The following is a 72,089-nucleotide window of genomic DNA, read 5'->3' on the forward strand; positions in this document are numbered from 1 at the left end:
TGTAGACAGGGTCAAAGTCTATAGCAACGTCACAGAGGATACAGACCGAGATAAAGGTCATTAGATTTGCTTAACGGGACTTGGTAACTTTGAGAAAGTAGGTTCAGGTCAGTCATTTGATACTGAGAGACAACATTGTATTGTACGTGGCTGGAGAACATAATTCAGGAAAACAAAGAATTTGTCTTGGAAGTGTTGAAGTTTCAGGGATTAAGCTTGTGAACTGATCAGGTGTGTGTATGTGCATACATACACATATCCACCTTTCTCTGGTTATGGGACAGGCAATAATAGATTTTACTGGTAACTGGCAATTGGCAAGTATGATGTGACAGAAAGACCAACGGTTGAGGAAATTGAGAGCGTGGAGGAAACCTATTGAGGACTAGGGGTGAGCTAAGTATGGATGAAAACATAATGGAAAGAGCTTGGAGGAACTTTCGACACCAGGAGAGGTAATTGAATAACAGGAAAAAACATCCTGTTAGAGGCACAGAAATCAAGGCAGTAACTCTTTACCTACCATCCAGCAGAAATGACAGAAAATCGTATTCTAAGATTTTAGTTACACAGGATATAATTCTGCTTTATTACAGCCAGGAAAGAGAAAGTAGTCTAAAGCCAATTTCATAAGCTCAGGTCTTATCAAATGAGAAATGGTAAGGCAGCCTGACACGATGCCAACTTAAAAAAAAAATTTTTTTTTAAAGTAGGCTCTACACCCAACGTGGGGCTTGAAACTCATGACCCCAAGATCAGGAGTTGTATGCTCTACCTACTGAGCCAGCCCGGCGCCCCAACAGAATGCTAACTTTTTGATGACAGAAAATATTTCCTGCAAAGAATGATTTCCATAAAATGCTTGACTTGAGACAAAAATCAATAGTCTGATACAAATTCTGCATATTCTATTTGAAACAATAAACATGCGTTAACGCAACCTAGAGCAGATAGAATCCCCCCAAAACGGTTATTGCGTGGTACTGCCGGGTGAGCTCTCTGGGAACCCATCAGAAAATGCTTCTGGAGGTAGGTGTGACCCATTCTAGAATATCCTCAGTATATCTGCTTGTGGTTGAACCTATACTCAAATAAAACAATAAACAAATAAAACAATATTTGGCCCTTAAGTTACGACAACCTCTTGCTCACAACTAAGTTCTTAATGGTCAGATTCAACACTAATTCGTATGATGGCTCACATGTGGGAACCTGCCTTTCCATCTTGGATCTAAGTAACATCCCATGAAATAATGCAGAAAATCCCCAGAGACGCTAACATACATAAAATGCCAGTACGCTTTTAAAGATAAAACTTTTTAAGGCAAGTTGTAAATCAAAGGTAAACAAAACACACCCATTAAGTGGACATATTCATAGTTTGGAAGGGGAGGTGGGTAGGGGGGATTGGCAACTGGGTGATGGGCATTAAGGAGGGTACTTGAAGTAATGAGCACTGGGTGTTATATTCAACTGATGAATCACTAAATTCTACCTCTGAAACTAATAATACACTATATGTTAATTAAATTGAATTTAAATAAAAAAATTTTAAAAAGGCAATTGCTTCTTTTTAGTTTCTTCGATCTCTCTACAGAAATAGTCTATGTATAAGCAAACATATATATATACACACACACACACATATTCTTTTAAATATACAAATTGGAGTATATGTTCTTGCTGAACAATGTTATCTTGGAGATCTTTTCCTATGATTTGATGCAAAGCCAATTACTCTAACAACTCTACACAGCTCTACATTTATTTAGCTCATATCCTATTTATGCACATTTTTTCCAGTTGTTTACTTACTTAATGCTGCAACAAACACCTTTTCACATTTTTTTTGCACAGGTATAAATATGTGACAGGTGAATTTATACATATAAAATTGTTGGGTCAGAGGGTATGAATATTTAAAATTTTGGAAAAAAAAAGTCAACAGATACTGGGAAATGGCCCTCTAGAAATGTCTACAATCTCACCACTAACATAGGAGAGTGCCTGTTTCTCCACAATTTTGCCCACTCAGGGTGTTACCACATTTTTTTTTTTTTTACCTTGGTTAATTTGAGAGAGCAAACAGTTTCCATTTGCATTTTTTAAATTTGTGAGTACAAATCTGAGAATACGTCTCAAAAATTATAGATCCCCGATGAAACTGAGAATTTTCTAAATGCTATCTGATGCTGGCTCCCTTTTGGTAAAGGGATCCCAGAGAATTTACTGTTAGAGGAGTAAACTTATGTTGATAGAGTTCTTATATAAAGTGTGGCAATCAACTCTTTTAACAAGAGACAGTTTCATAGATCGGTTTCATTTTGCACAAAAGGGGAAGAAACACCATTCTGTGGCTCGATGTGGGTTTGCCAGTTATTACCTCCCCCCTTCCTGGGACTTCCCACTGTTCTTGAGCACAAATCAGACTCGAGCAAACGCAAGTCTTTCCATGGGATCAGTTATAAGAAGAATGGCCAGGCCATGAGCAGCTTAGTTTCTTGGTCTTACCAGTGGAAGGCCTGCCAACATTTCTGAAGAAAGCCCTGGCTGGCTCATTCTTCTCTATATGGTTGACTGCTGTTTCTTCCGGACGAAAGGAGCAGATTGGTTAGTGAAGGTAAGACAAAGGAGGCAACAGGCCCTCTTAGTGCTACCCCTTCGGTCATCTCTCTTCTCACCTTTTTAGTCTGTTCTCATCAGAAGCCAGATGCAATTGTAACATCTCAGATGCTTTTCTAGCTGACCGAATCAGGGGTGAGCGGGAGTTGAAGCGAGCATTCCAGAGAGCGGGACGAGAAAGGGCAATTCAGTCAAACACTCCTTTCTCTGAGCTCCCCGTGCTCACCTTTTGGGCATTTCTGGGGGGATTTTTTTTGACCTAACAATTTGGACGGGTGGGATCCAGGACTAGTTGTGTGACTGATGCAGCCCTCGTGCATTAACTGCTGCACAGATTTAGCTTCTATGTTTTGAAAAGAAGGGCTTAAAAACCTGACCACAGTTTGGCAGGGACAGCACAATTCTAGAACTGAGTTACACTGATCGAGTTTTTGAGATGAGTACCATTACAGTAAGTTCCAACCGGCTTTGACTCTCAATTATTCATTCCAAGAGCTCGAGGTAAGTGTTTTCCTGTGTGGCAGGGCCGACTCAAAGCGAATGTGATCTCCCGCGCTGTTGCTTTTCAAATGGCCATCCGGCTGACCATGGGCAAGTCTACCTGTTGGTAGGAGAGACTGCATCCAGGTGGGCTTTTGTCTGAATTCTCTGTCGATCTGCTCAAACATCCCTTTTTTCTGTGCTTCAATGTAGACCTGACTTGGCCAGAATATTCAGGCTGATATTTTTGCATCGTTTCTTTTGTAGGGCAGTGCAGTAACAGTGTGTTTTGGAGCTTGAGAAGCTTCTCAGCAGAGTGGAGAGTATTTTCAATTCACATGAGAATGGTCATTTAGGGGAGGCACAAAGGTAGTGCACTAATCCTGTTATCTCACAGCACAGCTGTGTTTCAGTAGCTATTTCAAGTTACTGAAACATTCCTAATCACATGCCTAATGATTACTTCAGATATATAAGGTATTGTCCCTCTAAGCTCTTCACAAACATGACAGAATATAAATTTGCCTTCATTAACTCAACAGAGTTATTTTCCTCCCAGTTTTTGTTTTGCAAAGTTTCAAACCTATACTAAAATGGAAAGAATAGTACAATGAACACCCATATTTCCATCATGGAGGTTAATCGGCTGTAGCCTGTTGCCATATTGACTTTCTCACTATCTTGCTCTCTCCTCACACACACACATACACACAAACACAAATGTAGACACAGTTTCTTTGGTGACTTTAGGACACATGTCACCCCCAGATTCTTGAGCATTTATCTCCTAAGAAAAAGGGCAGTCTTCTACATATTTACAGTGCTAAGGAGATTTAACATCAGTATGTTACTATTATCTAATATATGATCCATATTTAAATTTCTCCAATTATCCACACGTTCTTCACGATTTGATTTTCTTAGTTTAGAACGTAATCGAGTATATTGCCCCGCATTTTGTTGATAGGACTACGATTAAATAAATGTTAATGGCAATGGAGGTAATTAGCAATATAATGAACAATGATTATCAACTGTAACACCAAAGAAATGTAACATCAGTCAATACTATTATGATCACTTTTTTTATTTCTCTATTCCTCTCATTTTATGTCAAATTCAAGAAAGTGATAAGCTTTAATTTTTTCGTTTGTGAGATGTCAAGACTAAATATGAAGAAAATCCAAACTATGACAAAAGTGTATTTACAAATTTTCTGCACCAAAATTTACAGTTTCCATAATAAGGAAACGGACATATCCAGATAGAGCCCTTGGAAGTTGCTGTTACCTTCGGTCTGAACTGAACAGAAAATTTACCTGCTGATGTTAATACGGAAAAGAGAGGCCTTTTGACTTATATTTTCTTAGCCATCAAATTAGACTTTCAGAAATCAAGAATCACTTCATGTTTGATAGAAGAGATAATCCCAAACTATTTCTTTTGTAATAAGACTTGATATATTGATGAGTGATACTTCAGAGCATCTGCTGACAGATGCCACCAAAGATGAAATAAGAGGAATATAAAGCAGGGTATATGGTGAAGGGAACGCTCGTTTCTAGCTCTAGAAAACATGCACTTTCAAAGACAATAGTAAGGAAACTGCAGAAGCTTTTTTTAGATGGGGGGATCCCTCCTAAAGAAACCTTGTTTTGGGTAAAGTTCTTGCATCACTCGCTAAAAAAACAAAACATGAAACATAGATTTACTTCTCATGATGAAAAAAAGTGTAATATAGATTTGGTTCCATAATAGATTATGAACAAAATAAAATTCAAGGTTTTCAGTGATAACCTTTTGGTAGTTTAGTCACAAGACCCAGAAATCGAGATCTTAATAAAAACAAAAACAAAAACAAAAACTGGAATTATGGGATGCAGGATTTAGATTAGAGGAAAAAAGTAGATGAAGAGATGAAATGGAGTATTTTGAGGATTGGGGGGTATTAAAAAATATCTCTGATAGGTCACCTACACATAGTCTTCACAAGACAGTGCTTTATCCTCGAATTTGAGGCAAGAATAAATCTGCTCATCTGATTGGCAAATTAAAAAATAAGATTGTGTTGAAGAATGTCAGTGGAAACAGTTAATTTCCCGTGTTGCTGGTGAGAGAATTGGCCCAAGCTCCTTGAAAGGCAGTTTGCAAGGGGTGTGAGGTAGTAATTCGCCTTCTCCAAATCTGGCCTAAGGAAATGCTCATGGACGTACGTACTGGGATGACACACAGTAAAAAAGCAAGAAAAATCTCAGTGTCCGCTTTGAGAAAGGATTTGCTAACCTAAGATGTGCCTGTAGACATATTATTTTGTGCCTGTTAAAAGGCAGATCTATTTAAGTGGATATGCTGACAAGAGGTGGGAACCAAACTGCACCCCAGCTAGCCAGGCCCAGGATCTCAGAAACATCAAACAGCATTTTCCTGCCTTTGTTTCCTAGGATGCCAGGAGCTGGCCCCATCCTGCCTCCTCCACGTGGCTCTGGAGGCCTCTTTGCACCCCTGTCTCAACCCAGCCCCTCAGACATATCACCCCCAATTTCCCCACTTCCTACCAATGCCCCCACTTTTTGCTTTCCTTTTGCTATTGCTAGTTACTCCTTCATTCAAAGGACTTTCCCAATGATTCATTTCACTGATTTCTTAAGTTTCAACTGATTTTGCTCAAATTCCATGCAATCCTGAAAAATATCTTAGGGGTAGGGACAGAATAAGCCAGACCTCTCATTTTGGGGCAAGGATGCTGAAGGGATGGCCAGGGGCTCGGAACTGTGGCTTGAGGAGATGTGAAGGGTGAAACAGGGGATGGATAGGGAAGCAGGGCTCTCAGGACAGAAATAAAAATGCACGAAGGCCTGGGACGGGCATGAGGTGTGGAGAACAGGGAGCAGTTGGGCACGGCTGGGGTCCCGAGTCTTGCGGGGAACAGGCAGAGAGGAGGTTGGGAAGACAGACAAAGACCATGGATCACGAGGGCCTCACGTGTATGGACTTGAACCCGGAGGTCACGGGGTGCTGTTGATAGTTCAACAGTGCATCTGTAATATTAAAGTACTCTGTGGTTTTAACATTAAGGGCGCGATGATGTCCGGCCATTGCCAGTGGGCGTGGTTATGGAAAATGTTCACATGGTAAGATTAAAAGGCCAGAGGGGGTGAATTATTTGAATACCTCAAAGACATACTGGCATTGATACAAAATTGGGACATGTGTGTAGCCCTCTGGGCCACTCCTCTGGGGTGGGCACTGGCTGTCTTCTTGGAGTTTTCTTTCTGTACTTGCCTGTACCTTCCTTCCTTTATTCCCAAGTGCTGTTGTTAGTAAACGGACTCAGGGTGGACCCCCTTCTCCTCGAAGGACTCACTGCTTGTCATGACTGTTTGATGTTAACTGCTCTCAACATGGCAGCAGTGGGATATATTTCACCAACAGACCACACGCTTTGGGGTTCATCCATTTGGACTTGAATCTTGCCTCCAGCACTTAGTTGCTTTGTGTCCTTGGGAAAGTCATGGGTCCAATATCAACCGTGGCTTTCTCGCTGGGAAAATCCAAATTACGGTAATAGCTAACATGCAGTGTTATTGAAAAGTGAGGCAGAATGCATGGCAAGCACCCGACACAACTACGATTATTATTATTATGCTCTATCCCACTACTGCAACTGCTTTGTGACCTAGGTCAAGGGGAGGCAAACAGCGGCTCATGAATCAAATTGGCCCTTTGCCTGGTTTTCTAAATGAAGTTTTATTGGAGCACAGCCACATGCATTTGTTTACATATGGTCTACGGCTGCTTTCCTGCTATGATGCAGACTAGCAGGGGCACACACTTAAAATACTAAATATACTTTTGATAAAAAAAAAATTTGCTGATCCCTAACTTAGGTTCTTCCAAATGTTCCCTGTTAGAGAGTTCTTAATGCATGCTTGTTTTGTTTGGCCATAAATGAAAAGTATTTCTATGTACAGAGTATAACAAGAGTTTTTGGAGAAACGATGTAAATGCTAGCGAAGAAGGGAGAATTTGTATTGCCATTTCTTCTGAAATCCCAGTCAATGATTTAACAGGGTTCTGCACTTTAGCACAGAGTTCTAAGGTGTGAATTTGGACCTAAGGTTAATTTTGGTATTCCCCTGTCTGGTAATGATTAATGTAGACTAAATTTGCCTGGAACATCTCATCTGCAAATGTCCTTGGATGTCTTTTCCTTCACACTTAGTTATGGGCAATTCTAAATATACCTATATATCTTCTCTGAAGATATTTTTTGAATTTTTGATTCAAAAATTTTTGAAACAAAAATTCAAGTGATAAACCATCTTGGAACAATTAAAATAATCCATTGGCTTACATTTCAGGGTCTCAGATGAAATTTACTCTAATGCATGTCTTAATATTTGTCTGAAGTATACCTTTTACAATATCTGTGAAGAGATTAAGGTCATAAGAATTTCACAAATAATCACTGAAATTTTTTAAAATGCTAACAATTAAAATCAACCCAAATAACATTATTTCTCTATTTTTAAATTTTAGGATGTCAGGATATGCAGCATTCTTTTCACTCTAATGGTACATTAAAGGGTTTTATGAATATTAAATGGGTTAATACATGTATAATTTTTGTTTATAAATTTCACCCAATATTCCTCGGCATAGCTTTAGAGCAAGCTTTCAAAAGCTGCTTTAGCATGCTCTCTGCTGCCCTCTGCTGCTAGTTTTCAGAAACTGCTTTCGATTCTGAGTAACGCCCGCTTAACACTCTTTATGCTTGCAAACTCACGCAGTATTAAAGTCTGAGGGGACTCAACCGATAATTTCATCCTACAGTCTTCATTTCCAGCTCAGAAGTTGAGTCTCTAAGGAGTTAAGCGACATGTGAGTGTGCGCTCCGTTTCCTGACTGCCCGTGTTTGAATGTTGGCTGGCTTTGGACATATTACTTAATTTTGACTTCTACGTAATGAGCAGAGTAATAGTACCTCCATCTTAAGAGTCTTTGTGGGGAATCCAGTGATCTAGTACGTAAAAAGCACTTAGGATAGGATGGGGGTTGTAGCTAGCACTGATGTGAGCTATTTTATTGACTTGTCATTAACAAGACTAAAATTCTGGTCTCCTGACGACTGGTTCAAGAATTTTTTTTTTTTTTTTTGCCTTAGTCCGAATATATGATGAAACTTTACCTTTGAATGTAGATTTTAAAAATATGAGTTGCCCAGTATATTTGAAGTTCTTGTCGTTTTTACAAAGCTATTGATGCTACCGCTCTGGCTGTGGCTCATTCCTCCTTGGACTATGCAAGGCTGGCTTCCCCTAGAAATTACTACAAGCTCCGCTAGCTCTCAGTATAAATTCCTGCCGCACACACCTGGAAGATGATTTCACTGTGGACTGTGAGCAGCCTCTCTAGTGGGCTCCCTGCCCGAATCTCCAATGCACAATTAGACACTTGCCCCCAGAAAGTTCATCTCGCATGAGACTCAAGAGAACTCAACTAAACCCGTTAGCTCCTTTTCCAGCCCTTTCTCCAGATCTCCCCATTTCGGTCAGTGCTGGTACCATTTCCCCAGCAGGTCCAGACTCGGTTATTTTTGGCTCCTCTCTCTCCTTCATTTCCATGTCCATGAGTCTTGGTCTCTCAAGTTCATTCCTTCTCTTCCTCTTCTGCTACCTCGCTCCCAGGTTCCTGTCCCAATCCCCTCCACTGGGAATGAATCCAGCCGCCTCCTCACTTGGGTCCTAACTCCAATCTCACCTTGCTGAAGTCGGTCTTGTACTTTACTGAGAGATGGCATCACGTCCTGTATCAGCTTGGTTACCTTCCAGAGCTTTGTATGGCCTTCAGGGTACCCTGGATGTCCTCAGCCTCACATGACCCAACTTACTTCCCCGAATGCTCCTCCCTCCGAGCAATCTTTTCCTTTAGCCATGAGCCTATCTCTTCCTAGAAATTAGGATATATTTTCTGCTTTTCCATCACCAGACTTACCACTTTCTGCTTTAGTGGCCTGCCTTGGGCCCCACACATCAGAATGGTAGGGTTCTCGTTCCACCAGAATCAAGTTACCAACAAAGCTCTCAGCTGATGACAAATAGTGCAAATGGCCTATTATTCCAAGCCAAATCCTAGACCCTCTTCCATCATTTTTTTGAAGGAGTGGAGATGATCTCAGAGTGCTCATAAACGTTATTCACATAAAATGAGAGAAGACTCCATTAGGGCCAATTATTTGGTGCAAAAAGAAGCAGGACACACAGTGGGAGATTTGGGATAGGGCTAAATGGCAACAAGGGCTAATAAAGAAGGATTGTGAAATTTTAGTAAAAGCCTTAGGTGACCATGACTTTGAGAAATAACACTTGTATCCCACCCAGACTGGTGTCTGTTACTGACGACAGGAGAATGACAACACAAGTCTCTTTACTTCTGTTGACTTCCCCTCTCTCTGCAAGAATTCTTCCTTTTTCTCATGCCTGTTCAAATCCTTCTTGTTCTTTAGGGCCAAATAAGAGTTTACTTTTTACACAGTGATTTTTCTGTCTCTTCTTCACCCTTAGAATATGTTCTATCTTTGGGGCGCCTCGGTGGCTCAGTTGGTTAAGCACCTGACTCTTGATTTCATTTCAGGTCATGATATCAGGGTCGTGAGATCGAGCCCCAGGTCCAGCTCTGCACTGGGCATGGAGCCTGCTTAAGATTCTCTCTCTCTCCCTCTGCTCCTCTCTCCCCTACCCTCCCTATGCTTCCCCACCCTGTTTGCACGCTCTTTCTCGCTCGCTCTCTCTCAAAAAAAATGTTATATCTTTAACCACAAACTCAGCTGTATATGAAGGGCCAGCCTCTTTTTTTTCTCCCTCTTAGTTACTTTAAAAATAGTTATATTTCGTTTTTATTTTAATTAAGAAGTGAATCTAAGTTCTACATGAACATAATTTGGGTCAAATGATCCTAAGAGGTTTGTTAGGCAAAACAGCAGTCCCTGCCCCTCTTTTTCAAAAGCAACTACTTTTATCTCCTTTTTATTAATTATTTAGTATTTACCTCCAACTTTTCTATTTTTCACTTTGGGGCCTTATTTATTGCCTTGTCACCAACCAGATAATAATTTTTTTATTCCCCTCCCCAGGCGTCTACCAAGTACCTACACCAAGCACATGCTAAGTCAGTGTTCCTTTGTCTACCCTGGCTGGCCGCCCAGTCTGGACACAGAGGCAAATGCCTAAGACAATTGTTATTGCTATTACATTACTCTACGTGATAAAGTACTGTCCTTGTCTCCTGACTTCGTCATCCTGTGACTATATCTCACATTTGGTTAGATTAATTTTCACCGTTTTATATAGTGTTGTGACGATCGAAAACTATGTCCAGTTGGGGAGGGTATGTGCTATGGTGAGCGCTGTGAATTGCATAAGACTGATGAATCACAGACCTGTACCCCTGAAATAATACATCATGTGTTAATAAAAAAAAAAAATAGAAAACTATGTCCAACTCGACCATGTAGTAAACCACACTTTTTTTTTTTTGTGCACAACTTTTTCTAAATTATGAGCTGGAGTTTATAATTGCCTAGATCTGTGGAGCGTGATATGGTAGCCAAATGCGGCAATTTAAATGAAAGGAAATGGTCTGTCACACCAGCCACGTTTCACGCCCTCACTAGTCCTACGTGGCTCTCGGCTATCATATTGGACAGCACAGATATTTCACATTTCCATCACCAGAGAAATCTGTATTAGATGGCACTTTCATCACCTCAGAGACAACCTAAGAAACCACACTATTAAAACAAAAATAGCTTTAAAAAACTTCCTTGAACCACTCACATAGGGATTCTAGACTTCCCCAAATAGTAATGGAAAAAAAAAATTAAAAGGAAGTGTCATATAATCTTGGTTTCAAAATAGCTAAAGACAAAGTGTCTCAGATTAGGGTCCCATAGATCATTACCAAATAGCTCAAAGTTTATGCCCTTGGTTCACTAGCTTTTGGTAACCCCTCTCCAACACTCCTTGAAAGGAGTACAGAGATGAATTAATCAGACGTTACTCTAGAATTATTGCGATGACAGTGAATGACAGTGATCATCTGGTAGACTTTAAATTGCAATTATAATTGCCTGTCTTGAGTATTTGAAAGTTTTAGGTTATCACCTTCACTATCTTCTAAGCCTGTGCTGCCCAATAGAGTGCCATGTGGTGTTTTAAATTAATTTAAATAAAATTAAAATTCCGTTTCATTAGCTACATTTCAAGGGCCTGCTACCCACATGTGGTTACCACTGAACATTCTGGACAGCACAGACAGAGATCATTGCATCATTTCAGAAAGTTCTGTTGGACAGCACTGGTTGAAATTTTTCATTTGCTTCGCTTTTCCTAATTCACCCCCAAGTCCATAGTCAATTACATAAATCTTACTTCATGGTGCTCAGACTTCTGAAGTGGTCTTCAATTTCATCTTCGTCTCCAGAAGGCTTCTGATCTGTTCCAACCAGCCAAGTTGCCTTTTGAGCCTCTAATACTTACTCCTTTCTATAGAGCCCATCTTCCACTTACTTCCTGAGAAAGGTGCCTGGGAGATGAACTATTTGAGACTTGTGACTTAAAAAATATCTCTATTTTATCCTCATACTTGATTGATGATTTGGTCATTAAATTCCAGGTTGAATATAAATTTCATTCAAAAATTTTTAAACATCATTACATAATCTTCTTGCTTCTCATGTTGCTTTGGAGAAGTCTAAACATTCTGGTTCTCATATTCTTTTTTCTCTCTGAAAATGTATGATGTTTTCTCTTTGTCCCAAGTGTTCTTTTTACAGTAACAAGGGGGGACATATTAAAAAAAGTGGGCATTTACCCAGTATTCTGGAAACATGTCCTTCAGTTTTGGGAAATACTCTGTTTAAATTTCTCCCCTATATTCTCTGTCTTCTTTCTGAGCCTTCTATTGCTCAGATAATGAATCTCCTGGACTGGTTTTCTAATTTTATCTTTACTATTTTTCATCCTGTATTTTTGTTCTACTTTCAAAATGGGATTTTTGCCTCAACTTTACTTTTCAGTCTTTCTACTGAGCTTTAAAATTCACTAACATTTTTAATTTCTAAGGACTTGAGAATGGTTTTTTTTTTATAGCATCTTAGTTTTAATTGAAGTTTCATCAACTCTGTCCCCTGGAGAATATTGACAGTAGCTCATGTCCCCCCCCCCCCCCGAATTGGCTCTTGGAGTTTTCCATGGTTCTTATTAAAAGTCAGTTTTCTCATCTCCAAAGACATTAATCCTTGGTCTCCCGCTTTCTGGCTTCTGAAATGTTACTGCACTTGTCTCTTCTCCTGTTCTCACTTTTCTTATGAATATTAACATTTTAAATTAATCAGGATTTCTTCAGTCACTTCAGGGCTCCTTCCTCCTTGAGTGCTCCCCTCAATTCCAGCTATAGGGTCAGTTGTGCATATGGGGGGGGACGGGTTTGGTGGTCAACGTGTCATCATATTGGCATCCATGGAAACTTATTCACCCGGTCCCTGGGAAATCGTCTATAGATACGTCTGCAATCTTCCCACCCCCAACCTAGGTCTTCTCCAGGTTTGGAGGCTCTGGGTGTGTGAGCCGACTTGATGAGGCAGCCTCAGGCCTGTCCACCTAAGCAATCCATGTGGCTGGCTCTCCTTCTCCCACACCAGGCTGAGCAGGAGAGCATTTCCTTTGACTTCCTGCTTCCTCGGATTTTATGTGGGAGGTAGGGCACAGACCTCTCTTCTTGGCTTCTCAAACCTAGCTGGAGTCCTAGCACTTCCATCCACGGGGACTTCTATCCAGGAGTCTCTTGTTGATGTGTAAATACTATGCCCTAGATCCTTTAGGGCTCTGGATTCTCAAGTTTAAAAGCTCAAGTTACGTTTTCTCAAAAGCCCTTTTTCTAAAACGGAAATCTGCCAAGAGTTCTAGAAGCCCATTTAGGAACTCAGAAGTAAAGAGCCTCATTTTTGTTCCGGTTTTTTGGATGGTATTCTGAGACCTTGAAGGCCGAAGTCCCTAGCTGCAGCCTGGGTGGGGCGGCGCAGGTGAGTCGTGAACTCTGTTGGACCTGTATGATAACGTCCTTTGCTGTGTCAACGATCTGCTTTTCACGAATGTAAGAGCTGTCTTTTCATATTGATGTTCAGTTTGAGGGAAGAACTACACTTAGAAAGTTTTCTCAGGAAACATTTTCATTATCCTAAGTGTGTCCGGCATACAAGAATCACCTCACAGATTTGTTGAAAACCTTTAATTTTGTGTCTTTATGGTATGTAACAGTGAGTAGAAAATAGTAAATACTTAAATAATTGATAAATTTACTGCATCTATCTCCAAATAGCTCTAAAAGAGAAAATCAACACTGAAAAATTACTCTTACACAATTAAAACAATTATACTATTTTTTTCTGTTTATAATATTACCTTTATACAATTAAAAATTCACTTGGGAAGTAACTGAATTTAGATGCTGAACTGTAAAAATAGGACCCTTCTATTTAGATAAAATTATTTCCTAATTTGATTTTTCTTTTTTTTTTTGAACACTGGGTTTTTTTTTTAAGATGTTATTTGTGATAGAGAGAGAGAGACAGAGAGAGGGAGCGAGCACAAGCAGGGGGAACAGCAGGGAGAGGGAGAAGCAGACTCCCCTGCTGAGCAGGGAGCCTGATGCGGGGCTCCATCCCAGGACCCCGGGATCATGACCTGAGCCAAAGGCAGATGCTTAACTGACTGAGCCACCCAGGCGTCCCCTCATTTGACTTTCCAATTTCGGACTTAAGTTAATAGATGTGTTTGAAAAGCCTGGCCCTCAAAGCCAAAGAGGAACAGGTGCCCGTTTCCAGCCTGTTCTAGCCCCTCCAGATTCCACGGACACCCGCTGAGGGGGAGGAGGGGAGGCCGGTGGTGCCAAAGCCCCGGATCAGGAAAGCTCCCTGCTAGCTAGGGCAGAGGGAAAGCCATCTGCTGGGCACAGACACATTTCTAGGATGTTGTACAGTGAGAAGCGGGCCGGACAGAGCCAGGAAAGCCTCCCCGGCTGCAGAGGAAGGGAGGCTCCGTGGGCCTTCGTGGTGGGTTGGTAGTGAATTCTTTATCCTCCCTGCCATTGTTGATTATTTAATTCAAGCTCTTCACAACAATCTTTTGAGTCCCTCCAAAATGCAAACACTTGTGCCAGTCCCCAGGGATAAATGCAACGATGAGTAAGACACAGTTCTTACGTTCAGCAGAATTTGCCGTAAGTTCCTGCGATGTTTTTTCCACCCCCATAACCCACTAGTTACTTCCCCAATTTCCAGCTTCTCAGTCATTCCCCATTTTCTCTGGGGCAGAGAGCAAACACTGCTGCCTAACACCCAATTCACGTCTCTTCCAGCCCCTTCTACTTATGTTCGGCATCTTGGTACACGGTGAATAAGCCAAGCCACTATATTCTCTTTTAACTCTGTATGGCTGAAACTCCCACTCAGTCTTCAGTTTAGCTGAAATGTCACCGTCCCTAGGATACATCCTGTGACTTCTCTGCCTTTGCCCCAGGCTGTGTTAGGGGCTCTTCTGTGCTTCCTTAGTGTCCATCACTCTTCGAATCTTCAGTGATGTAATATTGGAATTGTCTGCACCCAATTTTTCTCCCATAGTAGAACCTTCTTGCAAGACACAACTCTGTTCTCTTTTTCTCTCTACCATAGGCCATAGTCCTGGTACACAGCATGCACATCGTTATTAATGGCTTGGTAGATGAATGAAATCACCTGCTTTGTTGTCCTCTATTTTTTAAAAAAATTAAATGAGGGAGAGAGAGAGAGAGAAAAGAGCGTGGGTCAGAGGGAGAAGCAGACTCCCCACTGAGCAGAGAGCCCAACACGGGGCTCGATCCCAGGACCCTGGGATCATGACCTGAGCCGAAGGCAGAGGCTTAACCATCTGAGCCACCCGGGTGCCCCCCTTTATTTTGGCTATCACCAACTGCTCATTTTTACAATTCCAATCTTCATTTCCCCCATTGTTACTTATCAACTCTCTTTCCAGAATGCTGTCAGAAGGGTATCTCAGTGGACTTGCCTACCAGAAGGACATCCACTGGAGCTGTTCATCTTATAATGAGCAGGTGGCTGAGGAGAAGGAAGAAGAGACAAAATCTGTTACTCATTCCTACTGCTCGGTGGATGAAACCCAAGTCCGAAGTCTGTATGTGAGCTGCAAATCCTCGGACAAATTTATTTCTTCAGTGCATTCCAGAGAGAGCCAACACCGTAGAAATCCGAGAGCCACAATGCTGCAGACGAACCCCAACCCTGTGTTTGAAAGTCCCAACGTGGCTGCGGTCGAAATATGTAGAGACTCCAGCCGAGAGACCTACTTGGTCCCACCTTCCTGCCAAAGTATTTGCAAGAATTACAATGACTTACATATTGCAGGGGACCAGGTGATGGCTATTAATTCAGTGACAACAGATTTCCCCCCTCAGAGCAGTTTTGAATACGGCCCTTTGCTGAAATCATCTGAGATTCCTTTGCCCATGGAGGATTCCATTTCCCCTCAACCCAGCTACTTTCCCCAAAAACCTATCCAGCGGTATTCATCCTACTGGAGAATAACCAGCATCAAAGAGAAAAGCAGCCTGCAAATGCAGAAGCCTGTGTCTAATGCAGTGCTGAATGAATACCTGGAGCAGAAGGTGGCCGAGTTATATCAGCAGTACATTATGGACACGGAGTTTCACGACAGTTCTCCCACCCAGATCCTGGCATCTGAACTCATCATGACGAGTGTGGATCAAATTAGTCTCCAAGTGTCTAGAGAGAAGAATCTGGAGACCTCCAAAGCCAAGGACATAGTCATTAACTGTCTACTACAGCTGGTATCAAGTGAAATCAGCACACCTAGTCTCCATATTTCTCAGTATAGCAACGTCAATCCATAGAGAGGATGCCTCTCAACTACTCCAAGCTAGAGCAACACTTTCTTCATTGATTCCGAGAATGTGCAGGAGTTGGGTGTGAAGCGCAGTCCAAAGCTAGAGAAGTAAAGGTTGGATGGAGGTCAGGTGTGAATTCAGAGGAAATCTTAACCATTACGTGTGACGAAGGCGTGTGGAAAGAGGAGCCATGAAATTAGTCTTTGTGGTTGTTGTACAGCAACGAAGCAAAAATAAAACCGACCCAAAAAGAAAAGGTACGATTTAAAGGAGTACAGAAGTTTAAAAAGAAGCCAAGCCAAACAAGAACATACACCATGGGAAAACAAAAAGCCAAAGGTTTCAGGGTCAAGAGTTAATGTTTGTTAAGCAAATAAATTCCTCCAAGTTGTTTCTTCTTGAGAAGAACGGACTATAGAAGGGTGCTATGTTTGGGTAGAAAGACCGGTTTCCAACAGTTGTGAAATTCTATTTCTATTTCTTTTCTCTATTCTTTATCAGATCATTTAAAATCTATATATTCTTTATAAACATTCAAAGAGTAGCAAATTGCAATTGTGGTTTTTTTTTTTTTTAATGATTACTTAGCTATGGCCACTCTAACCTTCTAGTTCTGTTTACTAGTGAAGTTTTCTAAATGTGAAGTATCACATCGTGAATTTTTCTTTTTAAGATCTTATTTTTAAGTCCTCTCTCCACCCAACTTGGGGCTTGAACTTACAACCCTGAGACCAAGAGTCACATGCTCCACCAACTGAGCCAGTCAGGTACCCCTCACATTGTGAATATTAAAATAATTCCTTTTATTTTGCTATATATGATTTTCTTGGTGGTACTAAGCTTCTAAAGAAGTTATGAATGTTAATTCCCCCCCCCCCATCATTTTTTTCCTCCACTTTCTCTTGACCCTTCTGGAGCCAGGAAGGGGTCTTCTGCATCCTCCAAACAAGGTTACAAGCTCTAGGGGACCATCATAGCAAATTCTGTCAACTCATGCCCTAGAATGGTAGCTTCATGAGCACCTCACTGCTCTACCCCATTCTTCTCGCTTAAGGGACGGCAAAACATGGCTCACTGGCCTTATCTAGTCTGCTGCCTATTTTTTTTAAATTATGATATAATTGACATAACATTACATTAGTTTCAGGCGTATACCATGAGTTAATGTATCAATTGCAAAATGATCACCATAAATCTAGTTACACCCTTTCTGAACCCCCATGAGCTCAGAATTTCTTCTATCATTTAAAAATGGAAAAACCGGGGCACCTGGGTGGCTCAGTCATTAAGCGTCTGCCTTCGGCTCAGATCATGATCCCAGGGTCCTGGGATCGAGCCCCGCATCGGGCTCCCTGTTCCACAGGAAGCCTGCTTCTCCCTCTCCCACTCCCCCTGCTTGTGCTCCCTCTCTCGCTGTGTCTCTCTCTGTCAAATAAATAAAATCTTTAAAAAAAATAAAAATGGAAAAACCATCAAAAAGTATTTGACAGGTGGACTTAAGATACTCAAATTCAGTGTCCATAAAATCAGGCTTTACTGTAATTCAGCCACACCCATTCATTTATGTATTGTCAATGGCTGCTTTCACACTCGAATGGCAGAGTTGGATAAATACGACAGAGAAAGTATGGCCCACAGGAGTCTGAAACACTATCTGTCCTCTTACGGACAAAGTTTGCCAACCATGCTCCCCAGTAGGGCCTTGCCCATACAATGGTTGCTGGACTTAATTGAGCTTCCTTGGGAAGGTGACGGAGATGAAGCCTGAGGAGGTAGCTTCCTGGGGAGTGAGGAAACAGAAAAGGTTTCCACAGAGGTCTCAGGCCATCTCAGGAAGCTCTGGAGCTGGGATGGCCCTTCAAAATGGATCCAAATTGAAATTAGAGGGTTGGCTGTGGTTCTCCATCTTGGCCAGAAGGGGGCATAACTTGAGTTGAGGCAGTTCAGTTCAGGCAACATTCTCCAAGTGGGAAGTAGTTGCTGGGGGAAGGAGAGCCTCATACGGAAGCAGTGATCCGGATGGAGCAAAACAGCATCTTCTACATTTGTCACTATTTTTATAAATTAATGTTTTACAACATATAATCTTGAGTAGGGAAACCTGGTTTTGAAATGATTATTCAGATATTTTATTCAGTTTTAAATTTACGGAAGTAATAGCTGCCCTTCATTAATTGCTTGGTATGTGTCTGGCACCATGTTAAGTATTTTGCACGAATTATCTTACAGAATCCTCACCACCTATGAGGGCAAATGCCTATTATCCCTTTTTTCAGAGATGAGCCCACTGGGCTCGGGGAAGTTAAGTAACTTGTGGTAGGGCTAACAGTGGGTGGTGTACTTGGATTTGAATCCAGTTCTATTGAAATTCAAAGTCCTGGTCCTTAAGTGCTACCACCTGCTCTCCTGTTGACCACCATGTTTTTTCTCATTAAAGACTGGTTTTCCTCTCCAAAGGAAAAGAACTCAATCCCTTCACCATCACGCTATATCATTTTTATCTTCATTGTTTCGCTTGATTATATTTGCACATCTTCATCCCCTCCCAAGAACATAAGCTTTGATTTACTCATTTGTTTCTCCAGGTCTCAAACACTATTTACACATAGTAAGCACCCAATTAATGTAGGTCAAATGGATACATCTGGTGGTCGAAGTGAGAAACCGTCAGTATGAAAACCAACTACTTCTGACTAGAATCAAGTGCTATTGGGAGTTCCTCCTCAAGGAGAAAAATAACTGAATAAATGAGCTTAATTTCTTCTAACATGTTAGTATAATAAAGTACATTATGAAATATCATGGATATTTTTCTTTTTGCTTATTTACTGAGAAATAACTCGTTACAAAAGAGACTGGTTTATCTTTTCCAGTGAGCCTTATTTTGATGCTATTTTGGGGGGGGGTGGAACACAGTGCATTAAACACAGGTAGGGAAGACACGTGTGTGCACACACACACACAGGGGAGTAGGCCCTGTTCTCTGCCAGCTTACTAGATTGTTGGGGAGACCTAGCAAATAACTAGGTGACAAGTGACAAAGCCCCTTATTAGGCAGCAAGTTGGCAAAGTGGCACAAACAGAAACACAATTATCAATGATTGCAACTCAAGTGTGATATGGGCTAAAAGTAGATGGGTTAGGAGGTGGTGGACAGTGGGGGAGCCCAGCGCAGATGCCAAAGGGAAGTGATGGTTTAGATGACTCTTGAAGAGCAAGATAGGATCTGGGTAGACGGATGGGAGAGGTGTTTCATGCGAAAGCGTCAGTGCGTTTCATGCCACGGGGAGCTCCGAGTCCACAGCTACAATGGAAGCTGCATGAATGCACCAACGGCAGGATGCTAGTTTGCTATGGCTCATGTAACGAATGGCCACAGAATTAGTAGCTTAAAATAAAACAAACCTATTATCTTAGGGTTATGGAGGTCAAAAGTTCAAAATGATTCCCACTGGGCTAAAATCGACGTGTTGGTAAGGCTGAGTTCCTTCTGGAGGTTACAGGGGAAGAAATGGTTTGCTTACCCTTTACAGCTTCTAGAAGCTAGCCACACGCCGGGGCTCCTGGCTGCACAACAAAGCGACCATGACCATCAATGGGACTTGGCCTGCCCTGCCCCTCCCGCTTCCCTTTTATAAGGACCCTTAGGACTCCATCGGGCCCACCTGGATAATTGAGGCTAACGTGCTCACCTTAAGATTCTTCAAGTAATCACATCTGCTAAGTTCCTTTTGCCTTGTACAGGAACATTCACAAGTTCCAGGCATCAAAATATGAATATTTGCCAGGGCAAGAGGGTGGTGGTGGACAGTATTCTGTCTACCACAGAAAGGACCATTTTTCCCCCTCCTGATTGTCAGAAATTTGCCTTTCCACTCTTAATTCTTATTCAAGATGAGTAAGTCCATGTTTGCTTATATGTAAAATAGATGGTTTCCTTTTCTGCCTGTTGTCATCCCATGCTGTATATTTTGATTTGTCCATATACATTAATCCACTTTTTCTTGTGCTCATTTTAGATATCCTTTTCTGGATTCTAATTCTATTTTTATCTTTCTTTTAAAATATGTTTATTCATTATAAACGTATCGGCTTGTTCTAGAAAATCTGAATAACAGCAAAGCAGAAAGTTGTCCTCAGTCCCCAAATATTCAGGTAACGTTTTTGAATGAATTTATTGCCCGTCTTTTCTCCATGTACTTTTTAAAAATGGAACTATGATTAACATACAGTGTTATATTAGTTTTAGGTGTATAATATAACGAATCAACACTTCTATACATTGCTCAGTGCTCATCAAGATTCCATGTATTTTTTTTCATTTCTCTGAGCAGTGATCACATCTTTTTTTTTTTAAAGATTTTATTTATTTATTTGACAGAGAGAGACAAAGCGAGAGAGGGAACATAAGCAGGGGGAGTGGGGGAGGGAGAAGCAGGCTTCCCGCGGAGCAGGGAGCCCGATGCAGGACTCGATCCCAGGACCCTGGGACCATGACCTGAGCTGAAGGCAGACGCTTAACAACTGAGCCACACAGGCACCCCGATCACATCATCTTTGAATAAAATATTGTATCTTTGTTTGTTTCAATGACACTGTAACAGAGGTAGAAGTTCTAAAACTAGTAGATTTGTAATGTTCGTCTGGGGAACAATCTATTAGTTTTTCTTCCTCATATACTATTTGATAATGTCCAATATTTTGCGGACATTTTTGTCTGTTGTAGAACATTGGGCCAATAGACTCAGGAAATTGTCTGTATTAACAGTAAGGTCTCTCTCTCTCTGAGTTTTAACTGTTAACCTGAAGTTTGACATTCAAGAAATATGATTTAGATTATTTGCCTTTCTGAGGGCCTGTAACCTCCAGAAGGAACTCAGCCTTGCCAACACGTCGATTTTAGCCCAGTGGGAATCATTTTGGACTTTTGACCTCCATAACCCTAAGATAATAGGTTTGTTTTATTTTAAGCTACTAATTCTGTGGCCATTCGTTACATGAGCCATAGCAAACTAGCATCCTGCCGTTGGTGCATTCATGCAGCTTCCATTGTAGCTGTGGACTCGGAGCTCCCCGTGGCATGAAACGCACTGACGCTTTCGCATGAAACACCTCTCCCATCCGTCTACCCAGATCCTATCTTGCTCTTCAAGAGTCATCTAAACCATCACTTCCCTTTGGCATCTGCGCTGGGCTCCCCCACTGTCCACCACCTCCTAACCCATCTACTTTTAGCCCATATCACACTTGAGTTGCAATCATTGATAATTGTGTTTCTGTTTGTGCCACTTTGCCAACTTGCTGCCTAATAAGGGGCTTTGTCACTTGTCACCTAGTTATTTGCTAGGTCTCCCCAACAATCTAGTAAGCTGGCAGAGAACAGGGCCTACTCCCCTGTGTGTGTTTCACTTGTAATACTAGTTGACACATAAAATTAACCATCAGAAAGGCAAATATGCCATCAGACAAAATTATGTGTCACTAGTATTTCACTTGTCTATCCTGATAATCACCTGCCAGACTTTCATTTACTCACTTTAAATTCAAAGAAATCCAACTAATATTTATTCAGCACGAACTATTATACAAAGATGAGGTTGACACAGTCCCTGTTTAAAGAGCTTATTGATGTGGTACAAAATGTAGCAAACAATGCACACTAGTGTGGTAAGACATGGGCAATGACTATTTAAGATATGCTGAATAATTTTCCTTTCAATTTATCCCAGTTCAACATCTGCAGTCCTAGCCCATATCTTGTTTTATTTTCTTACTTTTTGACCCTCAGCCCCTATTAGAGGGCTATGACTAGAACCTTCTTTACTAAGCACACTGAGAAGCAGGAAAGGGATAGGGATGGGGTACCTTCAGTATGGACTTGAGTAATCAAGCCTGGCTTTGACTTTGACTTGGTCTTAATCTCAGAGTTGGCATGATGTGTGGCTAAGGCACATTTGGTACTGAAACCTCTCCCCTCCTTTGCACAACACTGATTTCTGTCTTCCTGTCTTTCCTTCCTTCCTTCTTTCTTTTCTTTCTTTTTTCTTTTTCTTTCTTCCTTCCTTCCTTCCTTCCTTCCTTCCTTCCTTCCTTCCTTCCTTCTTCTTTCTTTCTTTTCTTTCTTTCTTAGTGTGAGTGTGAGCAGGGGGTGGGGAGTGATAGAGGGAGAGAGAGAATCTTAAGCAGGCTCCAAAGTCAGCATGGAGCCAGATGCGGGGCTCAATCTCACCACCCTGAGATGACCTGAGCTGAAATCAAGAGTCAGAAACTTAATGGACTGAGCCACCCAGGTGCCCCCCTTCATTTTCTTTCTTGTTCTTTCCCGTTCCTCCCATCCTTCTGCTTCCCTCCCCTGCTCCATTCCGTTCTTTCCTTTTCTTCTGTGTCTTTTCTCCCTCCTCCTTCCTTTCCCTCCCTACTTTCCTTCTCCCTCTCTCTCTCTCGTTATTTATTTGGTAAAATGCAAATTTCTGAAATTTCAAATACATCCCTCTGACTTGATGAAATGCTAATGAATAAGAACATTGCACATTGCACAAAAGAAGTTCAAAGAGAGAAAACTCCTTACTTCAGCACCCCCTTGTCTTTTGATTTCCCAAAGAGCAAGTCTCATAGTACTCTACACTTAAACAAAGGTATAGATCAGTATTTTTAGGCAAATGGTATTCTACTATCTTGTCCTGGCTTTTGTCACTTAACGATACAACTTGCCATAGGAAGGAGGACTGTAAAAGGTTTAAGTCACACACACTCTGTGAGGAGGATGCTCTGAGACCCCATCCCACTCCAGCTTCTGCTGGGATGGGAAATATGGAGACCTACACACGCAAATGTCAATACAGAAGAAACACTTAACACTATCTATTACTCCTTGTAAGCTATATCTCTTCCAGGGGGAAGAATATCCTCACCAAATAAATGAGACTCTTATTGTTTTTTAGGCATCCAGTGTTATGTGGAGCATAATTCAGTTGAAGCACATGGTCTTCCACTGAAAAGGACTCTGTATAAGTCATTCATTTGTCATAAGTCTCCTGCCATACCAACACTGGTCCATCAACAAACTTCTCATCTATGGATCACAGATTGTAGACTGTCTTTTCATCTAGTTCTCATTTCTGTGTCTTGTCCACAGGATACTGTGATGGTTAATTTTATGTGTCAACTAGACTGGGCAACTGAGTGCCCAGATATTTGGTCCCACATGATTCTGGATGTGTCTGTGAGGGCATTTGGGCATGACAGAAGCATTCGAATCAGTAGACTGAGTAAAGCAGATTGCCTCCCTTATGCGTATGGCCCTCAGCCAATCAGCTGAAGGCCTGAATAGAACAAAAAGTTGACCCTCCCCCAGGTAACAGAGAATTTCTCCTGCTCGATGGCCATTGAACAGGGACATTTGGCTTTTCCTGCCCTCAGACTCAAACTGAAACATGGCTCTTCCTGGGTCTCCAGCCTGCCAGCCCCCTGAGAGCCTTGGGTCTCCTGCTTCCCAGGCTTTCAGATTCAGGCTGGAACCACACGCCGGCCCTCCGGGCTCCCCAGCTGTCTGACTGCGGACCCTGGGACTTGCCAGCCACCCTAACTGCATGAGTCAATTCCTTACAATAATTTTTTCTTTTCAAATTTTTTATTTAAATTCTAGTTAACATACAGTGCAATATCAGTTTCAGTGCTCATCACAAGGGCCCTCCTTAATACCCATCACCCATCTAGCCCATTCCCCACCCATCAACCCTCAGTTTGTTCTTTAAGAGTCCCTTATGCTTTGTTTCCCTCTTCCCCCCCCCAAAATGATCATCTGTTTTGTTTCTTAAATTCCACATATGAGTGAGATCATATGGTATTTGTCTTTGACTGACTTATTTCGCTTAGCATCATACTCTCTAGCAAGACTAAACTAGAATGTCTAGGGGTGATACAACTATTAAGAAGGATAAGGATATGATTAGTTTAGAGGTCAAGATCGTGGTTACTTTTGGAAGGAAGAGGAGGCTGTGATTAGGGTGGAACACAGGAGTGACTTCCACAGTGTCTGGCAAATTTCTATTTCTTTGCTTGAATCAGGATTTAAATAAAGTCAATATATTGCAATTGGCTGATATGTTTCAAGTGTCTTTCAACCTTCATCTTTGTTTAGTTGTTTTCCTTACAGTTTGGAAACTAACTTGGTCACTTTACTCTTAGATTTTGCTGACTGCATTCCCAGAGTATTTTTCTGTCCCCTGTATTTCTTTTAAATTATTAGTTAGATCTAGAGGCTTAATCAGTTGCAGGATTTTTTGTTTTCAAGAAGAATTCATGGGTAGTGTTGTGTCCTTCCACGAGAAGGCACATCATAGTTGGTTCCCTAACATTTTTATCTGAGATAATATCCTTCCAACTGCTAAAAAGCAAGTATTACAATCTTTAAAAAATATCGAAAAAGTATATTTTCCAGATGATATCTTTGACTCGATTTTTCAATAAGTATTTTTACAAGAGAAACTGAGTCCAGTACATTGTCTCTACCTATGATACTTGGGAATGTTTTGCCAAATTTCAATGCTACAAAATTAAAGCCTTCTTGATTTTATGCTGATAAAGATAATAAATTTATCCAGTTAAAAACTAGAGCTCCACCAAAGGATTTTTTCCACAAGTTGAAATATTCCAAAGCCCAAAAATAGAATATCAAAATTAAATCTTGCATACTATTTGTGCTATTGTCATTCCATTTGTTTAGTTCCTCCTTATTTTTTTTTTCAAAGATAAATTTCCAGCCTTCCTTTTTGCAATTTTCATCTAGGAGCTCCAATGGTTTCCAATGGAAAAACCACTGCATTTTGAATGAAATGCAACCACATTTGAGAGGGCTAATTTACATAAAAGTTCAATATTAATGAAGATACTTAGGTTGATTTACAAAGGAGTTTTTCAAAAGTGCCAGCATTTCTACAATCTGATTGATGATAGGAAGGAGAGAAAACTCATATTACCATGTTAAAGTATTTTTAGTTTTCAATGTCAGCTTTATTACATTTTATAGTTCACTTATTCTGTGTCTTTATTAAAATACTTAAAAGTATTTACAACTTTCATTTCAGTTGGTAGAATATTACTCCTTATTTGGATGCAATTAGGAATTTTGTGTTCACTATGATCTATTCTGAATATCTTTTTGTTTTATAGGTTTCTTAATTTAGTGAAAAACACTGTTTTTACCATGATGCTTTGCTCTACCAAAATTAGCCATTATTTTATCCTATAAAAGTAAAAACTTTGTCTTCAAAGTTTAACTTCTTAATTGATTTGTAATACCATTGATACTAATGTCAGATGTTTTATCTTCAACAGAATTAGCACTCCAAGCTTTACTTTAATTGCATAAATTGAATGGAAAAAAATGAACGATTCTTGGAATTAACCGATTTTCTACTTGAAGCAGCCGGGGTCATTTCACTTCCAAGAAATTCCTCTTCTGTTCATGGTACAAGCATATTTATAATGCTTACATTAGCTTTTTTATACATGCACAAGAAAATCTGGAACTGAAAATTAGTAAAATTAATTTAGAATGGGTATTTGATCTCATTGAAAAGTGATATGTCACGTTCCTTCAATCTTTTGCAGGTAGTCTTAAATAACTATAAAACTTTGTAGTAGATGCTGATGCCTCTTCAGCAGATTTCTATTTCCATGTAGTCAGTAATACTTTTGTGATCCCCATGGTTGATGACAAATGTTTCTTCTAAAGTTACACATTTACCATTTCTGCCTGAGTAATGAAAATCCAGTTCTTTTTATTAATTTTTTTAAAGATTTTTATTTATTATTTATGAGAGAGAGAGATAGAGCAAGAGAGCATAAGCAGGGGGAGCAGCAGAGGGAGAGGGAGAAGCAGGCTCCCCACTGAGCAGGGAGCCCGATGCGGGGCTCGATCCCAGGACCCTGGGATCATGACCTGAGCTGAAGGCAGATGCTTAACCGCTGAGTCGCCCAGGTGCTCCGAAAATCTAGTTCTTAATTACACTTAATAGTCTTCCTTTTTTATATACAAAATGGTTTATTACAAAATAAGACATTACCATATGATAAAATAAATAAATGGTAGTAGATTCACAGTATTCAATAAATGACAAAACTACGTAGCAAGAGTGTTAAGACTTGGGAGACTTCTCTGCCTCTTTTTCCTGTACATGTTTCATATAAACCTCAATGATAATTTTCTACGTTTCCCACTGACCTCCCTGTCAGCCTGGTGGCACCGTGTGGGTGTATTTATGAGTTTCTCTTGGGTGCACACCTAAGAGTTGAATTGCTGGGTCATAGGCTACATGAATTTTCAAAGTAAGGAGATAAATCCATTCTCTGCAGCGATATGTAAGACATCTTGTCAATTCCTACCCTTGACAAATCTTGACATCATTTCATTTTGCATGAGATTGAGATGATCTCTTCTGGGTTTGGTGTTTGCTTGAAAGGAAGATTTTAAATTATTTTAAATCTTTAATTCCTATAATATTAGCAAGACAATTCAAGCTTACAATACTGTTCTCAAGTCAATTCTGGTTTTTTTTTCCCTAGGAATTTGTCCACTTTTGCCTAATTCATTACATTGTGTATACCTCACACTCATTATCTTTCTCATCTCTGTTTTATCTGGGTTAGGTTCCTCTTTTTCATTTATCATTTTTATTTTGGGTCCTCCTCTCTCTTTCTTGAATCTTGCTGGAAGTATGTCTACTTTGTAATGTTTTTTCTCCCTGAAGGATCAATTTTTGTCTTTGTTGTTCTGTCTTTTCTCTCATTGATTTACACTCTATTTTTATTCTGCTTTCTTTAGGTTTAATCTATTTTTTTCAAACGTCTAATTAATTTGCAGCTTTTCTTTCTCTGAGAGAAGTAATTTTTTTTGAGAGAGCACGCATGTGCACGCGTGCTTGAATGTGGGGCGGAGGGAGGGGCAGAGGAAGAGGAGAAAGAGAATCTCAAGCAGACTCCGCCTTAAGCACAGAGCCAGACTTGGGGCTCCACCTCACAATCCTGAGATCATGACCTGAGTCGAAATCAAGAGTCAGGCGCTTAAACTGACTGAGCCACCCAGGTGCCCCTCTAAGAGAAGTATTTAAGGCTATAAGATTTCCTTTATGGCATGACTTTTGCTATATTCCTTAAGTTATGACATGGAGTACTTTTATAATTTATTTTTAGACATGATTTTCATTATGACTTATTTAGCAGTGTGTTTTTAAAATTTCTGAAAATATGGATGTCATTCATCATGAACGATCGGACATTTTACCCTACTTACGAGCCAACAAAGTAACCTACCTTCGTTTCATGGATGATGACAGAAGATTTGACGCCTGGGTCAGAGACAAAGGATGTTGTTACGCACAGCATGATCAGTAGCCAGCATATCAGCCCTCACAGGCGGGGTCCCCAAGCCCCAACTGTTCCAGGGTGATGCAAAAGGAGCCAGATAGTACCTGGATTTGCAGCAAGTTGTGTTGCAGGAGAGGAACTCTGAGGAACACAAATCTTTTTTTTTTTTTTTTTGAGGTTTCTATATTGTATTCAAGTTTTACTTTAAGTGATGTTAATTACAGCATCTGAAGGGGAGGATCTAATTCCACACAAAATGGAAGACTCTAAAATGTACCCATTAAACGGCTAAAAAATAAACCAAGTGGTGAGAATAGAACAAGTCCAATTTAGATTCTGAGTGTTGTCACAATACGATTACAGTCACAGAGACTCTTCCCAGCTCAGAGCTGGGACTTTTAGAAGCTATTTCATACTCTGGTGCAGGGGCAGAAAACCACAACATGAGAAGGAATTAAGTCCTGAATTACTGGCTTCATCACATCCATCTTCTCTACCCCAAAATGGCACAAAAGAAACAGCTACCACACCCTGCAGACTACTTTTGGTGTAAAAGAGGTGATGGACTGGGGTGGAAACAGGTCAGGAAAATCTGTCTAAAAAAGGCTCTTTCAGATGGGTTTATACACACCATCAGTGAGTCTCTCCTTCCTTCGGGTAGGAAACCCAGTTCAATCCTCAGGAAGTCATAATTTCATTCATGTACTCCATACCAATTAACAAAGTGCCTATAAATTATCAGCTTCCATTTGCAGCCATTTCTAGATAAAAAAGAAACCCGAACTCTCTGGAGGGGCCACCAAGCTCCCCCCAAGTCTACAGCTGAAAGGACTTTTCGTGGACGTGGGTTTCTTCTGTACCTCTGAAAGGGGAACCCCTTAAAGCTGAATCATCTTTAACCTGGAGGTCTAACATGGTACTTAGCAATACTTGCATCCCAGACATACAACATTAAAAGCTACACTAAATTCTGAAGGGAGCTATGCTCAGCATAGATTAAAATTAAATGACTGTACAGTATTCATTTATGCCTGAAATTCCAGTCCTAGACCAAGCTTGTGGCCGCCAGCATTGACATTCTTGCCACCCAGCAGAGCTGATAGGGTCAGGTTGTACCTGGCTTTAGGGTCTGAGTGTATCCTAAACCTATCAGGCTGGAGTTGTTCACTTTAGCCGAGAAGCAGGCGTCAGGGGCGATCTGATACTTGGCCGCTATTCCAAAGCGAGTGTTACTATTTCCTGCTGTCCAGGCCAGATTGACAGCGGTCTCTAACTTCTTGTTCACCTGATAAATGGAGCCACCGAATTCTGTCCCATCGTTTACGTTAGTGTGGAGCTGGAACTCGTCAGTCTTGTAGCCAGCCGCAAAGTTGCTCTGGGTCACTCGAGACTTTGCAGTCTCAAAATTCATCTGGTAGCCAGCCAGCCAGCCTTCATATCCCAGCACCACAGCACCCCGGACTGAAGGACCGGCAATGTCGAAATCCACGTCACAGCCCAGGTTGATGTGCTCCCGCTTATACCCTGTCTTGATTTTAGCATTTTTTCCCCCTGTGTTTGGTGAGAAGGATGAATCAAAGGTCAGCTTCAGTCCACGTGCAAGCTGATCTTCCACAGTGATCTCTGTGCCTAGTGCGTCGCCAGTGCTCCATTTCTCTGTAAACGTCACACCATATTCGGTCCATCTGTACTTGGTTTCCAGACTGCCCGTCACTTTGGTGGTCTCAGTGATGGCTGAACCTGAGCTTGTAAATTCCAGTCCATTCTCAGATTTTGTTTTCAAGTCAAGTGTTATTAAGCCAAATCCATAACCCTTGGCGAAGACATCCCTGGCAGACTTGCCAAGATCAGCATATGCGGGAGGCACAGCCATCTTCTGCTCAGGGGCGGTGGCGGCGGGCTCAGCGGCTGCTACCGCGGGGGCTGCAGCGAGAGGGACGGAGGAACACAAATCTTTTATACTGTAGAGGAAGCATACCTGCCCTTTGCTCCGAAGGAAGACTCTAGCTCTGTCTACCAAGCCTGTTGGCTACACACACACCCTCGAAAAGACAGCCCAGCAAAAAACGAGTCAGTGCCTCTGCTTGCAAGACTTGCAGAAATGAGACCCATGGGAAACTGACTCCCAATAGTGAATAGACTTGTTAATTACATGTTTTGCAGTCTTTCTAATTTAATTGACTTGTAGTCAGAGAAAATAGTCTGCAAGATACCTATGCTTTGAAAACTGTTAAAGTTCATTTGGTGACCCAGTATATGATCCAATTTTTTAACTGCCTTATTTACAAAATATGTTGTTAAGAAGAACACGTATTCCCAAGCTTTTGAATGTAAAATTCTCTACAGGCCTATTAGATCAAAATTCTTCATTGTGTTGTTCAGATCTTCAATCCCCTTCCTGAATTTTGTCTCCCTAATCTATGGATAATTGAAAGAGCTGTATTTAAATTTCCCACCATGATGGTATCAATTTCTCTTTTTTGTTCTTGTAATTCTATCAATTTTAACCCTACATATTTTGAGGTTATTTTGTTAGATTCAACCGTCATTACAATTTCGATATCTTCTTAGCAAAATGAATCTTTATCATTGTGTACTGACCTTCCCTGACCCTAAGAGTGCTTTGTTTTTAAAAATTTATTTTGTCTGATACTAACATAGACACTAGGTTTCTCCCCTCCCCCCACGTTTTTTTTTAGGTTTCTTTTGGTTAATATTTGCCTGAGATGACTACTTCCATCCATTTACTTTCAACCTCTGCATATCCTTGATGCTTTCCATGTGGCTCTCATAAAGATATTTTGTATTATGTTTATTATTCTGATTTTTAAAACAATTGTTCTTTGTGTTGTAATATTTCTTTCTGCTTAAGATGGAATCTTTTGAAATGATCTTTTTCTGTGAAATAGTCCTGCTCTTCAGATACCTTGATGTACCGGCCTGTGGACTCCTATTTCTCGCAATATGGGCTACTTTTTCTGGCAGTGGCTACGGGGAAGGGGTCAGAGGCCAGACCTCACTCTGTGTGCACTCGAATAAGTTCAGAGATTCACTACGGGGTGGGGGGGATAAGCCCCCTAGAGTGGGGAACTTCTCATTGAATCACTCCCCACTCCACCACATTATTTCTTCACGATGAAGCTCTACCTTCCATAACTCCGTCCCCTGCAACTGTGCAACATTTGGAGAAGGCACCTGCCCCACAGGCTGGGGGTGAAGCGGGAAGGTGAGGGCTGGAGATCAGTCCGTCTGCACCTATCTTTCTCCCATCCTCAGCGTTGTCAGCTCACTGCCCTGATTTAACTGCTGAGAACCCCCATACCCAGACCTTGATATTCTCTCTCGGAGAGCAATCTTGGCCGAGGGAGCCAGGTGTCCTAGTTCAGCAGCTTGGTTGATACTGAAGCTAGAACTTGGGAGTTATTTTGTAGAATAATCTGACATATATAATCACTGTTATTTATTCACGGTCTCTCTGCTGTTGAGAGTGTTTGAAATATTCAAACTGCTGTAAGGTATTTAAAGGGTTCAAAAGAATCAGTTACACCAAATTTCTTATGGAGACTTGAACCATTTGGGAAAACTTAATTAGGGCAGCATTTCATCTCAACCTGTTTAAGAAAAAATGACTTTCCCACTTTATTTTTTTCCACTAGACATGTATGTTTGATGAACTGAACTTTAAGGCCAAGCGCAGGTGGGGATGATTTTCTATGTACAAAAGTTTCTCAGGCTTTAAAGACTCCATTAACAAGTGGAAGTACATTTAGTTGTATAAATATTGTAAAAGGTTAGAGGAGCTCAGTGACCAAAAATGCAAATTGAGGCAACAATAAGAGACCATCATTTATTAATCAAATTAGAAAAAGAAAGCTTGGTCAGGATTCTTAGTTTTGGGAAGTGTGCAATGGATGAATGCTTGAAAGGAATCTTACATCACAGAAGGAAAATACATTGGTGCAAAACTTTAGGAAATGATATGAAATAAGTATTCAGAGTGAAACATGTTGATGATGCAATTTTGTTTCTGGGAATGTACCCTGAAGAAATAGTTCTAAACATATATATATAACAGAGATACTACTTAAAAAAATGTATCATTGTAGTTTTACTTTTTGTATAGGTGTATCTGACTTTTTAAGCTGGTCTGGTGTGTTTTTCTATGTGTAGGGAAGGGGATGGGGAGCTGAAGCTGTTACAGCAGAAACACAGAGATTGAAAAAAAAAAAAAAAACAAACCACCCAATCCTTAAGTTTTGACTCCTCAGATAGAATTTTTGAGTCGAGAAAAATGTTCAGTTCAGTTCGGTCATCATCGGGCCAACTAAAGCAAAAATCACATCATTCAAATACAAGAAAGAAAAGCACATCGATATATTTTTTTGAGAGAAAAAGATTTCAACCTTCTTCCAGTTCCCATTAGCGTATTATTTGGGTCAGGGTTCAGTCGTACGGCGCACGCTGTGCTTGAACCAGTTTGAGCAGGAAGCAGTTACAGAACTGGAGCTGCTTGGGAGTTTATGTACCTCTGGGGTGGCCTGTTATGGACTGAATGTGTGGGTCGTTCCCCATATCCCAAATTCATTTGTTGAAATCCTAACCCGTGAGGTGATGGTATTAGGAGGTGGGATGTCTGGGAGGTGACGGGGTCATGAGGGTGGGGACCCTCATGATGGGATTACTGCCCTTATAAAAAAGACCCTGGTGAGTGTTCTTGTCCTTTCTGCCATGTGAGGACAGAGAGAGAACATGGCCTCCTGTGAACCAGAAAGTGGGCCCTCGCCAGACACCACATCTGCTGGCGCCTTCATCTGGGACTTCCCAGCCTCCAGAACTGTGAGAAATAAATGTTCACTGTGTAAACCACCCGGTCTAGCAGCCTGAGTGGAATGAGACACAACCCTCGGCCAACAGCAGCTGAAGAATGCACTAGTAGGAAAGCCTAGGCCCCTTGTCTCTAACTGGGACCCACTCCCAGGCACTACGCTGCAGAGCTGTCCCTCGGGATCAGGCAGCTGTCTTCCTAAGGACTATGCCTGCAACTGCAACCTTGCCTGCCTTCTCCTGCTTCTTTATCCTGATGTTTTGTTCCCTTTGTTTTCACCCCTTTATCGCAAGAGCACTTCCTTCATAAATCAAATGCACAGGGATCCTTGCCATGGGGTATGTTTCTCGGGAACCCAACCCCCAAATGGCCCATCCGTCATTCAGGATCAGAGGAAGGGTAGCAGAGATGGATAGAGAGGGAGCAGATGGTCAGTTATGCATCCTGATCTCCCTTCTCTAACCTTGGAGTTTAGGATAGGAAGCTAGGATAGATCCTGCAGAGTAGAGCCCTTAGGATCCATTGCAACCACCTTCCACCTTACTTCCCTGTACAATCAAAGTTGGAAGTTTAAAAACGACATTTCTCCATTTCCCAGCCTCTAGAGTTCTCCATGTGACCCAGTTTCTTGAGCACCTTAGCTTTCAACCTGGAGGCAGCAATGTGAGTTAATGGGTGCATGTGGGAAGAGTTGATTATCTGGAAAGTACCAGAGCTGAGGCATTTGATGTTCAGCTGTGGTGGAGTTTCTGGCACCCAAGGTCAAAGACCTCCGTGGTGGGTCTGTGATAGGATTGTGTGTTTTATTTTCCCAGACTGTATTAACTCTTCACAGTTTGATCCTGAGAGTAAAGCATCTAGGTCCATCCTTTGGTCCTTTTAGAATGTGTGTCTAACATATTTTGGGGCGACTGGGTGGCTCAGTTAAGCATCTGTCTTCCGCTCAGGTCATGATCCCAGAGTCCTGAGACTGAGCCCTGTGTCGGGCTCCACGCTTGGCAGGGAGTCTGCTTCTCCCTCTCCCTCTGCCCCTACCCCTGCTTGTGTGCGCTCTCTCTTTCAAATAAATAAATCTTTTAAAAAAAGAAGGTCTACCTAACATATTTTAATACACATTTTGTGCTAAATTCGTCCATGAATCCTTTTGTGTGCAACTATGAATCCTGGCAGACACAGGAGGTATTTAAGAGAGGTTGAAGATAAAGCTGACAGGGGGTCATTTTCCCACTTGCCCCAGGAACAAGGGACAATGGAGTGATCAGAAAGAGAGAACTAGAGCTAGTACTCCAAAGCTGCCCTTGGTTCTTAAATGGTACCGGGAAATTTCTGCAGGTCCCCAGTGGGTTGCCTGGAGTCTCACTGGGTAGTATATGAGAGTGGGTTGCTATGGCTCTCGTGTCTGCAATTGAATAACAATCACAGTGTGTCATAGGTTATGAAAATGGCCACAAAATACTCCTTCCCCATTATCATGCCCTTTGGTAGTGTGTTCTTACACTTGCTTTAGCCAGTGGGATGTGTGCAAACATTATGTAAACGTTAGCCTGGAAAGCAATTGCGCAGTGGAGTTTGCCCTCTTCCTGCTTTTGGAACTCGGCTGCCGTACAAAACGGTCCGGGCTAGCCTGCTGCATCACAAGGGATCTGCGGACTAGTCACCCCCAATAGCCTCTGCCTACCACCAGACATGAGAATGGGGCTCTCTGAGGCCACCCGGCCCCTGGCTGACCTGGCAGCTGACCACAAATGCACAAATGAGCTCAGCTGAAATCCCTTGAGCCCGACGCAGACAAAGAACTGCCCAGCAGAACCGAGAGCTAAATGGTTGGTTTAAACCACTCTATTTTAGGGGGGGTTTTTATGCAGCGAAAGCTGACACATATCAAGACTTCAGAGGTGTCTCAGGCACCACTGGGAAGTCAGATTGAGCAAAGTTGTCAGGAAGACAGGCTCCCAATTCTAGCAGCAGATGCTAGTAGGACATACAGGGATGGGCTCCGATCAATACCATCCTATGGCCTCCATCTCTTTCCCCAGGGCCAGGAAGTAGAGGAAACCCTATAGCTTCCCTAGGAGCAATAGTAGATGTAAAGGCTCATCCAAATAAAACTCAGCCTAACTCATTAGACTTAATGGAATTTACCAGGTTGGACTAAAACTTAATTTTTACTCTATCTTGTGAGGTGAGGATGAATATAGCAGTTAAACAAAATGAAGGAGTCAGTGTAAGGTGACCCTGCATAGGCAAGACAATTTTTAAATAAATTATTAATTTCAGTGTAATTTATGATCACAAAAATTAATGTGTCAATTAAACATTAATTAAAGAATGAAGAATGTTTAAGCAGTCCATGGTACTGCATTTGATGAATTATTTTGCAAAACCATCCAGAATGTCATTTGTGAAGATTATGTAATAGTGTAGGAAAATATTGCTCTGTAATATTAAACACAAAATCATGACATAATATTATATATCCGGTAAGACTTATAGTTATGTTTTCATAAAATGAGTCACCTTTGCAGGGAGAGTAGGCTGGAAGAAAGGACATAATATTCAAGGTGACTGTATGTAATGGATAATGGGACAAGATGTGAGTTTTGTCCTGTATTTTCAAATTATCTTTGATAACAAGGAGTTGTGTTTGTGATGTTGATTTTGAAAAATTTACACTGTACTATGATTTTAAAAGTCTCTTCTAGATATAGGATTCAATGATTCTAAGAACTCAAAGCCATTCACTAACAAATGGCTTAATGACATGATGCCTTGTGGAATAATTTAATTATTTTTGTTGATTATAGCCAGTATCTAATAAATATGAGTGGTTTCTTTACAGTCAAATAACAATTTATTGTTGGCTAGAAGAATCTGCATTCTTACCATTACTTACTATTACCCTTCCATTTCTTAGTCATAATTAATTAGCTATTAATTAATTAATAATTCCTGCCTGGTATTGTGGGATATAAATGAAGACGACAAAATGTCAAGACAAAATGATATGCATGTCTGGAGGGGAGAGAAAGTATCTTCTAGAAACCCAAGGCAGAGAAAAGCAGCTTCAGGTTTCCAAGAAGCAAAGACTTACACTCAGCTGGTTGTTTTGTAGGCTTTGTGGCAGTTTTTTTGGGGCAAGAGGATTCTGGAAAACAATGTGGTACTGTAGGCCTGGCCTTGTTCATTTTGATGTTTAAGAACCGTAACATTTTTCTTGTTATTTATGAAACTTTAGGAAGACTCTCAAGGGAAATGGGGTAATGGAAGAAGCCAGGTCTTTTCCCTTATCTCACTAAGGATGGAAGATCTCTTAGATATAAAGAGCTAGAAACTTAGGCGTAGCAATATAGAAAAGTTCATAGGAGAGGAACATATGTGTGTGAGTGTGTGAAAGAATAGGATCATTTATTCTCAAGTTCACAGCTGCTCAGATTGTGGCCCACACACCTCTGCTGGTCTGCAAATGACTTTTAGTCCCAAACAGTTTTTCCTCGTTCATGCATAGGCACTTGGGGCACGCTTGCCCTAACTGGTTTATTTATTCTCGATGGTGCTTGAAAGTTAATGTGATCTCCTAAGCTCAAGTATATGCTTGTTAATTCAGGGGCTCTCTCTTAACCAATCTTCATATGCTGCCTCAGTTATTCCCCCCAAACTCCTGGAGTAATGTGCCAACATGTCGTGGCGTTCTGTGACCTCTACTTTGTGTGTTGTCTTCTGTTAGAGGTGCAGGTAGACCGGTGTTTTCTAGACTTTTTTTTTCTTTCTCATCTAGATTGTCACGACAGCTGCTTTTTCTCCTAATGACCCAAGAATCCTTCTGGTGGAGGGGAAAGTTCAAACGACCGCTCTCATACTGTACTCAGGATCACCACTGCCTCTCTGGGACCAAGGCTTATGGTACCGGTTTCGGATCTTTAGGATTGACACTAGGTTTCTACAGTCCCCAGCTGCTGCAACATTCATGAATCATCTTCCGTAGCTGTGTTACTGTGGCACATTCACTGCGCTTCTTTCTATTCTCAAAATGAGGTGTTTTCCAGGAGCATTGCAGGCTCTTATGCAAATGGACTTCTGACCACCTGTTCCAACAATGAGCCAGACATGGCCAGCCAGGTTTGTATCCCTGATTGTTTGTTTGTTTGTTTTTAAGATTTTTCTTTTCACTACATTCTTTATTTATGGGGGGGGGGGAGAGGGAGAAAGAGAACATGACAGGGGGAGGGGCAGAGGCAGAGGGAGAAGCAGACTCCCCACGGAGCAAGGAGCCCGATGCAGGACTCGATCCCAGAACCCTGGGATCATGATCTGATCCAAAGGCAGACGCTTAACGACTGAGCCACCCAGGCGCCCCTCCCTGATTGTTTTTTATCTGGTGCTAGGAATGTTGCTCCTCGCAGGACAATGACCCTGCCAGGTGTGTAAGCACTTTACACCTTACAAAGCGATGTCTGATCAGTGAGCTCACCTCATCTCTAAAACCTGTGAGGTAGGAATTAGCATCACTTTTGTAAGAATTTGTGGTTTCCTCCTTCAAGGCTGTAGAGCCAGTCATAGACAGGAAGAGAGGATGAGTTAGATGAGAGGGAGAGATGTGTGTGTCGGGGGGGTGGGCGGTGGGGGAGGGACAGACCTTCCGAGGAGCAGAATCTGACAGAGGTTGAAGAAATGCGAATGAGAGTAGACGCAGGGTGTGCTATACACGGGAGACGTTTGGGAAAGCGAGGCAGGAACTGTCTCCGTCATCCAGGTAGGCTTCTTTTCTCTTCCTATGTCCTTTCTGCCAGTCAGTTTCCCCCAGAGCGCTGCCCTGGGAAGCAGAGGTGCCCAGGGTACAAGGATGATCATTTCACTTTTAGAACTAGTGAAGGGGGGCGCCTGGGTGGCTCAGATGGTTAAGTGACTGCCTTCGGCTCAGGTCATGATCCTGGGCTCTCAGGATCGAGTCCCGCATCAGGCTCCCTGCTCAGCAGGGAGTCTGCTGCTCCCTCTGACCCTCCCCCCTCTCATGTGCTCTCTCTCTCTCTTTCATTCTCTCTCTCTCAAATAAATAAGTAAAATCTTTAAAAGAAAACTGGTGAAGGGAAGGACTGTTACTTAAACACCGCACGTTACTCCAATGCAGGGAAAGGGAAATTTTTGTGGCGCCAGAGAAAAAGAACTGAGAGGTTGTGAAAGAAGAGTGGACAGAAGCAAAGAGTAATTAAAACTGGTAGCTTTTATTAAATGGCTCAGAGAGGTCAACTGATCGGTTGCATATCATACAGCTACTAAGAGCTGAAGCCAAAATGTGAACCAAGGTGTGTTTGGTACCAAACCTGAACTTCATCCCACCATCTAACATTCTGCCTCACCTGACAGGTAGGGCAGGGTAATATGTAGAGACAGGACCAAGAGAGCTAAGGCATTTTACCTAAACTTCCTCATAGAAGGGCTCGCATTCCCAAACACACAGACAACAGAATCAGGGTCTTGTCTTTTGAGTGGAAAAACAAAACCAGGTTTGTGGCTTAAGACAAAAGATTCAGAAGATTATATTATCAGTAATAGCTTTTGTGGACTCATGAAAAGGGGGACAAAATTGAAAGACAGGAAAGAGCTTGAACATCAGGGCAGTTTCTGAAGAGAAGCCCTTTCCCTGACCTTCCCTGCCCAAGGTAGGCCAAGCCCTTGTGGGAAGGGGAGACTTGAACCCTACTAAACCACTAAAGGATGTCTTAGGTTCAGGCTGACAATCACCACTGGCTTCACACAGTGCCGAGTGTGGTGAGTTTTAACCAAGGGCGCAGGGCAGGAAAATCAGCGTACACAATGACAGCAACACAAAGGCCTTACAACTCCAGATACAGCTTCCACTGTCTTTAATTACTCCACACAGGGACTCGCAAGGTCACAAGAGACGAAGCTGAGTGTACGTGGACTACGTCAGATCAGGGAATGCTCTGGGGTCTCGTTAACATTTATATTTTCATAGCATTATAAACCTTTCAGGAGTACATGACTAGATTCCATTCTCCAGTGCTCCTTAGTCTCATCAATCACAGATTACACAAGTAAACAATGAACAATCTCAATAACCGAATTACCATGTATAGCCTGCCCACGTAACAGGGCTCAGTGCATAGCAATCTCAAGAGGACCGTTGTGCACCTTGGGTCTGGTATACTTCTGCACATTCTGTGAGTTAATGTTGCAAGAAGCTAGGCCATGGGTCAAGTATTCAGGGGTCTCTGAGTTGGGAAACTTTTATAATTCACCTTTTGATGGTAAATAGGCAGATGTGCCTGAGACATCTCTACAGCACTCAAGTATCACCCCACAGGACCTACTAGTGGCCAAGAAGTCTTGCCAGAGAATCAGCCCACTTGAAAAGGCCTTGCCGTTGGTGAAAGGAGATGTAGTAGTGACCTATGTCGACTGATGACCAAAGAGCACAATGGAATGAAGAGGGGAATTAGAAGATGCCAGAATGAATAAATGATGATCATGCATAAAGGTTGTTCCCCACCCTTCATGCTTAGAATTATGAAAGCCCGTTGCCTAATCTATAAATGTAGCCCCAAGGGAAAACTTGAGGTATCTAAGAATTAGTTTTGGCCATCTGGCTGGTTGTTCAGTTGTGATAGATTGAAACTGTTGGCCTTAATTATGTACCCTCCATCTGTCCATGACCTTTGCCATATAATTTGTAGGATCTCACACAGAAGGCTGAGAGTGTACCTCCTCACACTCTGACTTGGGGCCCGGAAATATGACTTGCTTGGTCAATGGTGTATGGATAAAAATGATAGTGAGTTTCAAACCTAGGTCTTGAGAGGCCTGAATGTTTTCAGGTGCCCCCTTGAGCCTCTGCCAACACCATGAAAAGAGCTTCCTCAAGGGACCAGCTGCTCCTTGTATCTGGACTCCAAAATGCACACATGTGGGGTAGAGCCACCCAGCCGTGCTCAGTCAGACGTACAGTTTCGAGGAAAGCCATCCAGCCAAACCCCGTATAGAGGAGCCTATAAAACATGCATATTATTGTATTTCACTGAGATTTTCAGTTTAATTCTTATGCTGGATTATTTGCACAATAACTGACTGATACAGGTGCATGGAAAACCACATTCAGTTTCAGAAAAATAAGGTTAAAGTTTTAGCACATACAATTTTTTGTGGACTGAGATTTACACCTGACATTTCAAAGTTTTAGGGAAGTAAAAGGAAGTATGGCACCTGAAAAAATGTTTAACATTATTAGCCATTAGGGAAATGCAAAGGGATATCACTCATATCTTTCAGAATGGCTAAAATAAAAAATAGTGGCAATACCAAATGCTGGTGAAGATGCAGAGAAACTGGATCATTCATAATTAATGATAGAAATGTAAAATGATACAGCTACTCTGGGAAACACTTTGACAGTTTCTTTGATAACGAAAACTAAACCTACCATATGTATTAGTTGGCTTGGGCTTTCATAACAAAATATCCCAGGCTGGATGACTTAAACAACAGAAACTTATTTTTTCATAGTTCTGGAGCCCAGAAGTCCAAGATCAAGGTTCTGGCAAATTTGGTTTCTGGTAATAGCCCTCTTCCTGGCTTACTGACGGCCGCCTTCTAGCATTTCCTCATATGGCTTTTTCTCAGTATAGCTCGCTCTCTGGGGTCTTCTTATAAGGATATTAGTCTTCCAGTTATTGGGGCCCCACCCTTAGGACCTCATTTAACCTTAATTACTTCCTTACTCCAAATACAGTCACACTGGGAGTTAGGGCTTCAACAGAGGAATATTGGGGGGGGGGGAGATGCAAATATTCGGTCCATAACACCATACAATCTAACAATTCATTCCACAGATATGAAAACATACTCACACAAAAACTTGTACACAAAGGTTTATAGTAGCCTTATTTGTAATAGACAAAAACTAGATACAACCCAGATGTCCTTCAATGGGTGAATGTAAACAAACTCTTATATGAACAATGGAATACTGCTGACTGATAAACAGGAGGGAACTACTGAGGCACACATGACTTGTACGAACCTTGAAGGAACTATGCGGAGTGAAAAAAACCAAGTGCAAAGTGTTAAATATTCTATGATTATGTCATATTATGTTGTCAAAGTAACAAAATTGTGGAAACTGAGAACAGATGGGTGGTTTCCAGGGATCAAGAATGGGGAGGGCAAGAGAGTAGGCATGGCTATAAAGGGGGTAGCAGGAAGGAGCCTTTTGGTGATAGAAAAGGTCTGTATTTTGATTGTGGTGATGGATACACAATTCTAAACATACGATAAAACTGCAGAGAAGTATACACATAGACACAAGCATACACACACTACGCATAAAAGAATGCACGTAAAACTGATAAAATCTGAATAAACTGTGCATTGTATCAGCATCAACTTCCTGGTTTTGATATCGTACCATAGTTATACCATGTTATTATTGGGATGAAGGGTACACAGAAGTCCCCTGTGCATTTCTGGCAATTTCCTAGGAATCTATAATTATTTTATAACAACTTAAAAGAGTTGAACAAATTATGACTAGGGAGAAAATATCAAGTGAAACAAGTTGTATAAAATGGTAAGGATGGGGGGCCTGGGTGGCACAGTCAGATGGGGGTCTGACTCTTGGTGTCGGCTCAGGTCATGATTTCGGGGTCGTGGGATCGAGCCCTGCATCAGGCTCCACACTCAGCGTGGAGTCTGCTTGAGATTCTCTCTCCCTCTCCCTCTGCCCCCCCACTCGTGCTCTCTAAAATAAATAAATAAATCTTTAAAAAAATGGTAAGGACAGTGCAAGTACAATCAACTATAAAAATAAAATATGTATTTCGAAACAAGAGTAGAAGGACATGTGCAAAAAGATAATAATGGTTGTGCTGTGGCGGTAGAATTATGTGGGTTTACCTTTTCTTTCTCTATTTTCAAAAGTTTTGGTGTAAAATTTATAAGGTAATTCCAAAAAATAAGACATATGGTATATTCCCCGAAAGACAGAAATAAGAGCAACACTGATTTTCAGATAATCAGAGCATCTCAGAATTAAGAGGGACACAGCAGATATCTCGTTCAACCCCCACCTCATTGAGTGGGTCAAATGACAATAAACCCATTTCTTTGGTCGCCCAGGCTTTTTTCAAATTGGATATTATTATTACAAAATTATTACTTTAATTGAATCAAAATATACCTTTCTGTTACCTCTAGCTTTTGTAGATGTTCAAACATAAATCACTTTTGAGTTTGTTAAATATGTTCCTTTTCTTGATTATGGTCATGATTCCTTGGTAGTGTGTTAAAACTGATTAAATTGTATATTTTAAATATGCACAATTTATAAAATGACTATTGTACCTCAATAAACCCAGTTTTAAAAAAGGAAATATGGGGGAACCTAGGAAGTATAAAAAAGTCTTCTTTTATTAGTTTTTGTTTTTGTTTAAATTTTATTTTTTTTTAAGTAATTTCTGTGCCCAATGTGGTGCTCAAACTCACAACCCCAAGGTTAAGAGTTGCATGCTCTACCAACTGAGCCAGCCAGGTGCCCCTAAAGTTTTTATATTTTAATTCCGGTATAGTTAATGTACAGTGTTATATTAGTTTTAGGTGTACAATACAGTGATTCAACAATTCCATACATCACCTGGTGCTCATCACGACAAGCACACTCCCTATTAATCCCCATCACCTCTTTAACCCATCCTCCACCTACGTCCCCATTGGTTACCATCAGTTGGTTCTCTATCATTAAGAATCTGTTTCTTGGGGCGCCTGGGCGGCTCAGTCGTTAAGTGTCTGCCTTTGGCTCAGGTCATGATCCCAGGGTCCTGGGATCGAGCCCCGCATTGGGCTCCCTGCTCAGCGGAAAGCCTGCTTCTCCCTCTCCCACTCCCCCTGCTTGTGTTCCCTCTCTCGCTGTGTCTCTCTCTGTCAAATAAATAAATAAAATCTTTTAAAAAAAGAATCGGTTTCTTGGTTTGCCTCTCTCTCCCCCTCCTTGCTTGTTTTTTTCTTAAATTCAAAATACGAATGAAATCATATGGTATTTATCTTTCTCTGACTTATTATGCCTAGTATTATACTCTCTAGCTCCATCCATGTCATTTCAAATGGTAAGATTTCATTCTTTTTCATGGCTGAATTACACACACACACACACACACACACACACACACACACCGCATCTTCTTTATCCATTCATCAATGGATGGACACTTCAGTTGCTTCCATATTTTGGCTTTTGTAAATAATGCTGCTATAAACATAGTAGTGCACGTATCCCTTCGAATTAGTGCTTTTGTATTCTTTGGGTAAATACCCAGTAGTGCGATTACTGGATCATTGGCTAGTTTGTTTTTTTTCTTTTTTGAGGAAACTCCATACTGTATTCCATAGTAGCTGCACCAGTTTGCATTCCCACGAATAGCAATAGTGCACGAGGGTTCCTTTTTCTCCACATCCTCGCCAACACTTGTCATTTCTTGAGCTGTTGATTTTAGCCATTCTGACAGGAGTGAGGCGATATCTCATTGTAGTTTTGATTTGCATTTCCCTGATGGTCAGTGATGATGAATGCATGACTTCTTTATATGTTTTGGATATTAACCCCTCATTGGATACATCATTTGCAAATAAGTATACAAAGACAAGCATCATGAAAGATAATATTATTTAAGAAATAATTAGTGAAGGACAAGGAGGAAAGTGAGAAAAAGGGAAATGAATTTGGGTTATTTGCAAATGTCATGAATTATTGCTTTGAAAGATTGACTTTTTTTAGTTAAGATGTATCAGAGTCTTAAGACAAAGCTGTTTAGGGGCACCTGGGTGGCTCAGTCAGTAAAATGTCTGCCTTCAGCTCAGGTTATGATCCCGGAGTCCCTGGATTGAGCCCCGCATCGGGCTCCCTGTTCAGTAGAGAGCCTGCTCCTCCCCCTGCCACTCACCCTGCTCATGCTCTCTCTTGCTCTTTCTCTTTCTCGCTCTCCCAAATAAAAAAATAAAATCTTAAAAAAAAAAGGACAAAGCTGTTTAGTTGCAACTTGTTGGGGAAGAGGACTTGGGAGTCTAAACATTGCAGTGTAATTGAGACACTGTATGATTTTATGAATAGGTTGGACTTTGTCATTTATATAACATTATTTGAGATTTAAACCACAGGGCTCCACAGTGCTGAAAGAATGTATGATTAAAATAGGCATTATAAAAAAAATAAAATAGGTATCATCCAGCAAGTATTTACTTTTTTTTTTTTTTAAAGATTTTATTTATTTGACAGAGAGAGACACAACGAGAGAAGGAACACAAGCAGGGGGAGTGGGAGAGGGAGAAGCAGGCTTCCCGCGGAGCAGGGAGCCCGATGCAGGACTCGATCCCAGGACTCTGGGACCATGACCTGAGCTGAAGGCAGACGCTTAACGACTGAGCCACCCAGGTGCCCGCAAGTATTTACTTTTATAAAAACTTATAAGAGGCGCCTGGGTGGCTCAGTCGGTGAAGCATTTGACTCTTGATTTCAGCTCAGGTCATGAACTCAGGGTCATGAGGTCAAGCCCCATGTCCATCTCTGGGCTGAGTGGGGAGTCTGCTGGAGATTCTCTCCCTCTCTCTCTGCCTCTCCCCCTGCTGGTATACTCTCTCTTTCTCTCTCAAATAAATAAGTCAATCTTAAAAAAAACTTATACATAAAGTCACGGCGAAGTAGTCTGTTACGGCAGTATCGATCTTCCTTCCAAGTAAGGATGAGCATCCCCGTAGCTGGGTCGCTGGAAGGGCACACAAGTGGAAGGGGCGCACTTGCCGCTCCTGAGCCCATAATTACAACAACAATTGTCTTCATGTAGCACGTGCTATCATGATCAACCTCATAAAATCCCTTTGAGCTAAGCTAGCTCCTGGAAAGAAATGCTCTAAGATTACAGGCCTTTATAGGTAGAATGCACAACTAATTTCAAATTCGCACTACAAAAGTTCATAAACTCATTCTGTAAGCAGCTACCCCGGATATCTCAAAAGATTCAAGAAGAAACAGCTCAACTGAAGGAAAATTCTTGCTGGAAAATGTGCTTTATAAAATTTTCTTTTGCAGTGCTTCCTGCTCCCTGGAGAAGGCAATGCTTTCAGAAGTTACTTAATGGGCCAAGGAAACTCACCGCGCTAGTGACTTGCAGGCCCGAGAAGTTCCAAAGCGGCGGTCTATGGTATCATACTCACCATAGGAATCATCTCAGTTGAGAGACACAAACTTCCGTTACTCATCCATGTATTTCATCTATATTAGTCCATATACTCCTTTTTCAAAAGGTTGATTTATTTTGAGAGAGAGAGAGAGAGGGAGGGAGAGAGACAATGAGTTGGGGGGAGAGGCAGAGGGAGAGGAAATCCTAGTATTTCTTCTCCATGGTCACAGCAACTATTTAGTCATTATTTCCAGGATGAGTACAGGCTACCAGTTGCAGATGGTCTTTCAACCTATGCTGGGACTGTTGAGAGTGGTGTTGTCCCTTTTGTCCTGGAGTGTCCGGACAGGCCTATATCAGCCTGTAGCTCTTGGCAACGTCTACACAATGATGAAGTATGCATGAGAGTAAAGCTCAAGGACAGGAGATAAAGCGGAGATCTTTAAAGAGATGGAGTACCATTTTCATGGTGTGGGTCCCTAAAACTATTCATGCCTGCATTTACTCATATACTTTTCAGATACATGAGTCCATAAACACCATCTGGAGTTCCAACTGGGTTTCCCTTACCTGCAAGCAAGAGTCTTTTCTACTATAAATGCTTTGAGATGGTATTTCATTAATCCCCAAGAGCAAGTAATGTTTAAAATATTAGCACAAACATTCATGAAGAATTAGTTAATGAGAAATTAACCTTGTGTGTATATGAACATGTACACTTTTGCAGCCAACCACCACAACGGGTCAGAGATCTAAGGATTTGGAACCACTATCATCTAAATTTTGGAGGTCACAGAGGTACAGATTACGGCCGCGTTTACACAACTGAAATGTAGAGAAGATGATTATCTTGAAAATCTAGTGGGGCTTAGAAAGCTAACCAACACTGCATTTTCTCTCTCCGTCAGCAGAGTTTCAAAGTCAAATACGGCTTGCATCTAAAAACCAGGCACTGCGGTTAGGTGGGATTTTATAGTGACTGAAAATACTTCAGGGAATGTACTATAATTTTATTTTAGCATGTAGAATATTTAGAACTTCAATATGGCTACGAGGTATTATTCAGTAAAATAAAATAAGTTCATTCTCAATGTTGACTTCAAAAGAATCATACATGGCTAAAGCTATTTTTTGAAGCATCATTTTATTACTTTGTAAGCTTGTCAAGCTAATTTACTGCTTTCCAGGTGCCTCCAAACACATTATTTCATTTAATTCTAACAGTAATTCTGTAAGGAAGTGAACTAGAAGTTATCAAGACTATGTTGAGTTCTATGGTGGGTGATGCATTATAAGCACACATACATATACATATTTTAAAGTGACATCGTAAAGTGAGTGTTACTAAAAGTATTTTATACACCAGAAAATCAGGGCTCAACAGGTAAATAAAATGCCCTAGTTTACATATTCAATACAAAGCAAACCTTGGATTAATAGAATTTTTTTTAGGACTCCAGATCCTATTTTCTACCTTGTTTTCTACTTCTTTTTTTTTTTTTAAGATTTTATTTATTTATTTGACACACAGAGAGAGACAGCGAGAGAGGGAACACAAGCAGGGGGAGTGGAGGAGGGAGAAGCAGACTCCCCGCTGAGCAGGGAGCCCGATGCGGGGCTCGATCCCAGGACCCCGGGATCATGACCTGAGCTGAAGGCAGACGCTTAATGACTGAGCCACCCAGGCGCCCCGGCTTGTTTTCTACTTCTAATAGATCTGAGTAGGTCTATCTGTCAGAAGCAGAATTAATGGGTCTAGCTTTGTCTGATTAATGAGTGTTGAGGACTGGCAGATCTAGATTTCTTGCCCCCATGTTGACTTGAATAACTGAAAACAATCATCTTTATGTGATTATGAGATTGCACCTCAATGGCACCAACCAAAACATTTTTTCCTTCTTTCCTCCTTCCCTTCCTCCCTCCCTTCCTTTCTTGTTCTTCATTTTTCATCCTCCTCTGCTCCCTCCTCCCTCTCCCCCTGCTTCCCCCCTTCACCTTTTCTTTCTGTGGTGCCGATTTGGTGAGGGAAAAATCTAGCTTTGCTAACCTGCCAAATTTTTATTCTATTCCTTTGTCTGACAAAAGTGATTAAAAAAAAAAAAGCTCACTTTAAACACTGCCGTTCTGGAAACACTGATTCAATTATACCCCTGGGTTTAGGGTCCTACGAGACTAGCCGTGAAGTAAAAGACTAGATGAGACCTAAAAGGCTTGAAGAAGAAGAGGTCGTGATTCTAGGTAACAATGCAAAAGCCATGGAAATCAGGGGAAGTGAGCAAGTTCGCTATAGGGAAATAAACCACGGGGTTTGTTCCTTCTGTCTTGTCCATTCTAAGACCAGCCATTTCAATACCACTTTTGCTAGTAATTTGAAATAGTCATTCTTCTTGGCCTCATTCCAGATGGGTCTTGTTCCTCAGTGAGGTCTTGACTTCCTTCCAGGTGGGTCTCATTGACAGGCGGATCACAATACCTAGCCTGTGATTAACTCTACTGTCTAGAGTTTCTGCTCACACACAAGGAGAAATCACAAAACTGAGTAGGTCTCATGAAGTTCACACCACTGAATGGAAGTGGAGCTTCCTAGCCGATTGTTTCATGGGGGCCTCAAATTCAGCATATTTTATTTAATTTTAATTTAATTTAATTTTTTTCAAATTCAACATATTTTAAACCTGAACTAATTATCTCTCCTCTTCCATATGCCCCACTTTCTTGGCTTTTAATTTGTATAAATGCCACGTGATTTTCCCAGCCCCACAGACTTCACAGTGAATTCATACTTGTCTGTACCCATTTAATCTTCACATCTCAGGACTTATATTTTTTAAATTTATTTTTATTTTAATTATTATTCTTTTTAGAGAGAGAGAGCCCGAGTGGGGAGAGGGGCAAAGGAAGAGGGAGAGGAAGAGAGAGAGAGATAATCTTAAGCAACACGGGGTTCAATCTCACGACCCTGAGATCATGACCTGAGCAGAAATCAAGAGTCAGATGCTTAACTGACTGAGCCACCCAGGCACCCAGACCGCAGCACTTATAAAACCCTGGAGGTTATGTCTCTCTTTTTAAAACACTTCATTTTTTATAGATCAGTTTTAGGTTCACAACAAAATTGAGAAGAAGGTACTGAGATTTCTCATATATCCCCTGCCCCAACACATGCATAATCTCTCCCATTAGCAATTGCACTCACCAAAATGGTACATTTTTTTGTTTGTTTGTTTTACCAAGGATGAATCTACATTGACAGATCATAATCACCTGAAGTCCATAATCTACCTTAGAGTTCACTCTGGGTGTTGTACATTCTGTGGTTTGAATGAATACATAATGACATGTACCCATCATTGTAATATCACGTGTTTACTGCCATTTTGCATTCCCATCAGCAATGAATGAGAATTCCTGTTGTTCCACATCTTCACTAGCATTTGGTGTTGTCATTATTTTGGATTTTGTCCATTTTAACAGGTCTCATAGTGGTATTTCATTGTTTTAATTTGCATTTCTCTGATGACATATGATGTGAGACATCTTTTCATAAGCTTATTTTGTCATCTGTATATCTTCTTTGGTGAGGGGTCTGTTGAGGTCTTTGCTCCAGCTTTTAATTGGGTTCTTCATTTTCTTATCGTTGCATTTTAAGAGTACTTCGTGGATTTTGTATAGTACTTTACCTGATGTTTCTGCAAATATTTTATCCCATCCTGTGGCTTGTCTTTTCCATTCTTTTGATATTGTCTTTCACAGAGCCGAAGTTTTAAATTTCAATTAAGTTTAGTTTCTCATTTATTTCATGGATTGTGTCTTTGGTGGGGTACCTAAAAAGGCATCACCATACCCAAAGTCATCTAGGTTTTCTCCTATGTTATCTTTTAGGAGTTTCATAGTTTGAAGTTTTGCCTTTAGGTCGATGATCCATTTTGAGTTAATTTTTGGGAAGAGTGTAAGGTCTGTATCTAGATTCCTTCTTTCTTTTTTTTTTTTTGCACGTGGATGTCCATTTGTTCCAGCACTGAGCCTCCACCAGTTCATCAATTATAGTTCGGGTTTTTCTACCCTGGCACTGGTTCTTATGATGGTTTCCACTTGTGAGTCTCTGCTCCAATAAACTGTGACTCCCTGCATTTGCTCATCTGTCTCTCCAGTTTTGGGGGCAGTGGTTGGCCCTGTGTCCTCCCCTCTCTTAGGAGTCTAAGAAGAGTCTTTGGTTTTCCAGCCTGTTCAGCTTTTTACTGGTTGTTAGGACAATGTGGTGACTTCCAAGCTCCTTACATGCAGAATTGGATACTGGAAGCCATTCTGTCTCTTTATATCCCTTGAATTTGGATCCTCCTGCCCATTGCCCCTGCTGGTGCTCTGGTTTAAGGTTCCATTCCTGGACTCTTATAATAGCTGTCTTGTTGGTGTGTCTCTGACGTCTCTCTCTCTCCTCTACTGCAGCCTCACATCACTTCCTAATTAATCTATTTTTTAAAAAATATTTTATTTATTTATTTGAGAGTGTGTGTGTGTGTGTGTGTGTGAGAGAGAGAGAGAGCACAAGCAGGGGAAAGGCTTAGATGGAGAGGGAGAAGCAGACTCCCCGCTGAGCAGGGAACCTGATGTGGGGCTCGATCCCAGGACCCTGGGATCATGACCTGAGCTGAAGGCAGACGCTTAACAGACTGAGCGACCCAGGCGCCCCACTTCCTAAATAATCTAAAATGCAACTGACCTCACATCATTTCCTGGCTTTGAAGCATTCACATTATCTTATAAAATCCAACTTCTTGGTGCTGACACTCGAGGTCACTGATTATTTGTTCTACACTTAGTTTTTCAAACTTTCTCTCACTGCTCTTACTCCTAGGGGACCCGGACTCTTTGCCTCTTCTTGAAGACCCCTGGTCCTATGTTTATCCCATTTTTTTTGACTAGAATGCCCCTGGGTTCCCAGTCCTGGTTAGTTCTGAAGTTAGCCCTTCTTTCTCTGAGTATTGTTGTCACTTCTGACACCTTTCCAAGATAATGATCTCATTATTCTGTACATTTCAGGTATGTGTGTACACCTCTTATTGTCCCTGCTAGACTGGGTGTTCTCTGAGGAAAGGGATTATTTATATTTGCAATCTTCACAAGGGTCTCTTACTTCTAGTTTCTGATTTTTTGGATGAAAAGTAACCAAGTCTCAGGTTTGGATCGTTTCTTATATGATGACTGGAAAACTGGAGAAGAGTAGTGTGTATGTGTTCATTTTAACTTCTGTTTTGAACCTCTTTCTAAATACTGACTTAGGGGCACCTGGGTGGCTCAGTCATTAAGCATCTGCCTTCGACTCAGGTCATGATCCCAGGGTCCTGGGATCCAGCCCCGCATCAGGCTCCCTGCTCGGCGGGAAGCCTGCTTCTTCTTCTCCCGCTCCCCCTGCTTGTGTTCCCTCTCTTGATGTGTCTCTCTCTGTCAAATAAACAAATAAAATCTTTAAAAATAAATAAATAAATAAATACTGACTTAATCTAGGGTTGTAGGTAGTTAAGGAAAACGAAATGTTCTTTCTTTGTTCTTTGTGTTGTTAAGGCACTGTTGGGAGCTATTTTAAAAAGCATGGGGATAGCTAGAAGGCAGAGTTCTCTAATATTTTAAAATTTAGATAGATACAGTATAAATCATTTCTGGAGGTGCCATAGGGCCCACTGTAGTACTGTATCCGAGAGGGCTGCTAGATGGAAGTAATCTTTTCTAAACTCCAACTGACACGGGAACAGTTAAGTCTGATTTGTGAGCTACTGAAGTGTCATCTTTTATTCTTCTCAAAGACCTTAACAACTTGAAGGTGAGAACAAAGACAAGGAAAGAAATGGAGGCTCATTTATTTTTCTTGATATAGAAATTGATGTTCATCAAAATCTTCTCTCTAACAACTTGTGATGATACAATTGATGGGTCATAAAAATGTTCACCGAGTTTTGACATATTGGGTCAAATTTTTATTTTATTTCTGGTGGATTTGGGAATTCAGCTCTCTTTCTGTGGACAGGATTGTGCCCCACTACTTCACATGGGGGTATTCGTGGCCACTCACTTCTACCACAATTTGCGATAATATCCCAGGTCTTTTCCCACTTTATTTTATTCTGAATGTGTGGATCTAATGCTACATTTTGTTTATTCATAAAAAAATCTTTTTCCTCACTAAGGTACAAGAAGGGGGAAATACTAATTCATATGCTATTCTAAGAATTGAAACACGTTCCCACTTCTGGTAGAACTGAATAGTAGTTTGAACTGCAGAAAGTAAAAATGGGGAAAAAATCAGAGAATATGACAAAGTATTTATTATGCTTTTTTATTGCAACCACGGAGGGAGGGCATTAGTATTTTCTTACCATTTCAGAGACAAGTATCACAAGAAAGTCATTTATGTATTCTTTTTTAAAAAAAGGTTTTATCTATTTATTTGAGAGAGAGAGAGTATGAGAGAGAGAGAGAGTACAAGCAGGGGGAAGGGTAGAGGGAGAAGCAGACTCCCTGTTGAGCAGGGAGCCCGATGCAGAACTCGATCCCAGGACCCCGGGATCATGACCTGAGCTAAAGGCAGATGCTTAACTGACTGAGCCACCCAAGTGCCCCTCATTTATGTATTCTTGGTATCTACTTTTCCTGTTCATTCATTCATCCATCAAATGTTCCCTGAATACTACTCTATGTCAGGTAGAGCTCTGGGCACTGGCATTCAATAAGGGGTTCTTAATTGATGGGGTAATATCCCACTCCCACTCTCATCTTTACCCACTACATGGTATCCAGCACTAATCGTGGAGTGCTAACATTTTATTTTCTGCCTGCTTTCACAATGTTTTGTATAGTACCTGTGTGACAAAGTGATTCTCAGAAATTTATCATGATGTGAAGACATGTAGGCTCAACGCATATTGAACCTTCTGTTACCAATGCCAGGAGGGCAGCCATTTCAAATAAGGATTTCCATGGAAAGTAATACAGTAGTTCTGTTTCCATTGAGAATGTGAGTCTCCCTATGACAGGGGACTCCTGTCTTGTCGCTAGCAGCTGCCTTACTTAGAGAGAACAGTTACCAGCAGGACAACTACCACATACATCACAGGAGTTGGAAAATGTCAGTTTTTTCCATACATGTGACAAAGTAGTTGCCTTCGATATACATCTTGAGTACTGAGCTTTCATTATTTCTACCTCCTGAGGTCACCGAGAAGTCCCTCCTCTGTCCCCAGACTCCACATTTTATTTGGTCTCTTTTAATAGCTCTTGACTGATTGATTGCAAGAACCTCTTAACTAGTTGGACTGCTTTTTCCCTGCCTGAGTGCTTTTTTGAGAAAGCTGATCTAATCATACCTTTCTCCAGCTCTAAGTCTCCAGTGGCTTTTCAAGGCTCACCTGAGCTACGGAACCTCCCCAGACCTACCTTCTTCCCTCTCCCTGAAAGCGCCGGGCTAGATCACTCTGTCACTTGCTTACGGCTCTCTCTGTACCTTGCATGTAGAACTTACTACACAGCAATACAGTCATTCATAACTCTGTCCTCCTCCCTTAGACTTTGAGTGTGTTGAGGACAGAAGAGTACGCCCTGTTTATCTCTGCTCTTCCAGCACCGTGCCTGGCATGAAACAGGTAATACTTATGTGTGGAATTGAATTAAACGAGTACACTGGAAGCTCTCAGTGAGGTCCTAAAGAATTTTACAGGAAACACTGAATTCTTTTTATGTCTTACAAATTTGTACTTTTTCCAGCAACTACCCGCTCCTTGGTAGTATATTCCAAGTTTAAATAATAAGTCATCCTATAGTAATTCAACGAATTCTGTATCTTTTTGCTCTTGATGAGGCACAGTTGATCACTTACTGTATGACAGACTTTAGAAGAAGTAGACGCAGCTATCAGATAGCCCCCAGCTATGCCCATTTTGTCCCATTTCTCCTTCCCAGCATTTATAAAAATATGAAATAAATAATTTTGAGGCTGTTCTTCCTTGGGCAATTCATTCCAAAAACCTATGGATTGAAACGGATGTTTTTTTTGTTTGTTTTTTTTTTAAGATTTTATTTATTTGCGAGAGAGAGAATGAGAGACAGAGAGCATGAGAGGGAGGAGGGTCAGAGGGAGAAGCAGACTCCCTGCTGAGCAGGGAGCCCGATGTGGGACTCGATCCCGGGACTCCAGGATCATGACCTGAGCAGAAGGCAGTTGCTTAACCAACTGAGCCACCCAGGCGCCCTGAAACGGATGTTTTGAGCTTGGGATCAATCCGAATTATAGTGAATGCCATAGTACGTGTAGGATCCAAAGGAAGCCCATCTCCTTGGTTTTCCCCACAGAAGAGGGAAGTGAACTTCCTAAAGGCTCTGTGTTGAGAGAAAATGATCTCTGTATGTTACGTACTAGGGCTCACTTAGTGAAAAATTATTTCTCAGACAAGACTTGGTTCTGTTTTGAATTCACCTCACCTTTCCACTTACATCTTCCTTTTTTTCTGTTCAATTTTTTTTTTTTTTTTTTTTTTTAGAGCTTCTCCTGACCCCTGGTCACCATGGCCCTTGAACATCTAGGACTCACATTTCTTCCTCCACCTAACTGTGCTGTCTACAGGCCATCCGAAAATCCCGATTCAAGCTAAGGTATTCATGGATGGATGGATTGTTTCTCTAAAGAGATTTTACACCTTTAAAAGGACTCCTGGGCAAGAAAATGCCCTCGACCAAAGGAGCAGAGCCTCCCATTTGCAGATACACAGACACTGTCGCAGACTAAAGCAAGAAAAATTTCATACGCATCTCGGATCACATCACAGAGGCACTGGGACTGAGAGAGCTTTATGCTTTCACAGAGGTTGTGGGAGATTCAGTGTGATGTGAAAGACAAGAGGATCCATCAGACATTCCTAACATGAGAGTTCACGTCACCGGTTTTCAAACTGTATTCCTCAGTACTTAGAGAATCTGCGGAAGAACTTCAGAGGTCGCCAGGGTGGAATGAGAGGGAGACCCAGAGAACAAGTCGCTGTGTCTCATGCCTGGTGCCCCCGTGTGAACTAATAATAGTTGACTAGTAATAATAGCATTAATATTATTGGACTACTAATAGGATAATAGTACAGTACCACTATTCTATTCTAAAACATTCGGTTTTAAATTAAGGTCATTTAAAGATAAAAAGAGTTTTCCTTCTCCAAATTGGGTCGACAACGGCTATTTAGGCACACATGCCCCGCACCCAGGAATCCCCGGTGAAACGTACTCAGCTGTCGCTACCTCAGCGGGGGTTACGTCTCAGACAGTTCAGCCCTAAAATGCAGAGGGTAGGGTTTAAGGAGATGGAATATTTTGTTACAGAGACAGGAGAAATAGATAAGACTGAGGCACGAAAGTGGGCATGACTGGAGGTGAGATGAAGGAGTGTTGAAGACAGATCGGCCTGCTTCATGGTTTTGCCTCTGATGGGCCCTGCCAATGACGTTAGGCCTCAGGCTTTCAGGACTGAGAGATGTAACACCCATGTCTTGTTAACTGATCACATTTGCTATCCTTTCAGCACCCCTGAGTGTATCAGAATGATAGCTCATTCCTGACCTCACTACAAACACGTACATGTCCAATCATTTATGAAAGAGGACACCACTATGACAGTCCCCTGACAGAGTGACTGGGAGATGCTGAATTCCTTCCTGTATCCACGCTCTTCTGCCATGTAACTTTGCATGTCCTCTCAGTGCAAGAAGAATATACTTCCATGCCTCTGAACTCGGAGCTTGGCCACATGACTCGCTTTGGTCAGTGGGATATGGGTGGAAATGACATTGTACCCATGCCAAGTTGAGGCCGGACGAGGCCTTGTGTGTTCTGCTTACCTTCAGCACTTCTGTCGTCACCATGAGAAGACCATGGTCCAGCCAGTCTGTTCAGTGATCCACTGAGGTCAAGGGATGTGTGGAGCAGAGCTGGATCCAACCTGCAGCTTGGAGCCATCTAGTTAAGCCCAACCAAGATCAGTTTGAGCCACTTCGCCTGATAGGCAAATCTGCAAAAAATAAATGTTGAGAGTTGTAAACCACTGAGATTTTGTGATTGCTTATTATACAGCAAGAACTGGCTGATATCATAGGTAAGAGCTTGATTTTTCTGTCAGAGCAGAATTTGGACAAACCCCCTAAGGATTCAGCATTCTCATCTGTAAAATGTATATAATTATCACTATACCACAGTCTTATAGGCACTAACTAAAATAGTATATGTAAAATACTAGGTAGATGCCTCACTATTAGTATTATTATACCTCCAGTTGTAAAGATACTTTGGGACTGAGAAATACAATGAAGTAGGACACATGTAGATTTCAAGATAGGGATTAGATATTAGAATACACGGTAGTTTAAAGAAAGGGATTTATTCTGAAACCTGGGGCAGATAAATCCTTTTTCTTTTTTTTTTTTTAAGATTTTATTTATTTATTTGACAGAGAGGGAACACAAGCAGGGGGAGTGGGAGAGGGAGAAGCAGGCTTCCCACTGAGCAGGGAGCCCGATGCGGGGCTCGATTCCAGGACCCTGGGACCATGACCTGAGCCGAAGGCAGACGCTTAATGACTGAGCCACCCAGGCGCCCCGATAAATCCTTTTTCTTTAGTTTAATGACTCTTAAACGTCATAAATTTACTACCTGAGGAGATGAATAATTGACCTGGAAATACTTTTCTATTAAAGGGAAATAAAAACATGACTTTACCAACATCACTTGGTGTATAAAGTGCTATTAGTCACATGCTGTAGTTAGCACATTTGACTTGTTTGTGACCAAGAGTTCAGGTGAATACATTTGAGATTTATTTTGTAATTTCCGACATGCCAATATAAAACACCTTTTTTTTTTTTTTTTTTGCTCCTCATTGCCATCAGGTTGGAATAAATTGGCTCTTGATGCAAAGTTGTGGCCAGGGGTTGAAATTTACATGTGATTGATGGTCCCCTCCCCCCCCCCCCGCCGGCTTCTGGTGTATCACCTCCTGGACTGGGACCTGTTTTGTGTAAAATATTGAGATACTCACTGGTCTCTCTGCCCCTCACATGCACTTGAAAGTATAGAAAAATAGTTGACTAAACGAATTGTTAGAAAAGAAAAAAGCCAACTCCTAATGGATAAACATGTTTTGTAAAATATAGTTTTTTTTGAAATTTAAACATTTTAATTTTAATTGAATTATTATACATATATTCATATGGAATTATTGTATATAAAGTACCCAATGAATGTATTAATTAAATAATTTGACTGCTAAATGATCAGGAACTTGAAAATATCATTGTTATGTAGTACTTCTGTAAATAACCAAGATTTCATTTTATTCAAACCAGAAAAACATTGGTATAGGCAAAAATGTGAAAAGCTATACATTATCATGGAGCATGTTAAATTAAATATACTTTGGGCATTCCTTTCCATTTATTGTCTTTTGTGAAACCAGTTTTCTGTGGTCCAATTTTATGGTACAAAAGATTTAGTAACTTTCCCAAGGTCACAAAAGCCTCGTTACTTGCTGAGATGTTGACTAGCCATTGCTTATTATTAAAATAATGAACTCTGTGGTCATTTCAGTCATTAGAATTACTTAGTCTGACTGATTCATGAATCACAAATCTAACATTTGGTGATTAACTATTTTAATAACTGAGGCAGGTTCCAAATACTCATGCTGGTTTTACCATGTCCTTTTTGTTTATAGGGCAAGAACTTAGTTATCTTAGTTCAATGGTATGACCACAAAACTTTCTTAACTATGAATACTTTTGATCTTTTATTTCTTTTTTCTTTTTTTTTGTATTCTTCTATTTTTATTTTTTTATTATGTTGGCCTAAACAATCCCCCCACCCCCCTCCTCTCTAGAACCCTCAGTCTGCTCCGCTGAGGGACACAAAATATAGTCCTAATTATTGGGTCTTCATGTATGGAATCTTAACCTGTTATTTCCTAACAGATTAGAAAATCAATTGGGGTTCAACCAGCTTTTAGCAGCCAGTTCAAGTTTTCTTGCAGGGATTTAAGAATAGATACACAATCCCAGGAGTGAAGGTGCCCTCTTTCCTTACCATGGCAATTCCCCTTTGTTGAACTTGCATTTCCACAAAGACAAAGCCCAAAGGGACTGCAGCAGGTCTGCGAGCAGCTGTGAAGAGCTTTATGGCTGCAGTAAAACCAAGATGCCTTGGACTTGTCTTGGCTTTTTTCACTTTGGTAAAGCTAGTAAAAATGCTCGGACCTCTTATTTTTTCCTTCGATACACCTGTTTGTGTGTGCGCAGCATGAGTAGATCACTATACCTGTGTGGATTCCTCCAAAAGATAACCCTGAGACAACGATTTGGGCGCATGTGGTTTATGAGTGGGTGACCCCAGGGAGCATGGTGAAGGAGTTAGGAAAAAAGAAAAGAAAAGGTGCATTAGGGATTTATTTATTTGAGAGAGAGAGAGAGAGAGAACAAGCAGGAGGGGCAGAGGGAGAGGAAGAGAGAATCTCAAGCAGACACCACGCTGAGTGTGGAGTCCGACCCGGGTCTTGATTGCACGACCCCAAGATCATGACCGGAGACAAAAGCCAAGAATCGGTCGCTTAACCGGCTGTGCCACCCAAGGTGCATTAATGAGCAAGCTACTGTTGTGGCAAACTGCAGTTCAGTCCTGCTGGGCGCCCCCGGGAGACCACGTAGAACACAACTCAAAATTGTCTCACCGATCGTTTACAAAACTTAGGTATTTCTTCCTTTGTGGCCTCCCTCCTGGCTGAAAGTAGCTCATGGGGGGTGTTAACCTTCAGGCACTTCCAGGCTGTGCTGCACAAGCAGATCTCATTTCTGCAGCCAGAGATCGATCTCAGGCAGAGAAGGCACGGACTGTCGAACTGTCCACCCACGTGCAGCCGACTGCTGGGGTCGGCAGAAGGAACAGGGGCAAAATCGCCAAGAGCATCCACTATAGGCCCTAAACGGGTGTCCTCTCTTTTTATTTAAAGTTTTAAAAAACAAGTCCAAGTCTTTCATGTTACATGAATTTCAAAGGTAAATATTTTTGTTTTAAACGATGAGTGTATAGAAGGAAATACTTGCAGTGTCCTACTTATTTCTATAAGCAGGGTTTTATTCTCTCAATTAAACTCCTTTGTCCTTATTGGTATGGGGAATATAGTTATAAGGTAAAACTGAGAATTTTTTCTCACAGCCAAAAGCCAAAATGAGAAAAATACATTTTATCATCAAAAACAAAGATTTCATAAGGGGTTTTTTTGGTTGTTTTTTCCCATTTTATTGGGCTTCCCGGTCTTATTCTTAACTTTTGGGATTTTGTTGCTAATTCTTACCACAAGATGTCACTATTTTACCAGCCTAACATCTGAATGCTTTTTCTGAAACCCTTTAAAACTCTCCTGCTGGTTTCAATGACTTATTGAAACACAACCACTAACATTGTCAAATTTTTTCTCATAGGGGAAGTTATAAATTTCCCTTGGAGAGTAGTGGTTCAAGATGGTGGCATAGGAAGGCCCTGAAACTCACTCCTTCCCATGAACACACCCAATCTACAGCTACATATAGAACAATTCTCTCTGAAAAAGACTTGAAAACTAGCTAAACAGCTCCTCCATAGCAAAATATTAAAAGGCCACATTGAGACAGGGAGGAGAGGCAGAGACTTGGTATTACCAAAGACCCCACCCCCAGGGTGGCTACCCATAAGTGCGAGGAATCATACAAATACAGAGTACATCCCTGAAGAGCAAGGGGTTTGAGCCCCATATCAGGCATTTCAACCTTTGGGACCTGCACTGCAGAAACAAGCCCCCCTCTCCAAATATCTGGCTTTGAAAACCAGTGGGGCTGACATCTAGGAGATCCAAAGGAAACTGAGACTCTGCCCTTAAAGGGCTTGCACACAAACTCACTGGCCCTGAGACCCCACACAAAGACAGCCGGTTGAAAAGTGCCTAGAACGTGTGTGAAGGATATTCAGTGGCTAAGGCCAAAGCATCTGCCTGAGGGGCAGCTCACTCCAGGCATGGAGTTAATAGTGGATACCATTTTTGCACTCTCCCTGTACCTTGCTAGCACTGCTTGCAGGTACACTCCAGTTTGGAACACTCTTGTGGGCCTGCTGAAAAAATGGTAAATTCCTGGGCGCCTGGGTGACAAGGTCAGTTGAGCGTTGGACTCTTGGTTTCGGCTCAAGTCATGATCTTGGGATCGTGGGATCGAGCCCTGAGTTGGTCACCATGCTGAGTGTGGAGTCTGTTTGAAATTCTCTCTCCTTCTCCCTCTGTCCCTCATGCTTGTGCGTACTCTCTCTCTAAAATAAAAAAATTAATCTTTAAGAAAAGATATGGTAAATTCCTAGAAACATACAATCTTCCCAGACTGAACGATGACAAAATAGAAAATCTGAATAGACCAATCATCAGCAAGGAGATTGAATCCGTAATCAGATACTTACCAAAAACCAGGACCAGACAGCTCAATGGCGATTTCTACTAAACATTTAAAGATTTAATATCTCGTGGCGCCTGGGTGGCTCAGTTGGTTAAGCGACTGCCTTCGGCTCGGGTCATAGTCCTGGAGTCCCGGGATCGAGTCCCACATCAGGCTCCCTGCTCAGCAGGGAGTCTGCTTCTCCCTCTGACCCTCCTCCCTCTCATGCTCTCTGTCTCTCATTGTCTCTCTCGCAAATAAATAAAATCTTAAAAAAAAAAAAAAGATTTAATATCTGTTCTTCTCAAATTTTTTTCAATATATTTCCCATTTTTATTGGGCATACTCATATACACAATGTATTTTATTTTATTTTTTTCAAAATGTCTTTTAAAATGGCTTTTACCATGTATCATTTTATCACCTGGTTTACAATTAAATATGTTGTGAACATTTTCTCTTTTACAAGAGTTAAAATACTTGCAAAGTGTGGAGAAAACATAATTTATTAAGCTCTCTTGTTGGGGAAAGTTAGAATTTTTTTCCAAGGAGACTTCATTCTTTTTACAATGCACTGAGAAAAAAGGGGATGTCCTTGTCTTCTATAGCTTTTTACAGATGATAGAAACTTGCCTTTCAACTTAGCTTTTTGACTTGCTTCTCATGCTCATCTAATCACCAACCAAGTAATCCATTTTATTTTTTCCAATCTCTCTCCCATTTGCTTCCTCTTTTCTATCTAGCCTCCTTGGCGCACGTGCACAAACACACACTTCCAGTACTTCAGAATCCTGTCCCTCACCTCTAATATCTGCCCCCTGCCCTCTCATCTGCTCCCTTTAAGGGGCTTCCTTTCCTTTCCTTTTAAAGATGAGGTCTTAATTGATTTTGATCAACTCTACTCCAAGCTTTATACTCAGTTCCACATTAGGAGTAGTCTTTAATAATCTAAAGAAAGAATTCAGCTGTTCAAGGAAAATAATAATAAGAAACCCTTGGTAGAAATACATGTATCAAGAAACATAGAACTTGGTCACAATGTAGATAAGGCTGACTTTTTTTTTAAAGAAGTTCTTCGGAGAGGGCAGGGAGAGGAAAGTAGTTGGTACTTGAAGGCAATGTTAGGGACCATTATGAAAGTCTGTTCACTATTTCAGGGCAACTAACAGATGATCATCTCTCAGGACCAATACCGGAGCTACAGCCTTTGCAGGTCCTGACATGCGCATGACCGACAGTGCAAGCAAGTGCTCATCAATAGTAACTTTGCAGAGCAAGGCACATGCCAGCTAGCAAAAAAGTGGTGCCCGAAGACAGTATGTTAATTCTGGAGCCCTGGAAACTGGGAAGTGCTCATCTATCACGTGGCCATCCGAAAGGGCAAAAGAGGGGACGATCTGCTTACCACGACCTGGTGGAAATGTCTGAGGAGAGCAGTGAAGCTGGCCATGCCAGCATTTACACATGGAACATTTCTTGGGCAGCCAGGGGTCATGGGACACAGACTCACGGATCTCTTTGCCCCAATCATGCTCACAGTTCCAGCCACAGGAGGAGGGGGGGCAGGCACAGAAGGACAAAAGCGTGCCGGTTCCCCCACTCAGACAGTAGGTTTTGTTTAGCTCCTTAGTGTCCTGGATTCCTATGGACAGCACAGACTGGAAAGGCCAATGACAAACAGCAGGCTCCTGCTGGGACTGAATGCTGTCATCTCTTAAGGCCATGTCTCCCTGAGAGGGAAGTGCAAATTCACAGTAGCCCAGCCCAGCAACTAATTCCAGTTCAGCGGCTTTGGAAATGGCCATGATCAAAATCACGCTGGAGGAGAGGCGCCCCATCTTTCTGTGGTCTGTAGCTCTTTAGCCGGGGACTCGGCCTTCCCGGGGACTCTCCCTCCTCAACTGTTCTTCTCAAACATTTCCAAGAAAAACTGAAGAGGAGGACATGCTTCCAAACTCATGTTACGAGGTCAGCATTACCATGGCACCAAAATCAGACAAGGACATCCCGAGAAATGAGACCTGCAGACTAACATCCCTGATAAACATTATGAAAAATCCTCAAAAATATTAGCACACTGAATTCAACAATACCTTAAAAAGATCATATAAAACCACAATCAAGTGGGATTCATTCCAGGATACAAGGATGTTTGAACATGTGAAATCAATTGACATGATACACCACATTAGCAGAATGAAGGATAAAAATCATATGATAATTTCAGTAGACACAGAAAAAGCATTTGATAAAATTCAACTTCCACTTATGATAAAACTTGCAACAAAGCAAGTATATAAAAAATATATCTCAACATAATAAAGGCCACATATGGCAAGCCCACAGCTCACATCATACCCAACAATGAAAAGCTGAAAGGTTTTTCTCTAAGATCAGAAGTAAGACAAGGATGCCTACTCTTTCCACTTTTATTCAACATAATATTGGAAGTCCTAGTCAGAGCAATTAGGCAAGAAAAAGAAACAAAAGTCATCTAAAATGGAAAGGAAGAAGTAAAACTGTTACTATTCATAGTCAACGTGATCTTATATGTAGAAAACCCTAAAGACTCCACCCAAAACTGTGAGAATAAACAAATTCAGCAAAGTTGCAAGATACCAAATCAATATACAAAAATCCGTTGCATTTTATACACTAACAATGAACTATCAGAAAGAGAAATTAAGAAAACAATCTCACTTCCAATTGCATCAAAAACAATAAGATACCTAGAAATAAATTTAACCGAGGAGGTAAAATACCTAGATACTGAAAACTACAAGACACTGATAAAAGGAACTGAAAAGACAGAAATAAATGGAAATATATTTGTGCCCATGGATTGGAAGAATTAATATTGTTAAGATGTCCATACTACCCAAAGCAATCTACAGATTCAATGCAATTCCTATCTAAATTCCAATGACATTTTTCACAGAAACAGTACAAACAATCCTAACATGTTTATGGAAACACAAAAGGTCTCAAATAGTCAAAGCAATCTTGAGGAAGAAGAACAAAACTGGAGGCATCATGCTCTTTGATTTCAAACCATTGTACATAGCTCTAGTTACCACAACAGTGTGGTATTGGCGTAAAAACAGACACACAGACCAATGGAACAGAATAGAGACTCCAGAAGTAAACCCATGTACATGCGTTCAATTAATTTACAACAAAGGAGGCAAGAATATACAATAGGGAAAGATGTAAATGGTGCTGGGAAAGCTAGAGAGCCACATGCAGAAGAATGAAACTGGATCACTATCTCACACTATACACACAAATTAACTCAAAATGGATTAAAAACTTGAATGTAAGTCCTGAAACCATAAAACTCCTAGCAGAAAATATAGGCAATAGGCTCCATGACATCAGTCTTGGTGATAATTCTTTGGATTTGACACCAAAGCAATGGCAACAAAAGCAAAAGTAAACAAATGGGATTACATTAAAAAGCTTCTGCACAGCAAATGAAACCACCAACAAAAGAGAAAGGCAACCTACACAATGGGAGAAGATATTTGCAAATCACATATTCAAAAAGGGTTAATATTCAAAATATACAAAAAAACTCATACAACTCGATATTAAAAAACCCAATTAAAAATGGGTACAGGATCTGAAGAGACATTTTTCCAAAGCAGACATACAGATGGCCAATAGACACATGAAAGATGCTCAACACCACTCATCAGGGAAATGCAAATCAAAACCACAATGAGATATCACCTCACTCCCATCAGAAAGGCTATTATAAAAAAGACAAGAAATAACTAGTGTGGGTGAGGATATAGAGAAAAAGGAACCTTTGTGCACTGTTAGTAGGAATTTAAATTGGCGTAGCCACCGTGGAAAACTGTATAAAAGTTTCTCAAAAAAACTAACAATAAACTACCATATGATCCAGCAATTCCATTTCTGGGTATTTACTCAAAGAAAACAAAAATACTCATTCAAAAAGATGCATGCACCCCTATGGTCACTGGAGCATTATTAACAATAGCCAAAACATGGAAGCAACCTAAGTGTCCATCAATAACTGAATGCATAAAAAAATGTGGTGTACACACACACACACACACACACACACACACACACACACACTCACACACACTCTGGAATACTACTTAGCCATAAAAAAGAATGAAATCTTGCCATATGTAACAACGTGGAGGGACCTTGAGGGCATTATATTAAGTGAAATCAGTCAAAGATAAATACCATATGATTTCACTGATATGTAAAAATCTAAAAAACAAACAAATGAACAAGTAAAACAAAATTCACAGATCCAGAGAACAGACTGGTGACTGCCACAGTGGAGGGGTTTGGAGGTTTAGGTGAAATGAGAGAAGGGAGTCAAGAGGTACAAACTTCCGGTCTAAAATAATTAAGTCATGGGGAGGTAACAAACAGCACGGTGAGTATACTCAACAATATTGTATTGCATATTATGTAACTTTGTATGGTGACAGGGAAAACTGGACCCATTATGGTAATTATTTCACAGCTTATACAAATACTGAATCATTATGCTGTTCCTCTGAAACTAATATAACATATATGTCTATTATATCTCAACATATAAAAAAGATATTTTGGTTTAAGGGAAAAATTTTCACTTGAAGAAAGATTAAATTACAAATGATCTGGTCATCTTTCACCAAATCCAGAACCTTCCAGAGACTTTGAAATAATCACCCCACCACCATGCACATTGGGCAGATACAATTATCATCGTTAACTTATTTTTCTTTTTCATTATCTGCTTCATTTTATGCTTTTAAGATTTACAAAACCATCTTTTAATTCATCACTTCTCAAATATTTCAAATACACTTGATCCTTGAACAATATGTGGGTTAGGGGTGCCAACTCTCTGTGCAGTCTGAAATCCACATATAATTTTTGACTCCCCCAGAACGTAATTACTAATAGCTTGCTCTCACCCAGAAGCCTTACTGATAACACAAATGGTTGATTAACACATTTCTTGTATGTTATATGTATTATTTGCTATATTCTTAAAATAAAGTGAGCTAGAAAAAAGAAAACATTGTCAAGAAGATCATAAAGAGAAAATACAGTACTGTATTGTATTTATCAATATTGGAAATTTATATTATCTGTTTACAAGATGAATCATCTGTGAGTACCTACATCAATATTGTCTGCTATGATATAAATCAGTACGGATGTTATATGTATTACTAACGTGAGACATTAAAAATGAAAAGATAACGTGAAAAAGAAATTCATATTTATTTACAGGTATAACACTTCATGCATTGATAATGCAGAAGGAGCAACAGGACTGCTTTCTGGTAGCCTACTGTAATTGATACAATTGCTTCACGGTAGCCTCGCCTACACACTAAGGAATGAATTGTCATAAAATTTTTATGGCATGCACTATTACAGTCATATTCATAATATAATATTGGAGATAGTTACTTTTTAAAAAAAAACACTCATCTGTGATGAAAGGCTGAAATGTTTCTCCAATCATGAGATGCATCTTGTATGTTAATGTAGTTCTTTGAAAGCAAAGTTAGAAAACAGTAAGAAAATGAACACATTATTAATTTTATATTAAATATCACTCACCTTATGCCTATGGAAGGGTAGGCTAACCACGTCCATACACGACTTACACACGATGTTCTACACTTAGGCAATGATGATGGTGAAGACACAAAATGTCCCATACAATTCTTGCTGTACAGTTGTGAGATTTTCATATGAAGACACTCAACATACCTACACAACAGATAAGTTTATTAACTATATGGCGTGATGATTATTTACCATTCATTAAGTGGAAGTGGACCATCACAGAGGTCTTCATCCTTGTCTCTTCACACTGAGTGGGTGGAAGAGCAGGAGGAGGAGGAGGAGGGGTTGGTCTTGCTGTCTGAGAGGTGGCAGACGAAGAGGTTGAGGTGAAATGAGGGGCAGGAGAGGCAGGCACACTCAGTGTAACTTTATAGAAACACATGGCACTACATTTGTATCTTTGGGGTAAATACCCAGTAGTGATCTGAAGGGGCACCTGCACCCCAATGCTCATAGCAGCAATGTCCACAACAGCCAAACTGTGGAAGGAGCCGAGCTGTCCATCAACAGACGAATGGATAAAGATGTGGTATATATATATACAATGGAATATTACTCAGCTATCAGAATGGATGAAATCTTACCATTTACATCGACGTGGATGGAACTGGCGGGTATTATGCTGAGTGAAATAAGTCAATCAGAGAAACACAATTATCATATGGTTTCACTCATATGTGGAATATAGGAAACAACACAGAGGATCGTAGGGGAAGGGAGGGAAAACTAAATGGGAAGTCATCAAAGAGGGAGAAAAACCATGAGAGATTCTTAACTCTAGGAAACAAACTGAGGGTTGCTGGAGGGGAGGTGGGTGGGGGAATGGGGTAACCGGGTGATGGGCATTAAGGAGGGCAGGCGATGTGATGAGCACTGGGTGTTATATGCAACTGATAAATTGTTGAACACGATGTCTGAGACTAATGACGTACTATATATTGGCTAATTGAATTTAAAAAGATACATGGCAATTTCTGACTTTTTTGCTGTTTCATTTCTCTGAAAATGTTTCTATATGGTACCAATCCTTCCACTGTGCACTTTAGTCACAGTGCCCACATCATAGAGGGGTCCTTCTGCCAGACTGTCTAATGTCCATTTGTTTTCTGCTCTGCTACCTCCAGGTCTTCTTCTCCGTCGTCTGGCACTGCTTGGGGAGCACTCATCTCCATCAAGTCATCTTCTCTTCACTCCTCTGGTGTGGTGTCTGTTAGCTCTTGAACTTCTCCAAGACCCATATCTCGAAACCCTTCACATCCCAACTTTCTTGCCATAGCTACACTCTCATTCATGGTTTCCCTGACTGGCTCTTTAGAAATCCTGGGAAGTCATGCAAAACATCTGGACACAGTTTTATTCAGCAGGAGTTTATTGTTTCAGACTGATGGCTTTCATGGATTTTCCTACAACAATGATGGCATCTTCAGTGGTGTGATCCTTCCAGACTTTCATGATGTTCTCTCTGTCCGGGTTCTCTTACATAGCATTGACAATCCCTCCCATAGAGTATGTGTGTAATGAGCTTTAAAGGTCTTTATGACCCCCTGATCTAGAGGCTGAATTAGAGAGATTGTGTTTGGGGGCAAGTAGACCACTTCGATGCCTTTGGTGTTGAACTCATGGGATTCTAGGTGACCAGGGGCACCGTCCAATGTCAAAAGAACTTTAAAAGGCAATACCTTAAAAGGCAGGGTACTTTCTGACTTCAAGGACAAGCATCGATGGAACCAATCCAGAAAAACTGTTCTCACTGTCCAGACCTTCTTGTACAACCCACAGACTGGCAGCTGATGTTCATCTGTTCCCTTCAAGGTTCTGGGGTTAGCAGCTTTATAGATAAGGACAGTCCTGACCATAAACCTGACTGCATTTGCACAAAACAGTAGTTAGCCTATCCCTTTCTGCCTTGAATCCTGGTGCTCGCTTCTCGGCCTTATTAATAAATGTCCTTTATGGCTTTTTTTCCAGAATAGAGCACCTTTGTCCGCATTAAAAACCTGTTCAGGCAGATATCCTTTCTCCTCAATGACTTTTTCTTTCTTTCTTTCTTTTTCATTCATTCTTTCTTTCTTTCAAGGGAGAGAGAGAGAGCGTGCAGGCATGTGAGTGGGGGGCGGGGAGGAGCAGAGGGAGGGGGGTAGAGAGAGAGAGAATCTTAAGCAGGCTCCATGCCCAGCACAGAGCCCATCGCAGGGCTCGATCCCACAACCCTGAGATCATAACCTGAGCCAAAATCAAGAGTCGGACACTTAACTGACCGAGCCACCCGGGCGCCTCCACCCTCCCCCCCCCCCCAGTGATTTTCTTAATGTCATCTGGGAACTGTCTCTTGGTTGACAGAAGCTATTTCTCCTGTTATCCTGACATGTTTTAGGTCAGACCACTTTCTAAATTTATCAAACCATCCTTTGCTGGTATTAAATTCTCCAGCTTTTGATCCTTCACCTTCCCTTTGCTTTAAGTGGTCATATAATGTCTTCACTTTTTCTCCAATCATATTAGAGTCTATAGATATGCTTTTCTTATAGCAGTCCCGCACCCACAAAGAAGGTGCATTTTCAATACAAGATAGAAAGGTATTTTGCCAAAAGTGCAAGGTTTTCGTGCGTGCTGGCAGAGCTGCCGTGATGGCGTCATGCATTTCCTTTTCTTTTTTTGCAACGGTCCTTCATGCCGGATTCATTTATCTTGCACTGGTGAGGCACCCGCAGCTGCAGACCCCCATCTGTGGTACGTACCAAGCAATTCAACCTTTTCTTGTCCTGTTATGACTTTGCTCTGCTTCTTGGGAGCACCTGCAGCATCCTTAGTGGCACTTTGTAAGGATCCCCTGGTGTTCGTCAAAGTTTACGGTATTTTACTAAACACGATGAAAAATACGGGAGACCCACGAGAGATCACTTTTTACTGCAATAAGCAATTTCCTGCAGAGACAAACTGCTCACCCAGAGATGATTAGCATCACACTGTTTTAAGCAGATACCGGCAACACTTGAGCTCACCGCCATAGTAACAGGAGGTGGTGATGAAATTACTACAGTGGTTCACCATGTACTACAGTTAATTTTATGCACTTATGATTTAATACCGTGCTTTTACGTTTGTTTACATTTCTCCTGGCTGTAAATGGCACCGTGTATGGTCTGTAAGTGTGTGTGTACGTTTTGCTACATTTTAACTTTTTATAATAGATTTCCATATATCTTATGGTGGTAAATGATAAAATAGACAAGTATCTGCATATATTTTAAGCATTTGTGACAGACCTTTTTCTTTTTCTCTCTCTCTATTGCCAGGCTATGTGGTTCATCTGCTGTTTTTTTTCAGATTGTCGCTAATCTCCAAAGATTTTTCCAATGCATTTATTGAAAAAAATCCGTGTATAACTGGGCCCCGTGCAGTTCATACCCACGTTGTTCAAGGGGTCAACTGTACAACCCCACATGAGGTGTTTCTGGAAAATTCCTTTTGGATTTCAATTTCGCTAGCGAAAGAGGAGCTCTTATGAAGCCTGGATGAGCATATCCCACGTGCACTACAAAGAAGCAGGCAGAGGCTGGACTCCTTCACAACCAAGCAACGATTTCATTAACGCTGACCACTCTTGGGTTTACAGGTCCTCTCCAGGAGGTTTTCATGCAGAATCCATTCTTGATAGCTGCTCTATATTTCCTCTACCTACAGAGGCGAAGGAGTTTAATTTGGAATACAAAAGCCTCCTTATGGAAACAGACTAAGGCCTGCAAATATTTGATTCAGTCACCTCTTTGTTTAGAACAAATACTTGCCCTTTGAAATGCATGTTACATGAAACACTCTGATTCGCTTCTTTTCAAACAGAGGACAAAACTTTGGGGATAAGACATCGTGAGATGCACGCTGATGGCTCATAGGAGCCAGTATGATAGAGAAAAAATGGTCTGCGGCCTTCAAGTCATGGCCAGAGGCCACACTTTTCTGGCATTTGCTAGTGTTGTCTATTTGTTTATTTTCTTCCCTCTCTTCAAATCTCATTTTCTTCATTCTGTGTGTGTAGTAATAATACCATCCTTCCGTACAAGTTAGAAAGTGTATCAGTGTCCTGCTGCGGTAACAAATTATCACAAAATGTAGTGGTTTCAAACAACACCAGTTTGTTCTCTTACAGTTCTGAAGGCCGGATGTCCACAATCAGTTTCACTGGGCAAAAGTCAGAGATTCAGCAGGCCTGTTTCCCTCTGGTGGTTCTAGGAAAGAATCCATTCCTTGCCTCTTTCAGCTTCTGGAGCCTGTCAGAATTCGCTGCCTTCCCTGGCCCATGGATTCTTGTTCTGTCTTCAAAACCAGCAGCATAGCATCTTCAAATTTCTCTCTGATTCAATCTTCACATCATCTTTTCTCTCAAAGGACTCTTTTGACTTCATTGGACACACCCACATAATCCAGCATCACCTCCCCATCTTGATCCTTAATTAAATAAAACGTGCAAAATCCCCTTTGCCATCGAAGTAGCGTTCGTAAGTTCCAGGGATTCGGCCCAGAGGGAACCAGTATTCAGCAGACCACAGAAATATCCTATGTACAGGCCCCACCACTGACAAGGTGGACAATAAATAGAACCCTGTGTGTTAAAACAGGACAGGAAAGGGGCTCCTGGGTGGCTCAGTTGGTTGAGCGACTGTCTTCGGCTTGGGTCATGAATCTGGAGTCCCGGGATCGAGTCCCGCATCGGGCTCCCTGCTCGGCAGGGAGTCTGCTTCTCCCTCTGACCCTCACCCCTCTCATGCTCTATCTCATTCTCTCTCTCAAATAAATAAATAAAATGTTTAAAAAAAATAAAATAGGACAGGAAGGGTTCATTTAGCAGTGTGGTGCTGTGTCAGTGAATGACTCAGTGATAAAATGACATTTTCCGCAATCTGGGTTTAGTGAACGGCCATAGGCATTTATTTTTCAATATCTACTCGGGCAAGAGATTGATTTATAAGAAAAATAAAGTCATTTAAGTCAGTCTTCAAATATACTGTGTAGAATAAGTTGTGTATTCCCTCCGTTAAATTGAATCATTTTCATTCTCTCTTCGCTATTACAATAAAAGGAAGTCAGCATGTTTTTACAGATCAACTTCTAAGTTACTGGTCAGCAAAAACACTGCCTATCTGTGTGGGCTTTTTAATAGTACTTTCTTTTGTTCTTCCAATCAGGCAGGGCACGGGGTGTCTATAACCCAGTTTCATAGGGAAAAAAGTTTGTGTACCTATGGAGGAAAAATTAGATAAAGATACAAAGTTTTCATCTCATTATTTTCATTTCGTATTTGTCATATCTTGTTGACATTTTCTGTGTTATCTAATCTTGAACATACTTGAAGCTATTATTTAAAAAAAATAAAGGACAACATTTTGTCAGCACTTCAACTTATGTGGAATAATTATATTGAAGAGACTATCATTTTAATACTTGAGTTTTGCACCGAGTTTAAATTATGGATTTCACCAATATGCAATTAATTGAAGTAGAGACACCTGCAAACTAATGTCATCAAATCAAGTGTGTAAGTAAAATGTACACTTAAGTGAAGTGGCCTATCTTCCTATATTCACATATTGTATAGTTCAGAAGGCAGCAGAATTAAATAATGCTCAATTTGGAACAGGCTATTTAATGAATTGCAATCTTTGGGAGACCTAGGCAACAAAATTCATTCCAGGTGGCTAAGCAAGGCATATTTTAAGCAATCTTGCGTCTCTTGAATGCTCACTGCTGTGTGAACCTGCCATTCACACGCTTTCATTAACTGTGCTTAATAATAACTAGTTGCTTGGGGCGCCTGGGCGGCTCAGCCGATTAAGCTTCTGACTCTTGGTTTCAGCTCAGCTCATGAGCTCAGGGTCATGAGATCATCAAGCCCCACGTTGGGCTCTGCCCTCAGCACAGAGTCTGCTTGAGATTCTCTCTCTCCCTCTCCCTCTGCCCCTCCCTGGCTCTCTTTCTCTCTCTCTCTCTCTCTCAAATAAATAAATAAATCTTTAAAAAAATTAGTAACTAGTTGCTCAAACTCCCTAGACCAGTGGTTCTTTTTTACAAAAGAATTCAGATAAAATGGGATCCAGTGAAGGCCCGTGAATCCCCTGAAATTGTGTAAGTCATTGTATGTATGTACACACACTTTTCTGTGGTGTGGTTGAACCTACCAATGGATAGCCAATATCCATTCTCCCCTTGTTCTTGTTACTACAAACACAGATTTTATTCTGTCTGAAAGGTGCTTGTCCAAAGAGTGCATGTGTCTGTTTTTCCACTTCTCCTGTAGCTGGGGTTGTCCAGTAAGAATTAAGTGCAAGTTGTTGATGAGACTTTCCGTCTCTGTAAGAATGAACAGATAGCCAGCATGTGTCCTTTGTTCTTTTATCTTTCCATTCGTTCTCCTTTTCACTACCTGGAATGCAGATGTAATGGCTGGAATGCCAGCAGTCATCTTGGGACTTTAAAAATGTCAGGTAAATATAATATTTTTAATATTTTTGTACTGAGGTAAAATTTATGTACAGTGAAACTTTCAGATCTTAAGTATACTGTTCACTAAGTTTAACAAATGCATATCAAGATCCACAATATTTCCATCACCCCCAAAAGATCTCTCATGCTCTCTCTTAGTCAATCCTCATATCTCACCTAAGAAGCAACCACTCATCTCATTTGTCTTTCCACAGATTTTGTCTATTTAGAATTTCACAGAAAGGAGTCATACAGTATATACTCTTTTTTGCATCTAGCTTCTTACACTTAACATAATATTTTTGACAATCATTCAAGTTGTTGTGTGTATCAGTAGTTGTCTTAGTTTGCGATTTTATAACAAACCCCATAGATTGGGTGGCTTAAACAGCAAATACTTACCTTTGATAGATCTAGAGGCTGGGAAGTCCAAGATCAAGATGCCAGCAGATTCAGCATCTGGTGAAAGCCCTCCTCCCAGTCTGCAGGTTGGTTGCCTGGCCGTATCCTCCCTCGGCCGAGAAGGAACATCTCTCTCCAGTTTCGTCTTCTGAGTGCACTAGCTCCATTTATGAGTGCTTCCCAGCCATGACCCAACTAGCTGCCGAAGGCCTCACAACCATGTACCATCACACTGAGAATTAAAGCTTCAACAGATAACTTTTGGGGGGACACACACACATTCGGTCCATAGCAATAGTTCATTCCCTTTTTTTTACAGCTGACTAGTATCTTATGATATGAATATACCACAGTTCCTTCATTTTTCTGTGGAGAATCATCTGGCCTGTTTCCAGATCTGGGCTATTGCAGATAAAGCTGCTAGGCACACGCATGTACAGGTCTTTATGTGGATATACGGTTTCATTTCTCCTGGATAAATAAAAAGGGTACAATGGCTGGGTCAGAGGGTAGGTATATGTTTATCAAAGGACTGCCAAACAGTTTTACAAAGTGGCTGTAAAATTTTACCTTCCCATAAGCAATGTCCTCACTAACATTTGGTGTGGTCAAGCTTTTTTATTTCAGTCGTTCTAGTGCGTGTGCGGTGGTATGTGATTGAGTTTTAAATCTGTGATTCCCTGATGATTAAAG

The 72,089-nt window shown here is 41.0% G+C and overlaps 2 protein-coding genes, 1 long non-coding RNA gene and 1 pseudogene across 6 annotated transcripts; 2 read left to right on the top strand and 2 right to left on the bottom strand.

Moving 5' to 3' along the window:
• Positions 1-2,369: 2,369 nt before the first annotated feature.
• On the top strand, positions 2,370-44,528 carry TASL (TLR adaptor interacting with endolysosomal SLC15A4). Of its 4 annotated transcripts, none has more exons than XR_013444782.1 (3): positions 2,370-2,620; positions 36,027-36,367; positions 44,340-44,528. XR_013444782.1 is itself a non-coding variant. In XM_036095940.2 (2 exons), exon 2 carries the CDS (start codon positions 15,172-15,174, stop codon positions 16,063-16,065), a length of 894 nt encoding a protein of 297 aa, XP_035951833.1. In that variant the 5' UTR covers positions 2,376-2,620; position 15,171; the 3' UTR covers positions 16,066-18,861. The 4 variants fall into 4 exon arrangements, 2 of the variants coding, with proteins under 2 accessions (XP_035951833.1, XP_035951841.1); XR_013444783.1 differs by lacking the exon at positions 44,340-44,528 and adding an exon at positions 38,526-39,258; XM_036095940.2 differs by lacking the exons at positions 36,027-36,367; positions 44,340-44,528 and adding an exon at positions 15,171-18,861 and having other exon boundaries at positions 2,376-2,620.
• On the bottom strand, positions 27,584-29,363 carry LOC118533809 (non-selective voltage-gated ion channel VDAC1 pseudogene; annotated as a pseudogene).
• Positions 44,529-51,894: 7,366 nt separating the features above from the next.
• On the top strand, positions 51,895-54,502 carry LOC144380609 (uncharacterized). The gene is made up of 2 exons (XR_013444829.1): positions 51,895-52,064; positions 52,959-54,502. It is a non-coding gene; the product is annotated as an uncharacterized LOC144380609 (long non-coding RNA).
• Positions 54,503-60,187: 5,685 nt separating this feature from the next.
• On the bottom strand, positions 60,188-60,736 carry LOC118533810 (protein CRIPTO3-like). The gene has a single exon (XM_036089251.2). It carries the CDS (start codon positions 60,734-60,736, stop codon positions 60,188-60,190), a length of 549 nt encoding a protein of 182 aa, XP_035945144.1.
• Between the last annotated feature and the right edge of the window lie 11,353 nt (positions 60,737-72,089).

Source organism: Halichoerus grypus, chromosome X (assembly GCF_964656455.1).
Source record: "Halichoerus grypus chromosome X, mHalGry1.hap1.1, whole genome shotgun sequence".
NCBI classification, from domain to species: Eukaryota; Metazoa; Chordata; class Mammalia; order Carnivora; family Phocidae; genus Halichoerus; species Halichoerus grypus.

Coding starts and splice junctions, on each gene's coding strand:
- LOC118533810 (XM_036089251.2), bottom strand. CDS start 60,736: ATGGGGCGCCTCTCCTCCAGCGTGATTTTGATCATGGCCATTTCCAAA.
- TASL (XM_036095940.2), top strand. CDS start 15,172: ATGCTGTCAGAAGGGTATCTCAGTGGACTTGCCTACCAGAAGGACATC.